This window comes from Microcaecilia unicolor, chromosome 3, assembly GCF_901765095.1.
Source record: "Microcaecilia unicolor chromosome 3, aMicUni1.1, whole genome shotgun sequence".
Taxonomy (NCBI): Eukaryota; Metazoa; Chordata; class Amphibia; order Gymnophiona; family Siphonopidae; genus Microcaecilia; species Microcaecilia unicolor.
The window spans coordinates 256,477,582-256,548,409 of NC_044033.1; the positions used below are offsets into that span (position 1 = coordinate 256,477,582).

A 70,828-nucleotide genomic window follows, 5' to 3' on the forward strand; every position below is an offset into this window, starting at 1 on the left:
ACAATTCCAAAAGCTGATTAAAGGCTTCCAACTTTAGTTTCAGTATTAGTTCTAGGCTCATGTTTTGCTCTAGACCAAGTCATCCTATTGTTTGAAACAGTGCTGGGCAAAATAGTAGAAACTATTATAAAGAATTATAGAACACATAGACAAACATGCTTTAATGGGACAGAGTCAACGGAAGTCTTGATTCACCAACTTGCTTAATTTCTTTGAAGGCATGAATAAACATGTGGATAAAGGTGAGCCAGTTGATGTAGAGTATCTAGATTTTCACAAAGTTTTTGATAAAGTTCCTCACGAGAGACTCCTGAGAAAATTAAAGAGTCATGGCATAAAAGGCAAGGTTCTGGTGTGGATTAGGAAAACACGCTTCAAAAGTGCCAAATCCTCTGAGAAAAGTTGCACTGGCTCCCAAAGTACGGATCACCTTCAAAATCTGTACCTTAGTCCACAAAATCATGTACGGCGTAGTCCCAGGATACATGACAGTTACCAATAAGAAACAAAATCAGATCGTCAAGATCCTACCTAAACCTACACTACCCAAATTGCAAAGGAATGAAATACAAAACAACTTACGCAGCCGGTTTCTCCTACATAAGCGCACAACTATGGAATAGGCTCCCAAAAGCTGTGAAAACAATCCACGACCACTTGAACTTCAGGATATCACTAAAAACCTACCTCTTCAAAAAGGCCTACCCCAACGACCCCACGTAACCCTCTTCACCTACCAACACAGCATGACTATGATCGAACAGGACATCACGCAATCTTCATCCATTCCGACCCTCCACTTATACCTCATACGATCATTATACAACTTTGTATTTGTTATCCACCGACTGGGCAAACGCCTTTGATGGTACTATGTAAGCCACATTGAGCCTGCAAATAGGTGGGAAAATGTGGGGTACAAATGCAACAAATAAATTAATGGAAAGAAAACAGAGGGTAGGTTTAAATGGTCATTTCTCTCAATGGAGGAGGGTGAACACTGGAGTGCCATAGGTATCAGTACTGGGACTGTGCTGTTTAACATATTTATAAATGAGCTGGAAATTGGAATGAATAAGGTGATTAAATCTGAAGATTACACAAAACAATCAAAGGTTGTTAAAACATATGCGGACCGTGAAATATTGCCAGACAAAAGGTCAGCGACGGGGAATCACCCTGGAATATTCCTTAGTGGATCTTGGTGGGAGGACGGGCAATTTATCGTTCCTAACAGTTCAGAGTCTGGTTTGCCACATTTTCATGATGAAAGTGATACAAATAAATCAGAATTTCATTTTGGACAGCACTTGGTAAATTATTATTCAGTTGTGAGGATGTTACCAGAAACTTTCTTATAATCAAAGCTATACTGAGATTTAGGCTCATCTCAGAAATGGCTTATTCAGCATTCGTTTGTCCAGTTTAAACATTTCAAACATATCCCCCCCCCCCCCACACACACACATATTAAGTTGTGGAATCTGTCAAAAGAGGCTGTAGTCAAGGCAATCCACACTGCAGGATTTAAAAAAAGAAGTTTCTGGTGGAAATGTCCATACTTTAACTTAACCAGCTTGGAAAAGTCACCGTTCCATCCCTGGAAAGAAGCTAGAGAAACAGATCTACACTGGGACTGGAGGCAGGATGCTGGGCAGTTTGGACCTTGGACTGACTCAACATGGGGTTTTTAATTACAATCATATGATTAGGGTCTATTGGCATCTATTATAGTGAACAAGTTTCAGACTGCAGCTGAGTGATCAATAATTTAGAGGGAATATTAACTTATATTGTCCTGCTGCTGAAGTGTCATTCCGATATAGCATTGTCTGTCCGTCCGATCAACTGATGTTTGCCATATTTTGATAGAGAGATGCATAAATTACAATGTGACAAGCTGGTAACTTGTTGCCCAAAAAATGCCAGGCTGCACAGAGAGAGGCGTAACTAGAACAAAGGTGTTCATGCCCCTGTACAAGTCATTAGCGAGAGCCCACTTGGAGTACTGTCCAGTTTTGGAACCCATATCTCTTCAAAGGCATAAAAAGACTCGAGGCTTTTCAGAGGAAGGGTTGTGCCGTAAGATGTATGAGAGACTAGAGGTCTTTGAATACATATACCATGAGAGAGAGAGAGAGAGAGAGAGGTGATACAATACAGACATTTAAGTACTTAAATGTATGAACATTCAAACATCTTCCAGAAACATGGGGGCAATAGAATTACAAACAAAAAAAACAGCACCACGGGCCTTTAAAAATGGAACACAGTTCTTTAATGAATGAGCCTTGACAAAAAGACCCGACACGGGCCGTGTTTCGGTGACTAGCACCTGCGTCAGGGGTCACAGTGATGACATGGAAAACTTGGGGAATAACTCGAATATATTCCTCTACAATATATTATTCCTTACCCCACGTCTCATGTAGTAAAAGCTACAAAGCACCAAGGCACTTTCACTTTCTGTATCAAAATGGATGAATTACAGCACATGAATGGAGGTTACAGGGAGGTAGACTTAGAAGCAACATTTAGAAACACCTCTTCATCTAGGGGGTTCACGTGATGCACGGCTAGAAAGTGGCTGTCGTCGTGCAGAGCTCCCCCTCCTTGCCTGAGTTGTTAAACCTTGCTTTCTCTACCTCACCAGCTCTCCCTCCACTAGTCCGTTCCCCTCTCTCTCCTTCCCCTCATTCCTTTTCCTCCTTTCCTGAAGTTACTATTGAGGAAACTACACTTCTCCTTTCTTCCTCAAAATGTACCACCTGTTCCTCTGATCCCATTCCCACCCACCTTCTTAATGCCATCTCTCCTACTCTTATTCCTTTTATCTGTCACATTCTCAACCTCTCACTTTCCACTGCGACTGTCCCTGCTGCCTTTAAACATGCTGTGGTCACACCTCTCCTTAAGAAGCCTTCACTTGACCCTACTTGTCCCTCTAATTACCGACCCATCTCCCTCCTTCCTTTTCTCTCCAAATTACTTGAGCGTGCTGTTCACCGCCGCTGCCTTGATTTTCTCTCCTCACATGCTATTCTTGACCCATTACAATCTGGTTTTCGCCCTCTCCACTCAACTGAAACTGCGCTTACTAAAGTCTCCAATGACCTATTACTGGCTAAATCCAGAGGCCAATATTCCATCCTCATTCTTCTTGATCTTTCCGCTGCTTTTGACACTGTCGATCACAGCATACTTCTCGATACCCTGTCCTCACTTGGATTCCAGGGCTCTGTCCTTTCCTGGTTCTCTTCCTACCTCTCCCTCCGCACCTTTAGTGTTCACTCTGGTGGATCCTCTTCTACTTCTATCCCTCTGCCTGTCGGCGTACCTCAGGGTTCTGTTCTTGGTCCCCTCCTCTTTTCTATCTACACTTCTTCCCTTGGTTCATTAATCTCATCCCATGGCTTTTCCTACCACCTCTATGCTGATGACTCCCAAATCTACCTTTCTACCCCTGATATCTCACCTTGCATCCAAACCAAAGTTTCAGCGTGCTTGTCTGACATTGCTGCCTGGATGTCTCAACGCCACCTGAAATTAAATATGACCAAAACCGAGCTTCTCATTTTCCCCCCCCAAACCCACCTCCCCGCTCCCCCCGTTTTCTATTTCTGTTGATGGCTCTCTCATTCTCCGTCTCCTCAGCTCGAAACCTTGGGGTCATCTTTGACTCTTCTCTCTCCTTCTCTGCTCATATCCAGCAGACCGCCAAGACCTGTCGTTTCTTTCTTTACAACATCCGTAAAATCCGCCTCTTTCTTTCCGAGCACTCTACCAAAACCCTCATCCACACCCTTGTCACCTCTCGTTTAGACTACTGCAATCTGCTTCTTGCTGGCCTCCCACTTAGTCACCTCTCCCCTCTCCAGTCAGTTCAAAACTCTGCTGCCCGTCTCATCTTCCGCCAGGGTCGCTTTACTCATTCTACCCCTCTCCTCAAGACCCTTCACTGGCTCCCTATCCGTTTTCGCATCCTGTTCAAACTTCTTCTACTAACCTATAAATGTACTCACTCTGCTGCTCCCCAGTATCTCTCCACACTCGTCCTTCCCTACACCCCTTCCCGTGCACTCCGCTCCATGGATAAATCCTTCTTATCTGTTCCCTTCTCCACTACTGCCAACTCCAGACTTCGCGCCTTCTGTCTCGCTGCACCCTACGCCTGGAATAAACTTCCTGAGCCCTTACGTCTTGCCCCATCCTTGGCCAACTTTAAATCTAGACTGAAAACCCACCTCTTTAACACTGCTTTTGACTCGTAACCACTTGTAACCACTCGCCTCCACCTACCCTCCTCTCTTCCTTCCCGTTCACATTAATTGATTTGATTTGCTTACTTTATTTATTTTTTGTCTATTAGATTGTAAGCTCTTTGAGCAGGGACTGTCTTTCTTCTATGTTTGTACAGCGCTGCGTATGCCTTGTAGCGCTATAGAAATGCTAAATAGTAGTAGTAGTAAAGCAGCAAAACGCGACCAGTATACTGGTGAATACCACCCGAGTGCAGGAGAGACATCGTGCCAGCTTTTGTGCTGGCGAAAAGTGAGCAAAAGAGGCAGATGGCGGCGAAATCGGGGAAAAGGGAGGGGACGCGAAGCCGGGTGCCTGAACCCAAGATGGTGGCCGCAGTTAGCGGGAGTCCTCCGACGGTGAGCTCCGCGTGGGCTGCAGAAGTAGCAGCAGAGGTTTCCTCGATGGTGGAGGCTTCCGTAGACCTGAAACTGCAAAAGATCGCAGAACAGTTGCAGGGGATAGATGACAAGCTGGGAGGCATTCAGATGGAGTTTGCCCAATACAAACAACGGCTGTCAGAAGTCGAAGAATTAGTGCAACGGCAGGAAAACTCGGACAAGGCCCTGAAACAGAAGGTGGAGCGCCTGGAGGCTAAACTGGAGGACCTTGAAAACAGGGCGCGGAGGAGTAATATCAGGATGATAGGTCTTCCGGAAACCATTAAGGAAGCTGACCTGAGATCGTTCCTGGAATCCTGGCTACCTAAAACGCTCCAACTAACACTAGAAACGGGCCCGCTGAGGGTGGAATGCGCCAACAGGTTGGGGCCCCTGAGAAAAGATGACCCGAGGCCCAGAGTAGTGATATTTAAAGTGCTGAACTTCGCTCACAAACAGGAGATATTTCAAGCGCTCAGGAAATTGGAGCACCTGAAATATGAGAACTCAGTGGTGCGCTGTTTCTAAGACTTTGCCACGGCGGTGTCCCAGCAGCGGAGAGTGTATCGAGATGTATGCCAACTTCTGTTTAAGAAAAAGGTTCAATTCGCCCTGCTTTACCCCGCAAGGCTGAAGATCTGGTACAAGGGGTCCCAGCAGTTCTTGATTTCCGATCTGACGAAGAAGGGCAACCTTCGAAAGCTAATCAAGAAATGTATTAAGTTATGCCCAATAAAAAAGGTATCATCTTATTTTCTTTTCCATGTTTTATTTTGTTTGATTTCTATTGATAACCTTCAACACGGTAGAGGAAGCGTCGAAGTTTGCACAACAAGCTGTGATGGCTGAGGGACCAGCATGAGCAGCCCTGTCTTGAAGACAAGGAACTTGGTACAAAAGCCTGACGGGTTTGAATGATTTTGGTACCTGGCGAGAGGCTGGAACGAGGCGTTCATGTGAGCGCACTGAGTTTTTCTTGCACTATATTAATCAATATGTTATTTGCACTGTTGCTGGGTTGGTTTTGGGATGGGGACCTGGGGGACTGTTGTTCTATTATGTTAGCTTATGGGGGTTCCTGCATCGGTAGATGGTAGAGAGCTATGTGGTAAGGGAGGAATTATGGGATCATGAGTATTTGTATGGGTTAGATATAAGTGGGTGAATGATATGTCTGGAATGAGATTGAACATAGGTAAGGAGGGAGCTCGCGTGATTTGGCTTTCTAGGAGCCATGAGGAGTTATACAGGGGGTGAGCGGGGAGGGAGGGGCTGAAGAGATATCTGGGAGAAGTGGGGAGGAGCAATTCTTGGACTGAATGGCTGATGGGGGGGGGGCCTAAGGGCTGGGGGGGCCTCCTCTTGTTTTTAGGTGAGATTTGCATAATTAGAATAAATGATTACTGGGTTTATGGGATCACTTAAAATAATTTCGTGGAATGTGTGTGGGGGGTTTTTCCTTCCCCATTAAGCGCAATAAGGTACTACAGGCGTTGCAGAGGCAGAGGGCTGATGTGGCTCTCCTTCAGGAGACGCACCTGTCCTCGGGAGAACATGCTAAATTTAAAAGAGGGTGGGTGGGCTCTTTAGTGGAAGCCCCGGCGGTGGGTCGGAAGGCAGGGGTGATGATCCTTTTTAGGAAAGGCATCCCGCTTCAGATCAACTCCGTCTGAGCTGATCCAGAGGGTAGGTGGGTCTTGGCTAAAGTGGAGATAAATGGCCGCCCTTTGGTGTTTTGTAATGTCTATGTCTAGGCCCTGATTCAGAGACTGTCTCCGCACGCAGAAGGGGAGCTGATTGTAGGAGGAGACTTCAATTTAGTGTTTGATCCTCTCGTAGATCGCTCTACTCCGGGTGGCCAGAATTCGGGGGGGGGGGGGGGGGTTGCAGAGCGCTATCTTCCTTGTGTAAAGCTCTGGCGCTGGTTGATGTGTGGCAGATGTTACATTCGTCTGAGAGGGACTATACCTATCTTTCCAGGGCACATGGCTCTCAATCCCGTCTTGATTATGTTTGTTTCTTGTTCCTTATTTTCTCAGGTGCAACAGGCGGAGATCGATCCATATGCAGTATCCGACCATGCTTTGGTTTGGCTGGTGTTAAAAGACAAGCTGAGAGGCTCGGGTACTTGGATGTGGAAATACCCTTTGGAGTTGGTGAGGGACTCGAAATTTCATAAGCATTTGTTGGATAGATGGGAGGATTACGTTTACCATAATGGAGCTCATGCAGATCAGCCTGCTCTATTCTGGGAAACGGCAAAGGCCGTACTGCAAGGGGATATCATATCGTATTCAGCGAACAAACGGGAAATGAGGGACAGGGAAATTGTCCATCTGGGAGTTTTGGTTCAGAGGCTGCGGACAGAATATGGACACTTGCCTACGGTGGCACGCAGGGCGGCTTTGTTGGAGACACAGAAAGAGCTTAATGAATTATTACATCAAAGGGCGGTCAAGACTCAGCTATACTATAAATATCGTCTTTTCCAACATGGTAATAACGCAGGACGCTTGCTGGCTAGGATGCTTCATAGAAAGGGGGGTGTTAATCGCATTGTACAGTTGAAGGCTAAGGATGGGAGGATAATGAGAGAGGCTAGGGATATCGCGGACACTTTTGGTCAGTTTTACGAAGCGCTGTATGCCTCTGACCAGGATGCTGTGTTGGACAGTACTATGTATTTGGATAACTTGGTTTTACCCCGCCTCTCAGATCGACAGAGGAAGAGTCTGAATGCACCGTTTACAGTTATAGAGTTCTATAAGCAGTTTTTTGATCAGGTCAAGATGCTGTTAATGACCCTGTCCAACTCGATGGTGGCTACACAGGCACTCTCTGGCACATTTCAGGAGGCCCAAATTGTTGTGATGCCTAAAGAGGGGAAAAACGCGGCGGAGCCCGAATCTTACAGACCCCTCTCTTTGATAAACGTGGACGCGAAGCTATACGCTAAAGTCTTGGCCAATAGATTAGCAATAGTCTTACCGTCCTTGGTTGAGGTGTCCCAGGTGGGTTTTGTGAGGGGGAGGACAGCAGTGAAAAATGTTCGATCTATCTTGACCTCTCTGGAGGTTGTGGCCCGGGAACGCCTGTCTTCGCTTTTAGTCAGCTTTGATGTGGAAAAGGCGTTCGACCGGGTCAGCTGGTCATATTTGTTCGCCGTCTTAAGATATTATGGTTTTGAGGGCTTTTTCTTAGAGGCTATTAAGGTTTTATACTCGGAACTGAGGGCCTACGTATGGGTGAATGGAGAGCACTCAGGATCCTTCCGGATTCAGAGGGACGAAACGGGGTGTCCCCTGTCTCCTCTTTTGTTCATATTATCCTTGGATCCTCTTATCCGTGAAATTATACAGCACCCAGTGATCAAGGGTGTACAGGTTGGAAATTCGGAGTTTCTGCTCTCCGCTTTTGCAGACGATTTGCTCGTGTATGTTACGGAGCCACGCACTTCTTTAACAGCTCTTTTGGAGCTCTTTAATGAATTTGGAGATTTTGCGGGGTTCCGTCTCAATTATAGCAAATCGTTGGCGGATGGAGTACGGCAGGATTAGGGTGAGGAATTTCCTCTTCGATGGGTGCAGGGATCCTTTAAATACCTGGGCTTGCATATATCGATGAAAGTCTCCCAAGTTGTATCACCTAAATGGTTCTAGATTGGTGAGGGCCACGAAGGAGAGACTGCACGCTTGGCAGTCTTTGCCGTTGTCGCTTTCTGGGCGGATTCAGTTGTTCAGAATGGTAGAATTCCCTAGATGGTTATATCTGTTACATTTGCTGCCCATTTATTTGAGCGCAAGAGATCTGACTGTTGAAAAGGGCAATTAGACGTTTCTGTTGGGGAGGTAGGAAGGCAAAATTGCCGCTGCACATTTTGCAAGGGACATGGAGAGGAGGCGGCCTGGGTTTACCAGATTTACGACGGTATAATTGGGCTTGTCTTTTGCGTTATCTTGGAGATTGGTTCTTAGCTCGGGATGATTATACCTGGAGACGTTTGGAAAGTCAATACTATGCACCTTGCCATTTTCACTTCCTTTTACAGGCTCCCAGCAAGTCGCTTCCAGCTGATTTGCGTACCAGTATATTAGTGACCCCTATGCGGAGTCTCTGGAAAGATATGATGCGGATGTTTGGTTTGAGTCGGTGCACCTCAGATCTTCTGCCTATCCAGGGAAACTTGCTGTTCCGGCCGGGCTCGGAGAATGTGGTTTTTCAGATATGGGCGCAACATGGGATAACCAGGCTGGAGCATGTGTTGAACCGACAGGGTTTAATGTTGAATCTGGGAGCACTGGGGTTAGGTTACGATATGGGACGTGCTTTTGCCCATGCCCAGTTGAAACATTATGTAGACTCATTAGAAAAAGAGGCCTTGGGCTCTGGGCACTGTCGCCTTCTGTGGCAGTTTTTTCATTCAGTACAGAGTCTTTCTATTTCTGGGTTACATAAGGTGCTAGGGAAGTCTCTAGTGCCCAAGGATTGAGAGCGTATTCAACAGCGGTGGGCAGGGGACTTGGAAAGGCCGCATATCACCTTAGACTTTGATGCTTTGACAACCAGAATACCAAGCCTGACGGGCAATGCAGGACTTAAGAGAATGCCAATATCGTATTCTGCATAGGGCCGACCTAAGAAAGGCTCAGGTATTTAAGATGGGAGGGATATCCACGCCTTTGTGTGGGAAGTGTGGGAGGGCTCCGGGGTCTCTTTTTCATTGTTTGTGGAGTTGTTATAAGGTGAGACATTTTTGGGACTCCATTGTTCAGTATCTGGCGGACCTTTTGAATTCGAGTCACGTGTTCCCCTACGGGAATTTTGTTAGACAAATATGAGGCCTTCCTTTTACAAGGTGGTTCAGCCCGCCAATTGGTTTGGAAAGCCTTTTTGATTGGCAAGAGGCTAATATTAAACCAATGGGTGGTGGAGACCCCCCCCCCCCCGGATTTTTGGCACTGGCGGAACAAACTGTATGAGTTCATGTTGTTTGAAAGGAGGGGTGTAGGCAGCTTCCCTGGGCGACAGAGGTTTCTGGACATCTGGGGGCCGTATATCCAAAGTTTGGGCGTACAATGAGACGAGGCTATCCATTGTTGATAGAAATTGGGGGTCTGGATATTTCTCAGCAGGGGAGGGAGGAAGATTACCAGTGTTTGTTTTATTGCTATAATTATTTTTAAATAAAACTTATTATTCACTATAAGGTTTAGAGAGGGGATGGGGTTTAGGGGTGGGATGGGGGACATAGATGAGTTAATAGTTTGATGTTAACAGAGTTACGAAGGAGGGGAGGGGGGGACATATAATAAAATGTTGATGATAATGCTGAATGTTAGCTTTTCGAGATATGGATATGTTAACTAATATGGTACAAGTTGAGTTTCTTGGTTGTATTGTACTTATATCATCAATAAAAATTGTTGAGACATAGAAACACTTCTTCAGAGAGGGAAAGGGAAAAGGGACTTGATATACCGCCTTTCTGAGGTTTTTGCAACTACATTCAAAGTGGTTTACATATATTCAGGTACTTATTTGTACCAGGGGCAATGGAGGGTAGTAGATGCCTGGAACAGTAGAATCAAAAATGGTGAGCAAATTCGTAAAAATGCATGGGATAGACACAGGGAATGCCAAAATAGAAATAGGATGGAAACAGAGGTGTTTTCTTGGGCAAGAGTACTGGGAACAGAGGCCGATACTTCTACAGTCCGTGTCCCACAAATGGCAAAATGAAAGAAAATTAGCCAAATCCAGCATGGGGGGAACTAGCCAATGCTGGACAGACTTCTATATTCTGTATCCAGCAAGAAACGGGTGAAGCTTCGGCAACTCCAGTACTGTAGATCACTTGATTTTCACACTCTGCGAGTGAGGGTGCTGTGCAGCTCAGGGGTAAGATATGTTGACTGGTAAGCTGGAATCTTGGTTATAACCACATATCATCCCTATCATGGTTGGCATGGTGGAGACCTGACCTTCATAGTCTGGTTTCTAACCCCTATATTATAGCCAGTCATCCATTATTTCAGCATTTACCTGTTGTAAAGTCTGCTGTAGAAATTGTTCTGTTGCAGCTGCAGTGGAGAGTGTTATCAGTTATAAGATTTCCCCCAATTCCCCGTCACTTGGCTCTGGCTTCTATTGTCACTTCTCTCTCTTCTTTAGTTGGCCAGTTTCTGTAGTTCTGCTATCAGAGCAAATAAAATTTGAAGGTGTAGTTCTGGGAGGGAAGCTCTCTTCCATTTACTGTTTTAAATCTCTCGTTGTTCTAACAATCTTGATCCTTTGATGTTTCATTTCTGTCCCTAGTGATGCTGCAGTTCCTTCAACATAGTTGTTCAAGGAGGAAGAATAGTCACCTTTCTCCTCCTCTTTGGTGATCTTGACTGCCCCTTAATGCAAATTGTGGCTTAACGGTACTGATCATAGTTTCAAATGCGACACGCATGGTACACAAAGTATATATCTTTTCCTCTCCTAGACCCTTGAATGCTTCTGTTTCCATCCAGGTTCGATCAATCCCATCTCGTTTTCTTTCAGCTGTTAGCCTGTCCTTCTTGCATTATCTGCCACTAGCCTCTCACTTATCACCCTTATTATCCTGGCATCTTGCTCTTGCTTCTCCTTAGCTGTAACCATTGATTTCAACCTTGGCATGCTGCGCATTACCTGTTTCAGGACCTCTCTTCTGGTGCTCCTGGCGGCAGTTTTTGGTTATTTCTCTTCCTTCATCTTCCTCCAGTTAAGCTAGCATCAGTCAGGTTCTCCTTTTGTTCAATGTGTTGCCGTTTGCAGCTTGTCCACTGGTCATTTTGCTCTTTCCTCTTCTTGTATTCCCAATCTTTTGTTTGGTTGCAACACAGTCTCCTTTATCGTCAGGAGCCAATGACCCATACCACACTCAAATTTTTCATTCCTTTGCACATTCGGCTCTTGCTGTAGTGGATCTATCAATATTCATTTAATTTTGATAACAGCTTTCAGATGTGAACAGTGGAAGGGGTAATGTGTACAACCAGGGCTGTGCAGTTGGTCCATCAACCCTCTGACTTTAACCGATAGGCTTTAAATATTTTGCTATGATTTTAAAATACCAATATAAAACTTTAGATCCAGGACCCCCCCCCCCAAAAAAAAAATATATATATATATATATATATATATATATATGTTCAATTTTACCATATATTTTTATTTTTGAAACTGGAAGCAAAAGGTGGTACATTTTTACCAACTCTTACTCCACCCAAAGCTTCTGACTCAACTCCACAGCCCTGGACACCACCTACGTTCCCAACAGACCTTCAAATACGCTCACATTTAGTACCTGGTACCTCAGTGAGATGCATTCTTATGCGTCCCTGAGTCAGCACATGAAGTAAAACAAAAAGCACCACTTGCATTTACAACTTGTGGCCAGGCTGTAGCTTTAGCACTTGCTGCCATGCTGAAGTTGGATTTAGTGCAGTGGGATTCACAATACATCTTATGAAATGACTCAGCGCTTTATTAGTAATTTTCTAGCCCCCCCCCCCCCAATCTTCATGGGGCGCTTTTCAGCATGGAAAGATTGACCTATAAACCAAGGTTGAGTCTGGTCTTCTTTGGCCAATAAACACATTGATTTTAAAAGTAAAGCATAAACACACGAGCTGGATGGGGTGGACAGTCATTGTGCCCAACAGCACTCATCAGCTCTGTCCAGGCCATCTGAACTAACACATGCCCCCCCCCCCCCCCCCACCCTGAAGGCAAGTGCCTATCAATGACTGAAAATATTTGATTATGACCTGACCGCTGATAACCAGAAAAGCAGAAGCCTTTAAACCAAGAGCTGGGAAGGCTGATGTAGCCACTTATGCTTTACCCATAATCACCCTGTTTTGGAGCAGTGTTGTAGGATAAATGTTTATAATTGATCTATTTTTAATCTTGGTCCTAAACCTGCCTGCTCACCCTTAGCAGCCAGCACCTTGAATCCTTCGCTTCAAGCTTTGCTACAAGATACTGCCCCAACACATCAGTAGCAGTAAAATGTTCATGCCTTCTCTAGCTCCTGTACCCTTCCCTTCAGACAGTGGAGGCATCTCACAGCAGAAAAATTCATGCCTTCTCAGCCCCTACACCCTTTCAGCTGAAGGGTCAGTTTAGCTCATCACCAACCTCTCCCACAAGCTGCTCTCAGTCCCTCATTCCTTTACATATCTGCCACCCCCCACCCCTCCACTTCACTTTAGCACTATACTTACCAGCGGGTGGCTTCCTGCTTGCCTTTCCCTTTATATGTTGCCCCACCATTGCTGCTCTTACAACCACTGTAGGGTTTGTTTGTTTTTTTTTTTAACTTTTTAAAGTTGCAGGTTCTTTCAGCAGACATGTCCACACAGCAGGAGTTTTTCACCACCTTAACAGTGAAGGTCAAGAGACCTCCAAAGTTACATAAAAAGTACGGCATGTAGAAGTTTCATGTGCATATTTTCACCACCACCACCACCCTCCACATCTCTCAGAACCCAAGCCCACTGCGTGGAGTAAAGATCCATGGCAAATGCACATGTCACTTTATTTCATCTTGTATGTAACCATATAAAAACATAAGTTATGAAAGTCACAATGTTCCAGCACCTCTGTGCAGTTGACTGTCTAAAGAAAACAAAAGCCTGCACTCTTTCAAACCAAAAAAAAAAAAAAAAGACATGGTTTATACACATACACAAAAAAAAATATTAAAAGAGGGATCACCTCAGTCTGCTCATTCCCACTCTTCTCCTGCTAAAACCTTCATTTAAAAAAATGGAAAGTGCCTTAGGGGCATCAGACATAGGCCCCGGGCAGGAGAGTACCATCAAGTATGTGTTAGGGCACAAGGGTTGAGTTTGCTGGGTGTGAGGTAATGAGGCGGCCTCTCGCTCCCTTCTTCAGAGTCCTGGGGGTAGGGGGGATGCAATTACTCCCACGCAGGATCAGTGTTCCCCACAAGAGGAGGGACTGGGACCAACGCAAAGTCAGAGCTCAATACAAGGATACAAACAGCTGAACCGTACTAACAAAAAATAAAATTAAATTCAACCGATAGTCCGGTTAAGAGCCAAGCGCTCTCACCGCACATTTACACTGGTTTCAGAAGATCAAACACTGTGTCCGAGAACAATGGAGAAAGGGGAGAAAGGGGGAGATTAACACTGCCCTGGCCTTGCCCAGCCTGTCCACCCTCCCTCCCACCCACCCCATCATGTCTCTAGCAGCAGGGATTAAAACATGGTTTGCCACACAGTTAAAAGTATTAGTGACTCAAGTTTCTTCAAGCTGCCTCCTGCCGCAGGAACATGGAGGATAATCTTGTCCCCCTAGCGCATACGGTAGTCTGTAGAGCAGGACAGCTCACACAGCTGCCCCTTGAAGTCCAAATCAATGGTGAAGTCCAAATCTCGCTGGCAGGAGAGAAAAAGGGGAGGGGTGAAAGAAATTAAATCTTACCTTCTAATTTTCTTTCCTTGAGTTTCTGCAGATCAGTACAGAGAAATGGGCATTTGTACTGCTGCCAGCACATGGGGACGAAAGACACACTGACTCATGTAGACACTGGCTGGCAGATCGGGTGAACTGATACCCTAAATGCAGCCCAACACCAGTACCCTCTCAGCCCTTCCACTGCTTAACTGACAAGGCATCAAGACTTAACAAGTACCATATAGATTTATAATGATTAGAAAACACACTGAAATTCACCTAGGAAATGGGAGTGGCAGTGAAAGAGTTAAGGATACTAAGGGGGGGGGGGGAAGCCTCTGGTGCCCCCCTCCCCTAAGCACATGCATATTTTGCTCAAGGCTGAATCCAGGGCTGCTGGCAGAGATCATCTTCATAGCAGTAACAAACATTTTCTCCTCTAAGGAATAAACAAATATTAAGATGCTCGAGTAGATGGGGCTGGACGTAAGATGAGTGTTCTAGAACGCGAGTGCTCAGCGCCATATCTCTATGCGCTGATTGGGTGGGTCATATAGAAAATTAACAGTAAGATTGACTCTTTAAGCCCTTTGGAAAAGCAGGTGATGTCTACTTTATTCCTTAGCTGAGCTACACATCGATTCATAGATTCCATAACATAAAAAGTTTTAGGAAAAAAAAAATTAGGCCAATTCAGGCATGGTGAAATTAGGCCTTACCTGCTAACTTTCTTTCCTCTAGACCGGTCAAGACGCTTGGGTTATGCTCGCCTACCAGCAGAGGGAGACTGAGAACACTAACTTGAAACTATGTACATATAACCTGTGCCTATTGCCAGTATATGCTTAGCAATGCACAGAAAAAACAAAAACTCTGAAACTAGAAACCCCTGTACCTGGAAAACCAATAGTCCAACATCAACAGTGTGTTGAAACAGACAGAACGTCAAAGCGTCCCGCTCTGTACTGTCTTAGAGTCAAAGAAATTCTCTCCGACCGCACTAAACCTTAAAGGTTAGTCATAGCAGAACACGGCTCAAAATACTTCTGATAATAGCCATGGCTCAAAAATACTTCTAATAACAGACAGGGCGGGCTCTTGCCCGGTCTGGAGGGTCTAGAGGAAAGAAAATTAGCAGGCAAGGCCTAATTTCACCTTCCTCATCAACCCTCCAGACCGGTCAAGACGCTTGGGATGTACCAAAGCAGTATCAAATTTAAGGGTGGGACCCTCGAAAAGCAGAAGACAACACAGCCGCTCCAAACCGAGCATCCTCTTTTGCCTGAACATCAAGTCTGTAATGCTTCACAAAGGAATGGATGGATGACCACGCTGCTGCCTTACAAATATCCTGTGGAGGAATAAGACTACTTTCCGACCAAGAAGCAGCTACTCCCTGAGTAGAATGTGCCATAAGTAATGAGGGCACTGCCCGGCGCTTCAACAAATAAGCTGAAGCAATAGTCTCCTTTAACCATCTAGCCAGAGTTGCCTTGGAAGCAGCCTCACCTTTCTTGGGACCTCCAAACAAAACAAACAACCTATCCGATGCTCGAAAATCTTGTGTTCTGCTCAAAAATGACCGCAAAATACGCCGCACATCCAACTTAGCCAAACGACATTGCGGGAGATCCCCGGCACTATCACCCAACACTGGTAATGAAATCACCTGGTTGACATGAAAAGACACCACCTTGGGAATAAAGGAAGGAACCGTCCATAAAGTCACTTTCTCTTTGGCAAAGGACAGAAAAGGCTCCCTGCAAGACAAGGCCTGAAGCTCTGAAATTCTACGCGCCGAAGAAATAGCCATCAGAAAGACAGTCTTCAAAATAAGATCTTTACATGTGATGGATGTCAAGGAGGTGCCACCAGAGCCTCCAAGACCAAATTTAAATCCCAAGGTGGAACCATCAGACGACGAGGCGGCCGAAGCAACTTTACTGCCTTCAAGAACCGCCCCATGTCTGGAGAAGCCGCCAAGGATACTCCCTGAATCCTACCTCTAAAACAAGACAAGGCTGAAACCTGCACCTTCAGGGAAGAGAGCGAAAGCCCCCTGTCCAACCCATCCTGCAGAAAATCCAACACTTCCACCACTGAAGCACGCAAAGGGACATAGTCCCCCTCTTGACACCAATTCTCGAAAATGTGCCACACCCGCACATATGCCTAGAAAGTAGACTTCTTACGAGACCACAACATCGTATCAATCACCCTGGCCGAAAAACCTCTTTCTTAATCTGTGCCTTTCAAGAGCCAAGCCGTAAGCAAGAATGGAGAGGGATCGGCCCCTGAACCAGTCTCACCCGAGGCCCCAGGGGAATCGGATCCTGCACCAGCAACCGCATCAGATCTCCGTACCATGGACGATGAAGCCAATTGGGCGCTATCAGAACCACTAATCCCGAATGACGACCGATCCGCTGTACCACGCGGCCACACGTAGAACAACTGCTAAGTCAGTCACGGAAGGACCAACGCGTCGATGCCCTCGGCTCGAGCATCTCTTCGACGCCTGAAGAACCGAGAGACTTGCGCATTGTTGGCCGAAGCCATGAGATCTAACACTGGCCTACCCCACTGCGACACTATCTGCTCGAACACAGAGGGATGGAGAGCCCATTCTCTGGGATCCGTGTGCCTGCTCAGATAATCCGCGCTCACGTTGTCCATCCCTGCCACGTGTCCCGCCGAGAGACTCTGCAGATGAGCTTCTGCCCACATCAGCAACTCTGCCGCCTCTACAGCTAATCCTGGGCTCTTCGTTCCCCCGTCGGTTTACATAAGCGACGGCCGTGGCATTGTCGGAAAGAACCCTGACTGTCTTGCCGTCTAGAAGACTCTGAAAGGACCGAAGAGCCAACCGAATTGCTCGTGTCTCCAGGCGATTGATGGAATAACACGCCTCCTCCAACGTCCTTGGGCCACCTGCCCCAGACAATGCGCCCCCCAGACTCGCATCCGTGGTCAGCACCACCCAATTTGGAGTGTCCAGCGGCATGCCTTTCACTAGATTCGGAGAATGGAGCCACCAGTGGAGACTGCGACAAGCAACCTCCGGCAGAGACAGCCTCTCCTCCAAACCCTGGAACTGAGGGGACCAACGAGTCAGCAAAGCTCCCTGCAACTGTCTCATTTGTGCCCTGGCCCAGGGAACTACCTCTATTGATGCGGCCATCAGACCCAGCACCTGCAGATACTCCCGTGCCGACGGCGCCCTCTGAGCTTGGAGCTGACGGATCTGAGCCTGCAGCTTGGAAACGCGAGAATCTGTCAAAAACACCTGGCCTCTCTTCGTGTCGAAACGGACTCCCAGATACTCTAGGGACTGCGACGGTACTAGGTGACTCTTGGCCAGATTGACAACCAAGCCCAGCGACTGCAAAAAAGTCACCACCCGGCCGGTGACCTCCTCGCTCTCCGACCTTGTTTTGGCCCGAATCAACCAGTCGCCTAGGTACGGGTGAACCAAAATGCCCTGCAAACACAGAGCCGCCGCCACAACTACCATCACCTTGGAAAAGGTGCGAGGAGCAGTTGCCAGGCCGAACGGAAGCGCACAAAACTGAAAGTGTCTCCCTAACACCACAAAGCAAAGAAAACGCTGGTGCGCCTCTAGGATGGGGATGTGCAAGTAAGCCTCCGTCAGATCTAGAGAAGTCAGAAACTCCCCTTCCTGAACCGCTACAATGACTGAGCGTAACGTCTCCATCCGAAAGGAAGGAACCTTTAGAGCTGCATTGACCTTCTTGAGATCCAAAATGGGACGAAAAGACCCCTCTTTTTTTGAGGACCACGAAGTAAATGGAATATCAACCCTTTCCTCGCTCTCCTGGAGGAACAGGTACTATAACTCCTAAACCGATCAGACATGACAGAGTATCTCGCGCTGCTCTCGCCTTGCGCCTTGAATAACAAGGAGACACGAGGAAAAAGTCGGACAGAGGACACGTACCCGTCTCGCACTATCTGCAGCACCCACTGGTCTGACATGTCTGGACCCACCTCTGGTAAAACAAGCTTAAGCGAGCCCCCACGCGAACCAGAGGCTGGGTCCTCAAACCATCATTGCGAACCATGGGACGTACCGGACGTTCCCGAAGAGGAATCTCTCCCTCCACGGCAGCCACCTCGAAAGGACTGGGTTCTCTGGAAGAAACGTCCCCTAGTCCCACCAGAGGACCTACCAGGCCGATACCGCCGAGCTTCCCGAAACCGTCCGCGCACCGCGGACCCCATAGATGCCTTAGGGCGAAGTTCCGGAAGCCGAGGAACCTTAGCATCACCAAGACCCCTCACCAACTTATCCAACTCTTCACCAAAAAGCAAAGAACCTTTAAACGGAAGAGAACACAGTTTTGCCTTGGATGCAGCATCTGCCACCCAGCCTCGCAACCACATGGCCCGACGAGCTGCCACCACTAGGGTCATGTTCTTAGCTGAAGCCCGCAACAAATCATACAGCGCATCTGCCAAGAAGGACGACCCCAACTCCAACTTCGCCAAATCTTGAATTAAAGAGGCCCTATCAGCCTGCGGGCTATCTAGGAGCCGCTCAGCCCAGCGGAAATAGGCCCGAGCCACCAGACCTCCACAAACTGACGCTTGCAACGCCAAAGCAGACAAATCAAAACTGCGCTTCAGAAATGACTCCAATTTCCTGTCCTGAGGGTCCCGTAACACAGCTCCCCCATCCACAGGAATTGCCGTAGCCTTAGTCACTGCCGTCACCATGGCATCCACGGTCGGAGGCTTTAAAGAATCTCTATCCTCCTGCGGAAGGGGGTAGAGCTTAGCCATGGCCCGAGCCACTCTACGCTGAGCTTCCGGCGAATACCACTCATGAGTAATCATTTCTCTCAGAGCCGCGTTCATAGGAAAAGTACGAGATACCCGTCTGAACCCCTTAACCAGCGGATCCTGCTTACCGTCCGCTACCGGAGCTGCCTCCGAATCAAACTTGAGAGTCGCAGACACCTGCTCAATAAGGTCCGACAATTCATCCCTGTGAAAAATGCGAACCACCGAAGGGTCCTCCCCAGGCACTACAAGCTCCTTATCTTGTCCAGCCAACGACCCCTCATCTTCCTCCAGGGCACTAAAGTCGCCCTCTAAATCCGGAGGAGAAAAAGTTTCTAAGTCCTCAGACCACTCTACACGTGATCTCTTAGCGCTTGCCCCTCTCATCCCAAGACTAAGGGGCTCCGCTCACATCGGCTCCACCTGCCAGGCCTGGATTAAGCTCCAAATAAAGTCCGGAGAGAATCCCATCCTGCCAGAGGTTCCCCCCCCCCCCCCCCAGAAAACAGACTGCCCTGAGGTCCTCCGACCATCTCCAGGCCTTGACGGGCCGAATCCAAAATGGCGGCGGTTCCCGCCAAAATCGGGACCGCCGCTGAACCGCTAGGCTGAGGCGTGGCAACTTCTTGAGAGCCAGACGCGGGCACCTCTGCCGCTAACACCGGCGGCGCGGAGGCTGGAGACTTCGATTCCCCACAAAAACGGCATGAACCGCCAACCGCGTCGACCCCCCCCCCCCCCCGACGCACACAATACCGGCACCAAAGCACCTTCCAGACATCCGCGCACTTCGGAACGAACAGCTGACTGATGGAAAAACAAAGAAAACTCACCCGTGTTAAGCAAACTTCAGCTCTCCAGAACAGCTCTCCCCGGAGTGCAGCTCCAATGACTCACCACACCGTCTGGACCTTCGTTCTTTTTTTTTTTTTTGTAAAACTTTACTGCAGCCTTTATTTGTGCCCTGCTGCTGCTAAAACTACTCGGCACTCAAGGCTGAAGCATAAACTGCAGCAGAGGCACAAAGCTGCCCAAACGGGAGAGCCAGAAGGGGGGAGGGACCCGGCCACCCGGGTGTGACACCCCAGAGGGGAAAATAGTAGGCCCCACTAACCCCCAGCACACCACAGTATTCCAGGCACAGGGATTTGCCCTAGAAGAGACCAATATACAACACTAAGCCCTAAATTGATCTCTGAATCCTACCAGACCGGACAAGCTGCATAGGCTGCCTGTCTACCCTCTGCTGAGAAAATACTGGCAATAGATGGCTAGGCACAGGTTATTTGTACATAGTTTCAAGTTAGTGTTTTCAGTCTCAGTCTGCTGGTACGCGAGCATAACCCAAACGTCTTGACCGGTCTGGAGGGTTGATGAGAAATGTTTTTATTTTTCTGAAACACATATCTCACACATCAAGAAGCCAATATAGCCAAGGTGGCTTTGCTTTTACTCTCAGGGCTCATTTCTCCTTATTGTCTTTCCAGCTGAGATCAAAGTAGACAAACCATTCATCAGCATTCTCACCCCAAAAGTCAGTCTGACTGGCCTGAATATAACACACCCAAAGGAATGCAAAGACAGCATTCCTACAAGGCAGCTGCCCTACAAGTCTCCTGTGGAAGAAAGCCAAGGCAAGGCCTAATGCTCAGGGGGGAGAGACAGGACACTTCAGTGTAGCATTCATGCCTACCCCTTGCTTTTTATTTATTTTCTTTAAAGTTCCCATTGACAGATTGTGAAGCGCTGCGTACGACTGGTAGCTCTATAGAAATGATTTGTAGTAGTAGAGGGCTGCACAGGATCCTAAATAAGGTGGTCACACTAAGACACTGTCTCCATCTGCTGGTAGGAGTATATATAGCATACATCTGGACTGATCTGGAGGAACTGATAAGGAAATGGCAGTGTTCCTCACAGGGCTGATTACCAAGCACACAACAACAAAAAGAGCAGCTTCTATTTCTGCTTCAGGCTCCAAAAGGTGACCAGCAGGAAGGGTCAGAACTTGGGCAGCTGGGCACCCCCAGTCTCCTCCTTCTATTCTAATGTGATACAAGGGAGACGAGTGCACTCAGCCAACAGGCAAGGAAGTGCACATCAACAGTCAGCCTTTGGCACTAGCATCTTGCTGCCAGGCCAGTCCTGCTGGAAAAGCTAAAAGGCAAGGCCACATTACAGCACACCACTGCCCAAATGGCTATTTCCATTCCAACTTAAAGGCTTCACGTTCCTGCTCTTGCACCAAACGTGATAGCTTCACCCACTGCCAAAAACCATCAGGAAGACCTGATTATCCTGCAAAAAAAAAAAAAAAAAGTGTTTGCGGTATGCTGTACAGCCCCATCTCCTTCCTACTCCTCAAAACTCACGTTGTTTTTAGCATTAGGTTTCATCCCGATTGTGCCAAAAATTTCTTCCCCTGTCTTCACAGTCAAATAATCCTCCATGTAGAACACAGTCTGCTTCCAGTGTGTGTATGGAGACTCTGGACCTACAAAAAAAAAAAAAAAAAAAAAAAAAGACACAAACATGGATTGGCCACTATCTTTTAGATTGTAAGCTCTTTGAGCAGGGACTGTCCTACTATGTTTAAATTGTACAGCGCTGCGTAACCCTAGTAGCGCTTTAGAAATGTTAGTTAGTAGTAGTAGTTGATGGACCCTTGGTCTTTTCCCAGTATGGGAAAATTAGGTTCTTACCTTGGTAATTTTCTTTCCTTTAGTCACAGCAGATGAATCCATTAACTGATGGGTTGTATCCACCTACCAGCAGGTGGAGATAGAGAACACTGAAGAACCACAGTGACCCTTGGACGGCTAGCCCCAACTGCCTTCAGTATTTGAAATCTCCAAAGCAGAGTAAATAAGATAACATCACAAACTTTCCTCACAGCGAACAAATGCCCCAGAACCGGAGCAATAACCGTACAAAGGAGCGACGATCTCAACCTCCTGTAATAAAACAGCATGTAGAAATTCTGATAACTGGTTTCCAACTTCTCCCAATGAGATATATATCTGCATGAAAGATCTGAACCAAAAACCAAGTCAGACAGGGAGGGATCGTGGGTTCATCTGCTGTGACTAAAGGAAAGAAAATTACCAAGGTAAGAACCTAATTTTCCCTTCCTTGTCATCAGCAGCAGATGAATCCATTAACTGATGGGATGTACCAAAACACTCCCTACTTAGGGTGGGAACATGCCACTCCGCGAGCAGGCACTTGTGCTCCAAAAATCACGTCCTGCTTCGCTGCAACATCCAGCCTGTAATGCCGGACAAATGAGAGCTGAGAAGCCCAAGTAGCCGCACTACAGATCTCTTGACGAGAGAGTGCACCCGTTTCAGCCCACGAGGAGGAAATCGCTCTCGTGGAATGCGCCTTAAACGCTTCAGGCGAAGACCGGTCTGAAAGCAGATACGCAGAAAAGATGACTTCCTTGAGCCAACGGGCTATAGTGGCCTTAGGTGCCGGGCACCCGCATCGAGGACCTGTCAACAATACAAAAAGGTGATCAGAAATCCTGAAGTCATTTGACATCTATAGATACTGCAACAGAGCCCTGCGGACATCCAAAAGATGTAACTGCCCAAAGGAGTCCGGAAAATCTTCCCTAGAAAAAGGAAGGATGAAAAATGGGCTGGTTCAGGTGAAACACTGAATCCACTTTAGGCAAAAAGGAAGGCACCGTACGTACCGTTACTCCGGACTCCGAGAACTGTAGAAAAGGGTCCCGACAGGACAGCGCCTGCAGCTCAGACACGCACGCATCTAGCCGATGTCATGGCCACCAAAAAGACTGTCTTGAGAGTCACATCCTTCTCCGAAGCTCGCACAAGCGACTCAAAAGGCGAACGCTGGAGAGCCTTCAACACCAGCCCCAGGTTCCAGGCTGGACAAGGCGACCGCTCTGGAGGGCGGAGCCGCAGCACCCCTCTGAGAAATCGGGCAATGTCCAGATGAGCAGCAAGGGACAAGCCAGAGACTTTCCCTCGGTAGCATACCAATGCTGCCACTTGAACCTGCAGGTAATTGTAAGCCAGGCCTTTTTGTAAGCCATCCTGCAAAAAATCCAGCACCAACGAGATAGTAGCCCGCATGGGAGTGATCGCCTTTGAAACACACCACGCCTCAAACTTGCGCCACATCAGAGCATAACCTGTGGAGGTGGACCACTTACGGGCCTGCAAGAGAGTGGAAATGACCTTGTTAGAGTAGCCCTTATCTCTCAATTGCGCCCTCTCAAGAGCCAGGCCGTAAGTCCAAATTGGCAGGGATCCTCCATAGACACCGGACTTTGAACTAACAGGTTCGGCACCAGAGGCAAATGAAATGGAGCCTCCACCATCATCCGATGGAGATCCGCATACCACGGACGCCTTGGCCAGTCTGGAGCAATAAGTATCACCAATCCCCGGTGTAGTCGAATCTGAAGGAGGACTCGCCCTATCAAGGGCCAAGGAGGGAACACATACAGGAGGCCCGAGGGCCAGGGTTGAGCCAGTGCCGCAACCCCGCCGAGAAAGGATCTTCTTCTGCTGAAAACGCGAGGGACTTTGGCGTTTGCACTTGACGCCATTAGATCCATTCCGGGTGTCCCCCATTTGGCATAAATCTGAAGAAAAACTTCTTCTGCCAGTTCCCATTCCGCTGGGTCGATTTGGTGCCTGCTGAGAAAATCAGCTTGCACTTTGCTCTGACCTGCTATGTGAACTGGTGACAGAAGCTGCAGGTGGAGCGCGGCCCAGTGGCAAATCCGAGCGGCCTCCGCGGCCAGGGCCCTGCACTGAGTGCCGCCCTGACGATTTAGGTAGACCACCGCTGTCGTATTGTCTGACAGGACCTGGACCGCAAGCCCCTTCAGAGTCTTCTGGAAGACCATAAGAGCCTGAAATATCGCTCTCAGTTCCAAGCAATTGATGGACCACCCCACTTCCACGGTTGTCCACTGATCCTGAGCATAGCTTCCCTGGCAATGCGCACCCCAGCCCAAAAGGCTGGCATCTGTTATCACCAGGCACCAAGAAGGAAGCGCAAACAGCATTCCTTGGCGCAGCATCCTGTCGGAGAGCCACCACTCCATAGTGAGGCGGGCTGCAGGGAGCCACATTAGTCTGCATTGATATTCCTGGGACATCGGAGACCATTGTTGAAGCAGGGCAATCTGCAGAGGCCTCATATGTGCTCTCGCCCAAGGCACCACCTCCAGGCTGGCCGTCCTCAACCCCAGCAGCTGGACAATGTCCCAAGCTCGCGGGCGAGGCATCCGCAGAAGCAGACGGACCTGATTTTGAAGCTTGCACCGCCTTTGGTCGGGGAGAAAGACAAACCCCGAGGCCGGGTCGAACCAGACCCCCAAATACTCGAAAGACAGAGGGGATCAGGTGACTTTTGGGTATATTGACCACCCAGCCTAGAGCCTGCAGGACTGTAACCACTCTGGCTGTGGGCAAGACGACTTTCGGCTGCCGAAACCGCTCTGATGAGCCAGTCATCGAGATAAGGTTGAACTCTGATACCCTCTCGCCTGACAGGCAGCTACGACCACCATTACCTTGGAAAAGGTATGGGGAGCTGTGGCTAGGCCGAAAGGCAAGGCCCAAAACTGGAAATATTGTCCCAACACCGCAAACCAGAGAAACCGCTGATGCGGGGGTCAAATAGGAATTTATTTATTTTATTTATTGCATTTGTACCCCACATTCCCCCCACCTATTTGCAGGCTCAATGTGGCCTTACATAGATTTGTTAACATCATCATTTTAGGATATCAGATACAGTTAGTAATGTGTAGCGATCAGGGAAGGGAAGAGAGAGGAAGGAAGAGAGTGATTGGGGCAGTTGTAGAAGTTGGGCGTTCATAATTGAGTGGGTTGATGAGGTGACTTAGTGAGGAGGTAGGCTCTCATTGTAGGCCTTGTTGAAGAAGAATATTTTCAGAGATTTTCGAAAGATAGTTGTTTCGTTGATTGCTTTCAAGTCTGTAGGTAATGCATTCCATAACTGCGTGCTCATGTAAGAGAAGGAAGTAGCATGCATCAGCTTGTATTTAAGTCCTTTGCAGCTGGGGTAGTGCAATTTGAGAAATTTGCGGGATGATTTAATGGCATTTCTGGAAGGTAGGTCTACTAGGTTTAGCATGTAGATTGGGGCGTCTGCATGAATGATTTTGTGTACAATCATGCAGATCTTGAACGCAATGCGTTCCTTAAGTGGGAGCTAGTGAAGTTTCTTTCTTAGGGGTTTTGCGCTTTCATATTTAGTTTTTCCAAATATAAAAGTCTGGCAGCCGTATTCTGGGCAGTTTGGAGTTTTTTTGATTGTCTGTTCTTTGCATCCGACGTATAGTGCATTGCAGTAGTCCAGATGACTTATTACCATTGACTGTACCAAGGTACGGAAGATGTATCTCGGGAAGAAAGGTTTTACTCTTAAGTTTCCACATGGTGTAGAACATCTTTTTCGTCGTGTTTTTCATGTGGGTGTCAAGAGTGAGGTTTTGATCTAAGGTGACTCCAAGAATTTTCAAGTTTTGTGAAACAGGAAGAGAGCAGTATGGTGTGTTTATGGTGGAGAAGTTTTTTGTGTTATGTTGCGAGGTGAGAACAAGACATTGTGTTTTTTCTGCATTAAGTTTTAGTTGGAATGCATCTGCCCAAGTGTACATTGTTTGGAGGCTTTGGTTGATCTCGTTGGTGATTTCATTTAGATCATGTTTGAATGGGATGTAAATTGTGACGTCATCTGCATCAATGTAGGGGTTAAGGTTTTGATTGGCTAGTAGCTTGGCTAGCGGTATCATCATTAAGTTGAATAATGGTGAGAAAGGTGATCCCTGGGGGACTCTGCACTCAGGTGTCCATGGAGGTGATCTGTCTGCGTTCGTTGTTACTTGGTATGATCTTGTGGTCAGGAATCCTTTGAACCATTTGAGAACTGTGCCTCCTATTCCGAAGTATTCTAGTATATGTATTAGTATATCATGATTAACCATATCAAAGGCACTGGACATGTCGATTTGCAGGAGGAGGATGTTGTTACCAGTCGCAATTGTCTGTTTGAATGAGTTCACTGCGGACACTAGTACAGTTTCGGTGCTGTGGTTCGACCGAAATCCTGATTGAGATTCGTGCAGAATTGAGTGTTTATTTAGGTATTCAGTAAGTTGTTTCGTTACTATGCCTTCCATGAGTGGAATCGATTCTACTGGTCGATAGTTGGTTAGGTCCACTGTGCTTTTTTTTAGCATCTTTCGGTAACGGGGTGAGTAGGATGTTTCCTTTATCCGTGGGAAAGAGTCAGTTTTGAAGCCTGTAATTTATGTGGTTCGTGAGGTCTGTTTTGAATTGTTTGTGTGCGGATCTTATTAAACTGTTAGGGCAGATGTCTAATTTGCATTGTGATTTGGCGTATTTTCCGAGCCAGTGTGAGATTTCCTTTGATGAGAGCGTGTCAAAGTCGGTCCATGATCAGTCTGCTGGGCATTCTCCGGGGTTTGGGTCTAGACATTCAAGGATATTTGTGTAGTCCGTTGTGTTGGTGGGTATCATGAGTCGGAGCTTTATGATTTTTTCATTGAAATAGTTTGCCAGGTTGGTTGCTGATGGGGTATCTGAGTTGTTGGAGGTGACTTTGGTAGTATTTAGAAGATTGTTTACGAGTGAGAATAGTTTGTGTGTGTCCTTGTAGTTTGGTCCTATTTTGGTTTTGTAATAGGTCCTTTTGTCTGATCGTATATTTGTATTTTCTTTGTTGTTGTTTCTAGTCTTTGTGTGTGTTTTCGTCTTTTTTTCTAATCTTCTGACCTGTGTTTTTAGTTTTTTCTATGTGAGGTTCTGGTTTGAAGTGGTGCTATATTGTCTAGTATTATTCTGTATCTGTTATCCCAATCTTGGAGAAATTGGGGTGAGTCTGTAGGTGTTGTCCATTCGTCGGTGTAGAATTGTTGCCAGAATGTTAGTGGGTCTATTTTGCCTCTCGCAGTATATGTTTGTTGTTTTTGTTGTGTCTTTGTTGTTCTCCAGTGGAGGGAAAGGTTTGCACTGTAGTGGTCGGACCATGGCCTGGCTGTCCATTTTGAATCTATTAATGTGATAATTGGTTCTGGTGAGAATTTGTGGGTGATGATGTCTACTGTATGTCCTTTGTTATGGGTGGGGGTTGTGTGTTTGGCCAGTGGAGCTCCCATAGTTGCAGGAAGTCTTTGCATTCGCATACATTGCTTGACTTATTATCTTCAACGTGAAGATTGATGTCTCCTGCTATGAGAAGGTTCTGGGTGGTAACACAGGTGTTTGATATAAAGTCCAGAAAGTGCGTTTGTGAATCTTGCCAATGGCCCGGGTGTCTGTAGAATAAGATAAGGTTTAGGTGATCACGTAGGTTGGGGTCGTTGATTCTGACTGAGGCTATTTCGAGTTGGGGAAGAATAGATTCTGCTGCTGTTGTGACTGTGAATTGAGATTTATAGATTATTGCTATTCCTCCTCCTCTTTTTCCTTCTCTTGTCCAGTGGGTAATTTTGTATCCCGGAGGGCAGAGCTCTATTATTATTGGATCTTTGTGGTCATGGCTCCAAGTTTCGCTGATAAGTAGGAAGTCAAGATGGTCAGTTGTGATCCAGTCGGTTAGTATTGTGGTTTTATTGACTGCCGATCTGGCATTGATGTATCCTATTTGTATTTGTTGGTGGTGCTCAGTTGAGTTTGCGGTGGTAATTTTTATCAGCTGTCTGTCTTCTTGATGTGCGAGTCTGTTGTGCCTTTTCGTTCCTCACTGTTGATGGTGCACGTAGCTAATAGTTTTTTCGTGCCATTGATTGATTTTTTTGGGTGTGCATGTTACGTATGGGTTGTGGGGGTGTATGAGTTGTGGGTGTAGTGTTGTCTATGTTAAGGGTTGTAGGTGCGTGGTGGGTTAGGGAGACACAGTATGTGATTAGGAATAATAATTTGCTGGGTTTCATATCAGTGAAAGTTATTTAGTGAGTGGTTAGTAAATTATAGTTCGAGATGCAGTATAGAGCTATGAGATGCCTAGTAAGCATTTAGAAGGTATTTATCAGGTTATACATCATGCTTCAGTATGTTGCTATGAGATGTGTACTAAGCAATTGACCGATATTTCAATTACACCTTGATATGCAATATTATGTGATGAGGTGTCTAATATGCAGTTAAACAGCTTTACAGATCTTGCTTCAGTATATTGCTATGGAAAACCTAGCAGACATTTAAAGGCATTTACATTACAGTTTTAGATGACAATATTATGTTATAAAGTTCTTAATTAGCAGTTAAAAGCATTACAGTTCTTGTTTCAGTGTAATGCTATGGGAAGCCTAGCACACATTTAAAAGGCATTTAAATTACAGTTGTATGTTAATTATTAAAAGCATTACACCAGCAAGGTTAGCTTCTGCAGTTCAGAAAGTCATTCCAAACGAAGAGCAGATAGTAAGAGAAAGGAAAAAAAAAATGCAAAGCAGAGTGTGAGCTTATCTGCAATGTTTATCCTACTGTCAGAGTCTCCCGAAAGGTCGCAAGGTTTGGTCCTCAGTTTCAGCCACGTGGGGTGTTCGTCTGGGGAAGACGAGTTGGGAGGAGAAATCTCGCTGCCACCTTCCGGATCGCTGGGCCAGGTTCGGACCAGTTTGAAAAGGTTGTACTACGCTGCCACCGTGGTCAGTGAGGGTCTGTGGTGGTCAACCAGTGCGCATTCTCCTCTCTCCGCCCCTTCGACCTCCATCGCCCCGTTCCCGGCTCCTCTGTCCACCGCTCCACCGGATCGGCAGTGCTCAGCCACTCAGTGCGCACCTCTCTCTCTCCGCCGCCTCGAGTCGGCGGCCGATCAGCTGCTCCTCTCCTGGTTGCTCAGTGCCTCCCCGTCGCAGACCGTGTACGGCGTCCGCCTGAGGGTCGGAAGGAGGGCCGCGATCAACATTCAAAGGGCAGCAGTCACCAGGGGAGAGGCCAGCAGGGCGTCTTGGCCGTTTCCCCATCCTCCCCCACATGTGGGGACTGGTCTCTCCGCATTACACGGTCCTCCCCTGCCGCCGGTGGCAGCAACGTGGGAGAGGGTCAATTCACCTCTCTGTCTCCCATGCCTCCCGATTCGCGATCACGAGGTGGGTCCGCAGGATCCTCGGTCGGTCCCCGTCGTCTCGCCCGCACTGGGAGCTCATGGGGTGCACCGGCGACCCCTCGCCTTCAGCTGCGTCTCTCCTTCACCGTTCACACAATGGGCAAATACGCTTCTTTTAAGTCCAGAGACGTGAGAAACTCTCCTGGCTGTACCACCGCAATGATGGAGCGCAGGGTTTCCATGCGAAAGTGTCGCACTCTTAGGGCCTCGTTGACTCTTTGCAAGTCCAGAATCGGTCTGAAAGACCCGCCTTTGAGGCACGACAAAATTAATGGAATAGCGGCCGCAGCCACGTTCGGCGGGAGGCACCAGGATCACCGCTCCGAGGTGCAGCAAGAGTTGCAAGGTCTCCTCTACCGCCGCCCGTTTTACGTCAGTGCCGCATCGGGACTCCACAAACACGTCTCTCACCGGGGCATCGAATTCCAATCAGTAACCTTTTCTGATCAGGTCCAAGACCCACTGATCCGAGGTAATCTTGCTCCACTCCTCTAGAAAGAGGGAAAGCCATCCTTCTACTGCAGGAATCGAGGAGTAGACCAGCGTCCCATCTTTGTGGAGGACGCCCCTGAACTCCAGGCCAAGACCCAGCCGCTGCGGAGCGTTTGTCCGAGCGAAAGTGCCTCTGCTGAAAACAGGCACGTTGAGAAAACCCAGCTGAGCGCCCCAGGCGATACCTGTGAGCTTCATGGAAGCGAGGTCTGGAAGAGGGAAACAGAACCCTTGGAAGAAAGCCTCGGCCTAGCCTCAGGTAACCGCTGGGGCTTAGTCCCCTAGGTCTTTAACAATCTTCTCCAAATAACAGGAGGCTCCAAAAAGGGTAACCTCACCAGCCTTTGCTTAGAAGCCATGTCAACTGCCCAATGCCATAGCCAAAGAAGGCGGCAGGCAGAAACCGCCACAAACATGTTTAGCCGAAGCTCTGATTAGATCATAAAGGGCGTCAGCCAAAAATGACAGGGCTGACGCCATCCGCGGGGCAACCTCAAAGAGGGACCCCGCACCATCCGCGGACTGTTCCACCGCCTGTTGTAACCAGGAAAGACATGCCTGGGCTGCATAGGAACTGCAAACAGACGCCCTTAAGGCAAGGCCCGATACTTCAAAGGACCGCTTCCTCGTGGATTCCAGCCGCCGGTCCTGCATGTCTTTCAAAGCGACCCCTCCCTCTACTGGAAGAGTGGTCTTTTTAATCACCGTCGTGACCAACGCATCCACTTTAGGCATCCCCAAAGGGGCCAAGTGCTCCTCACTCAGAGGGTAAAGCTGACCCATAACCCTGGCCACTTTCAAAGGCCCATCGGGGTCAGACCATTGAGCTGAAATAAGCTCTTGGATGAAGTCATGCACAGGAAAGGCCCGAGTAAGCTTCTTAGTACTCGCTATCCTAAGATTAACAGAGGAGGCATCGCCGTCAGCAGGATCAATCGAGAGGGCCTGCAAGGTGTCAGTAATAAGAGCTGCCAGCTTGTCACGGTGGAAAATCTGAACCGCATTGGGATCATCCGAATCCAGTCGCAAACAGGCACCCTCATCTGGATCATCCATCCATGAGGGCCTGCCAGATCCCTCAGACTACCCACAGCCTGACCACGGGGGGAAGGTGGGTGGGGGGGGGAGGAGGAGGAAAAAGGAAGTGCGCCACTTTCAGACGGGGAATTTACCCATCTACGTTTAGCATCCTTCCAACGCTCGGGGGAAGAAATAACCTCTGAAGCCAGCCCCGGGCCATCAACACCCGGAGGGGATCCAGAATGCAATGCAGTGTCAGACACCTGCGGCACAGCTGTTTTTAGCATGAAGGCTTTATGCATTAAAAGCACAAACTCAGGGGAGAAAAACTCACCCTGACCCTCCGCCTCCAAATTAGTTGAAACGGATGTTGGAGCTCCTCTGGCAGCCTCTAAACGAGGCGCCCCCCTACACTCAGACTGCTCCGCAACCGCGAGGTCAAGACATGTGGCGCTTCCAAAATGGCGCCTGCTGCCAGCTCCATCGAGCAGGAAGAATCATCGCTCAGCACGCTTGTACTAGCGCGAGCGTCTAAGGAGCACGTTTTGCACAGCCCCGCTGCTGAACTGCGCTTACCACAACGGGAGCAGCACTTAACTCCCTCAGCAGCCATCGCCCGACTGGATGGAAATATAGCAATAAAATGTCGGCTTCGCGCCAAAACTTACCCCATTCGGAACGGCGTCCGCAGGACCTCCCCAGAGGAGCTGGGCACCACTCTCACCTCAGAAGACCGAGGTCAAGCTACACAGAACCAGAATCTCTGGAAAAAGCCTCAGAAATAGCAACGCTGTACAAGTGCGCACTTTTTTTTTTTTTTTAACGCTGTGAGGAAATTTGGAGGCAGGCAGCAACAGAGGGACTCCGGGAGGAGGTGGGAGTAGGTAAGGCAGGGAAAGAGCGAACCTATATGCCTTTAAAGTGGGCACCACCAGCCACAACACCCCTGCTCAACTGGCAAAGCACAGGAGCCACCCCAGACAGAAATCCAGGAGCTGATCACGCTAAGTCCACACCTGCTGGGAGATAGAAATACTGAAGGCAGTTGGGGCTAGCCGTCCAAGGGTTACTGTGGTTCTTCAGTGTTCTCTACCACCACCTGCTGGTAGGCAGATACAACCCATCAGTTAATGGATTCATCTGCTGCTGATGACAAGGAAGGGGGTGCCCTGAGGGCCCCAGAAATGTAGGATACTGTTCACTGTCTTGTCACCCATGTGGTGCCCCTCATCTCATACCCTTCTCCCCATCCCAACACTCACTTGTTGAGAAGCCAGTCCTCTTGTGGCAGCGGGTGAACTCGATGTTGAAGTACGCCACCAACGCGTGGATATAATCATTGCGTTTCACCTGAAGACAGAAGGGTGATGTGAAGGTGAGATCCTCCACCTTCACCGTGTAGATGTCCACTTCCTGAGGGCCAGGAGAGAAGGAATAGCGAGTTATACTCCTGCAGCATCCAATGCGGCTCACCCTCCTCCATTACACCACCGAGTCTTACCTTAATCAGACAGGCGTTCGTCACCAGTTGCTTGGGATCTACAACATCCACCAGTGGTTCTTTAATAGCTACGTCCTTAATGCACGACATGTCAAAGCCGTACACGTTTTCCCACCCTGTCAAAACAAACAAACAAACAAAAAACAAGATCCAGATGTCGCTATAAAAGATGCACATGGTGATAACAGAACCCCCTCCCCCCAACCACAATATACAAGGAGGATAAGGAAACCTCCAGCTCCCCACTTCAATCACCAAAATAAGCACACATGAGATGACAAGCTATAGTACATATAATTAAAATGACCCATCCAGTCTACCAGCAGCCGTCCACTTTTGACAATCTCTTTACAGAACCCAACCTCACACAAGACGCAAGACTAATCCCCCCCATCAAAAAGCTATACAAGTGAAAAAAAAAAAAAATGATGATTTTTATGAAAAAGGAAACTTTTACAGACCTCAAAGGAGGAACACTCACAGTGAATCTTGTAGTCCTTGTACTGTCGATCCTCTATCGCAGTAACATACAAGGTTGCTCTGTCTGGAAATATCAAGCCATCTGGAGCCTTAAAAAAAAGAAAATGCAAACCATTGATAAGTAACCACCATCACCACCACCACCCACTGAGCCTAGGAACTACAGCTACCGCTATGCCTGGCTGCCAGGATCACTACTGAATAGAAGGGATCAGAGACAAGGGGCTCTGAAAAGAAAGACTCAAACAGTCAAGAAACCTCTTTACAGGAAAAGCGGTGGATACATGAACTAGCCTCCCATCGCAGATGGGAAGAAGGACAAAGCATAAGACAAGCACAGGGGCTCTTTGCAGGACAGGAGAGGATAGTAGAGATTAGCAGCTAATAGAGATACAGCAAACTAAATGCACCTTTCAACCTGATTTTTTTTTTTTCTTCAGGCTTCTATAGCTGGCTTCCAGTCCCAGTCCCAAGAGAACTCACCAGCCACTTGTCCCTGGCATAAATCACCGTATTGAGCATAGACTCATAGAAGAGACAGTATCCCATCCACTCGCTAATTATAATGTCCACCTTCTCCACTGGCAACTCCACCTCCTCAACTTTCCCTTTAATGATAGTAACAACTGCAGGGAAACACAGCAGAGGAACATTCAGTCAACAGAAAGCAACTGGGGCAAGTCAAAAGAGACAGAGGAATCAATGAACTCACCATGATCCAGCTTGTTTGCTTTGACAATTTGAATTGCATAGTCCGATATACTGGAACACTCAATCTGAAAAAGGGGAAGTTTTAGGCATCAGCTACTTTACCCACTCCAAAGGCATCCACATCAGTCCCTACCAGGAATATCAGAGCAGCTGATCAGAACGTCATTCAGCCAGTAGCAGACCAGAACTACACATTCCCGGTTAAAAAAAAAAAAAAAAAGGAAACAATGCAAAACTATGGCTCCAGCTTACCCCAATGACCTTCTTGGCACCAGCTTTGGCAGCAAACATGCAGAGAATACCAGTTCCACTGCCCACATCCAAGACAACTTTATCGTTGAAGAGATGCCGATTATGAAACATCGAGTTCCTGTAGGTTAGAGTCCGCACTTCATCCTTCAGCATCTCCTGGAGAAGAACAGGCAAATGACAGTAGTACAGAGAAATGCAGAGACCTAAATCTCCCGCCACACCTCTTTGCACTGAAGCCTCTCCTCGAGGGTAGACTACTTACCTCATGGATTCCAAAGTGAGCATAAGAATCAAAGTAGTAATCCTTTGATGTCATTTCCTCTACTGTGGGCTTCATGGTACTCTCTGGCTGTGTACAGGAAACCTGAACAACAGAAGATTAAAGTGCATTTATTTTTCCTTTCAGATTTTAGGATCATTTATTCGCTAGCAAACCAACTTCTGTAACCCCCTCCTCCATTTCTAAACCACTTCAATTTTTGTCCTATATTGGTATCACCATGCAGAGAGAACTACAAGACTTCAGAAACAAGCACAACCAATAATAAATTTGCCTCCAAAGCCTGGTGCTCTTTTCTGTACCCAAGCAGCTCTCATGTCAGTTCTCTTACAGCCACTACCCCCAGCGCTCACCTGCTCAGTTTGTTGCTTGCACCCTGACAGTAGGCTGTAAATCTGTAACTTCAGAGATCCAGGACCAACATGGAGATGAAGCAGGAGTTAAGCTGCTGCCCCAGGAACACAGCTTACTAGACAACTTCGAGGCCCACTCCAAGTTTCTGCCCTGCGCTCCAGTAGCCCAACACTGGCCTTGCAGAGGTTCCACTCTTCCAGAGCACCTCCTACCCAGGACTTAGTTTGCAGACACAAACATAACAACATAAGCGTTGCAATACTGGGACAGACCAAAGGTCCATCAAGCCCAGCCAATCCAGGTTAGAAAAACATGGCAAGATCCCAAAACAGTACATTTTATGCTGCTTATCCTAGAAATAAGCAGTGCATTTTCCCCAAGTCCATCTTAATAATGGTTTATGGACTTTTCTTTTACAAAGTTATCCAAACCTTTTTTAAACCCTGCTAACTGCTTTACTATATTCTCTGGAAAGGAATTCCAGAGTTCAATTACTCACTGAGTGAAGAAATATTTTCTCAGATTTGTTTTTTAAGTTTACTACTTTGTAGCTTCATTGCATGCCCCCTAGTCCTAATATTTTTGGAAAGAGTAAACAAGCGATTCACGTCTACCCGTTCCACTCCACTCATTTTATAGCTCTCTATCATATCTCCCATCAGCCTTCTCTTCTCCAAGCTGAAGACCTCTAGCCGCTTCAGCCTTTCCTCATAGGAAGTCATCCCACCCCTTTTATCATTTTTGTCACCCTTCTCTACCTTTTCTAATTCCACTGTATGTTTTTTGAGATGTGATGACCAGAATTGCACAATATTCAAGGTGTAGTTGCATCATGGAGTGATACAAAGGTATTATGTCAGTATGGATTCAGCCAAGGGAAGTTTTGCCTCACCAACTTGCTCCATTTCTTTGAAGGAGTGAATAGACGTGCGGATAAAGGAGAACCATTTGATATAGTATATCTAGATTTCCAGAAAGCTTTTAATGAAGTTCCTCGTGAGAGACTCCTGAGAAAAATAAATAGTCATGGGATAGGAGGCAAGGTTCTGGTATGGATTAGGAATTGGTTATTGAACAGAAAACAGAGGGTAGGGTTAAGTGATCATTTCTCTCAATGGAGGATGACGACCAGTGGAGTGCCACAGGGATCGGTACTGGAACCTATTTAACATATTTATAAATAATATGGAACAACGAGTGAGGTGATTAAATTTGCAGATGACAAAACTATTCAAGGTTGTTAAAACATGTGCAACTGTGAAATATTGCAGGAATACTGGAAGCCTGGGCATACAAGTGGCAGATAATGTGGACAAACAAGACGATGCACATTGGAAAGAATAATCCAAATCATAGTTATCTGATGCCAGGGTCCACCTTGGGGGTCAATAACTCAAGAAAAAGATCTAGGTGTCGGTGTCATCGTAGATAATATGTTGAAATCTGCTCAGTGTGTGGCGGCGGCCAAAAAAGCAAATGAGATGCTAGGAATTATTAGAAAAGGATTAGTGAATAAGACCATAAATACTATAATGCCTATGTATTGCTCCATGATGTGTCTGCACCTCGAGTATTGCGTCAGTTCTGGTCGCTGTATCTCAAAAAAGATATAGCGGAATTAGAAAAGGTTCAAAGAAGAGTGACTAAAATGATAAAGGGGATGGAACTTCTCTCATATGAGGAAAGGCTCTTCAGCTTGGAATAGAGACGGATGAGTGGTGTAGAACAATTTTTTTTACAAAGACTAGGGGACACTCGAGAAAGTTACATGGAAATACTTTAAACAAATAGGAGAAAATATTTTTTTCACTCAATAAATAGTTAAGCTCTGGAACTCTTTGCCGGAGGAGGTAACAAGTGGTTAACTTAACTGGGTTAAAAAAAAAAAAAAAAGTTTGGAAACACTTCACAGGAGTCTCTTAAATTGTAACACACAGAGCTTTATATATCTATGTATTATACACAAAGTACAAAAAAAAATACTCTTAGGGGAAAAAGCCTCAGAACCCTTTCTCCACTTCCAAGGAACAGAAGAAACTATGGTAGGATTGCCAGGGTAAAGTTACTTCACAGGCATAAAAAGAAAAGCCAGAGTATAAATCTGATAATGCTTCAGTGAAATCAAACTTTCATGGATCCACATAGCATTCTCTGTTTCTACCTTTTAACCAGTTTTTAATCCATAATAGGACACTACCTCCTATCCCATGACTCTCCAATTTCCTCTGGAGTCTTTCATGAGGTACTTTGTCAAACGCCTTCCGAAAATCCAGATACACAATATCAACCGGCTCACCTTTATCCACATGTGTGTTCATTCCTTCAAAGAAATGTGACAGATTGGTGAGGCAAGATTTCCTTTCACTAAATCCATATTGGCTTTGTCTCATTAATCCATGCTTTTGTATATGCTCTTGTAATTTTTTTTTTTTATAATAGTCTCTACCATTTTGCCCGGCACCAACGTCAGGCTCATCGGTCTATAATTTCCCAGATCCCCTCTAGGAAACTGTAGAACTTGGGCTAAGGCAGCAGTAGGAGAAAACCAGCCACTACATATGACAGACTTCCTGCTTCACGATCCCCCCAGTGGCAGATCCCCCCCCCCCACAACCCCAGTTCCAGAAGCCAGCCTCCCCCTTGCCCCATTTTTAATTGGAACAGGGATTCTCAAATCCAGTATTCAAGGTCAACTGCAGTGAACATATACAAATTTCACTGCTTCTATTGCATGCAAATGACTTTCACACACATTCATAGGGGAAATCCTGAAAAACAGGGTTGTAGACCTTGAAGACTAGAGAAAACAACCTAAAAGCGAGCTGGTAAGCTACAAGAGCCCACTGCTTGCACCATAACATCAACTCTTCAGTACAGATACTGTTACCCAGTTCCAGGCTGGAGATCCGCCAACTCCAGGCTCCGCTCATTCTGCCTCGCCTCACCCTATGCTTGGAACAACCTTCCTGAGCCCTTACGCCAAGCCCCCTCCCTGCCCGTCTTCAAGTCTTTGCTTAAAGCCCACCTCTTCAATGCTGCGTTCGGCACCTAACCCTTACCGTTCAGTAAATCCAGACTGCCCCAATTTGACTGCCCCTATCGGACCGACTGCTCACTTGTCTATTAGATTATAAGCTCTTTGAGCAGGGACTGTCTCTTTGTTAAATTGTACAGCGCTGTGTAACCCTAGTAGCGCTCTAGAAATGTTAAGTAGTAGTAGATTTTCCTCCACTCCTAGATTTCTGACCACCCCATGATGGTGCATTATGGAACTCTAAGCAATGTCAATGAGCAAGATCAGGTACTACAAATCCCACACTGGTTTGGGATGAGAGTTCAAAACCAGAACAAAGTGGAATGTCTGGAACTGGGTAACTAGGCAGCTCTGCTTAATACAGACGGGGGGGGGGGGGGGGGGTGCTAAAACCCTGGAAGTTACTTCCCCCAGGAAGTTTTTTAATATAGGGGCAGGAGGGTCCTCAAAGAACTACAACATAGACACTGCTGCCCCCTATAGTACGCGTCATCTGTGCACGAGGAAGCGCAAGCCACACCCCCGTACCCACGTGGCGGTAAAACTGTAACAGCTTCCCGCTCAATGACATCACAGCGCCACACCAACGTCACTTCCGCAGTAGCCCACCCATAATCCCTTTCTAGATCGCCCCCCCCACACTTCTTTGTGCGCTTTTTCACCGCCTCCCCCTCCCATTAAACAAAGCGAAGCGCGCACAAAAATCCATAAAGCCACTTTGCCAGATTAACACAGGACGTTGTGGGGGGAGGATCAGAGAGGAGGGAGGGATAGTAAAAGAATGTCCCTCCCCTCGAGGAAAGCAGGGACGCGCGACGGAACCATCACGAGGGCACAAAGCATACATACACACACGCGCGTGCGTCTATGCACCTTCACCACCTTTCAGCCGCCGCGCGGCAACACGCGGCTCACCTCCATGTTACAGGTACTAGCTTCCGCCATTTTACAGCACGTCCTCCAAGCAAAGAAGAGACGGTCTGAAAGAACTGCGACATGCGGCGCCCGCCCCTTTATATAGCCAGGGCGCGTGTCCACCCCGGCGCGCCACCTCACTGGTCGCAGTCAACGTCCGTTATGCGCGCACAGTCCGCTTCCCGCTCTCCCATTGGCCCCCATCGCGGTCGGTTCACAGCCCCAACGCTGGATTGGTGACTGCAGATGTTCTGCAGGAGGAGTGAGAAACAAATGCGATTGGGCGATGCTGCAGCCAGTCAGGACTCTGTACCCCGCCTCAGCCTGAGATTTGGATGACAATTGGAGACAGCTATTGCCAGTCAAAAAAACTACGTTATTAAATTGGCCGGCACAACGGCGCGAGCTCCACCCCTTCGTTCTCACTGGACGAGTTTCTGTAACTGCTACTAAGTAGCCCGACTCGTGAGGTTGCGCTGCGCGTGCGCGAGACCCGGGCAGGCGGGCACCGCAAAAGTACCACACGGGTGTCAAAATGGTGGTGGGTTTCTACACAGTGCTAAGGTAGAAAATACAGGGGAAAGTGTCTGAACTGAAAATACCATGCACTCCAGCACAGTGGAAAGGATGCATTATTGAAAATACGGGTGAGGAATGTGCAATGCTTATGACTCCAGCGCCTGAAAATACAAGGCAAGGAGCGGATAGTTTGTAAGCCACATTCAACTTCTAATGTGGGGTATAAATGTCATGAATAAATAAATAATGCCAGCTAAGTGGAAATATTACCGATTCCCACACAACGGAGAAACCGCAGGGACTAAACGTGCTAGCGGGCGGCTTGCCAATAGCTTTGGTGCGTGTCCCATGTCTCCCCCCCCCCCCCCCCATAATAAATTGTCACGAGAAGCGCTTTTCAGCTAGAAAGATGAGCCTGGGGGAGGGTTACAGTAAGTCCTCTTTTAAGAGGATATGTCCTCTGGGTTTTCTTTTTAATTTTTAGCAAAATATTCTATTTTTTTTAATGTGCCTATTACCAACAAACCATGTACAAAGAATTGCCAAACTGGGCAGACAGGTCCATTAAGCCCAGCATCCTGTTACCAAGCAGTGGATTTTCCCCAAGTCCTCCTTAATAATGGCTTATGGACTTTTTTGTTAGGAAATTACCCAAACCACTAAACCTGTTTTAAACCCTACTAAGCTGTTTTTTACTACATTCTCTGGCAGCAAATTCCAGAGTTTAATTACATGTTGAGTAAAGAAATATTTTCAAAGATTTGTTTTAAATGTACTACTTTATAGGTTCATCGCTTGCTCCCAAGTCCTGGGCCGAGTTATTCAGGACACATGGGGGTGGCTAGAAGACATTGCTGATCTCTCTGTTTTTCCTCTGCAGGTAATTGCCAAAGGAACTTTGTTTGTGCCAGGGGCCTATCTGCGTGGGGCCACGGAGGCCTGGGGCCTCTCTGCGTGGGGCCACGGAGGCCTGGGCCCCCACAGATTTCGCCCTGGACCCCCCCTACCGCAGTCAACCCGCCATCGCCGTGGGCTACCTTTGCTGGCGGGGGACCCCAAACTCCACCAGCCGAGGTCCGCTTCCTCCTGCCGCTACCTTTAAAAATATTCCTTCAGCTGGCGGGGGACCCCAACCCCCGCGAGCTGAGGTCTTTTAAGCTCTTCGATCGTCCTCCGTGCTGTTCAAAGCTGCTGAATCCAGTTTCGGAGTCTGACGTCCTGCACGTGCAACGACATCAGACTCCGAAACTGGATTCAGCAGCTTTGAACAGCACGGAGGATGATCGAAGAACTTAAAAGACCTTGGCTCGGCTGGCGGGGGTTGGGTCCCCCGCCAGCTGAAGGAATATTTTTAAAGGCAGCGGCAGGAGGAAGCGGACCTCGGCTGGCGGGGGTTGGGGTCCCCCACCAGCAAAGCTAGGTGACGGCGGCGGGGGGGGGGGTCGGCAATGGCGGCGGCGGGGCTATAATGTGCCCCCTCACTCTGGCTCTGCCCCCCCCCCCTACCGCCAAACTTCAGATACGCCTCTGGTTCGTGCAGTATAACTTTAAGCATATTTCAGTCATGCAAAGACTTCCAGAAGCCAACCAACGTTGTTGAGGGATATCTGCTCTTCTTTTTTTTTCCTTTTTCTAAATTAGCATTTAGTCATTGCATTATATTCGTAATAATAATGAAAATAAAGGATTGCCTTTTTTCTGATAAGTAGGCTTATGCTCTAGCACAAACTCTATTCTGGAACTTTTTGAAAAGTAGAGTATAGCTGTACTGTAAGTCACTCACCGTTTGATGTGTGTTCATTGACTAAAAAAACATTTACACATTTGCTACAATTAAATATTCCTTTAACAAAGGGAGAAAGCATTTTTATTTTTGTGTCCTCTTTGTCTCTGCAAATATGGTAACCCTAGCCTACAGTCTGAGCACCATTCTGCTCTTCTTTTGTCCTGCAGTTGGTTGGTTCAGGACAACCCCTTGATGCAGAACTGACAAGTTACCCAGTTCCAGGACTGAGATTTTTGACAGCTTCATTTAGTACACTACAGGACCTGCAGCAGAAAGAACAAGGGACTACAAATCTCACACTGCTTTATGCAGAAGCATGGCCAGGTTTTGATATCTGGGGGAGCAGACCTTTTCGTAAAATAGGTGAGGTTGTAGGCCCATAAGTACATAAGTAATGCCATACTGGGAAAAGACCAAGGGTCCATCGAGCCCAGCATCCTGTCCACGACAGCGGCCAATCCAGGCCAAGGGCACCTGGCAAGCTTCCCAAACATGCTATACATGTTATTCCTGGAATTGTGGATGTTTCCCAAGTCCATTTAGTAGCGGTTTATGGACTTATCCTTTAGGAAACCGCCCAAAAACATATTAAAAAATGTAAACAGATAAAACAATATGGCGTAGCCAGTCTGCCCATCCATGCCATCTACTCTCCCTCTCTCTCCCTTAGAGATCCTATGTACTCGTCCCAAGCTCTCTTGAATTCAGATACCGTTTTCAGCTCCAGCAGGCAGCTATTCCACAAATTCACCCACCCTTTCTGTGAAGTAGTTCCTCTAAGTTACTTCTGAGTCTGTCACCTTTCAACTTCATTCTATGCCCCCTCGTTCCAGAACTTCCTTTCAATTGACAGATACTTGCCTCTGCTGCATAGGTATTTAAATGTCTATCATATCTCCACTCTCCTACCTTTCTTCCAAAGTATACATACACCTTTAAGTCTGGCCCCTGATGATTTATGATAAAGATAAATGAGAACAGTGAAAAAAAAATTAGATGCAGTGGTGGAGGGGCTTCTGTGTTTCAATGACTCAGAGGGCTATGCTGTAACCCTTCAGACAGGCCTCTGAGGAGAAACCAGACAATGAGTGTCCCAAACTAGGGAGAGTGGAAAGATGGTAACCTGAAGCTTGTATGCTCAACGGCCCAGCTGTCCTCTGAAGTTCTGTCTTTGTTTACTTGAAATTTCCTCTCTGCAACTGCAGTTACCTTAACTGAGAGGAAGGGGACAATCGGGGGTCAGCCGCTGATGGCCAGAGTTTTGTACCCTGTGCAGCAAGTGTGGGACTGCTGCGTGACGAGCTGCCCACAGATGACTGGGTTGGTGAGTCCTTTGATTAGCGCCGGCGAAGGAGTGTTGATGCTCTTGGACCTGGAAACAACTTCATCGCTCCCAAATCATTTAACCACCATGTCCAAAGGAGTGGAAGAGTGAGTTAGGAGTCCATGCTGAAATGGAAGTCGTTTACAGCTGAACCCGAGTCGGCGGTGCCACTCCTAAATCCGTAAGAGCTATCAGCTTGGAGTTTTTGGCTCCCGTGGAGGTTACATTGAATATCATCTGGAAGGCGCTCCAGGACCTAACGGTGGTAGTAAACTTTGCTTCAGATATAATCTTATTAGTGAGCTACCCTCATCTCCCCTTATGCTCCTACCCGTAACCTCCGCACACAGGACAAATCCCTCCTCTCAGTACCCTTCTCCACCACCGCCAACTCCAGACTCCGACCTTTCTGCCTCGCCTCACCCTATGCTTGGAATAAACTCCCTGAGCCCATACGCCAAGCCCCCTCCCTGCCCATCTTCAAATCCTTGCTCAAAGCCCACCTCTTCAATGTCGCCTTCGGCACCTAACCAATATACCTCCATTCAGGAAATCTAGACTGCCCCAATTTGTTTGACTGCACTTTTTGTCCTTTAGATTGTAAGCTCCTTTGAACAGGGACCGTCCTTCTTTGTTAAATTGTCCAGCGCTGTGCAACCCTGGTAGCGCTTTAGAAATGTTAAGTAGTAGTAGTAGTAATAGCTACATGGATAACCTGATCAAACCCTTTGAGAAAGAAACATTGATACCGCAAATGAAGTGCTACAGGAGTAGGAAACGGTTAAGATTTTGAAAATGATAACAGACCAGAAATTTGAACAAAATGAATATTATTACAAATGATTAATATTGAGATTGTTGTTTTCCCAGAGTTCCGGGTATGACTCCTAAAGATTTCCTGAAAATTTTGTTATTTTCCTTTGTAATGATTCTTCTTAGTAATATAAATTATTACTTAGTAATATTAATTCAAAAGGAGTGAAGCCTGTGAAACTGGGATTACCTTAATCAGTGGGAATTGGATTAGAGACTCAAGTGTTCGCATTGTTAAATAATTTCTGGTTTTCCATATCATCATGCTGATCAATCCATAGACTGGTGGGTTGTGTCCATCTACCAGCAGGTGGAGATAGAGAGCAATCCTTTTGCCTCCCTATATGTGGTCATGTGCTGCCGGAAACTCCTCAGTATGTTCTCTATCTCAGCAGGTGGTGGTCACACACAGCAGCAGCTCTGGCTAGGTCTCCAAGCCTAATTTTTAGGTTTTGTTGAGTACCTGGGGTTGAGGGCTCTTCTTGAGCAAGTGCAAACCTGGTGGCGCCAGGTCCCTCCTTTTCTCCCCCCTCCCGCTGGCTCCGTAAAAAAAAAAAAAAAAAATTTTGGACGTCCTTAAAGGCGTTTATTTCGACGTTTATTTAAACGTTTATTGCAGCTACTCACTGGGACACCAGTTCGTTACAGCTCGGAGCAAGAAGCAGGTAATTTTTACCTTTTTATAGCGGGCAGGGGGTTCCCCGATCGATCTCCACGTGGCCTATGGCGTCGGAGGGCGCGAAGAATCGCTCCCCGGACCGCGTGTGCGCTTCTAGCGGGGATGCGGGGGTCTTAAAGTCTGATTCGCCCTTGTTGGGTGTCAGTTCGGAGGCCGGTCAGTGTCCCGGGTCTTCCTCCGGTGCGGCGGTTTTTCCCGCCATAAACGCCCATCCCCCCGCTGCTCGCCTCCGCCATCTTGGCCGGCCACTCTGCTCGGACGGCTTCTTCTTGGGCCGCCCTTGAGCTGGGAGACGTTAATGCCATGGGTGACGGCAAAAAAGCGGCTAAAGTTAAGCGCCGTTCTTCCCGCGCGGCTCCTTCGCGGAGTGTCGCACCGGACGCCATCTTGGATGCGCAGCATGTTTCTCCCCCGCTCTTGCGAGCGCCGGTTGAGGGTGCGTCTAGGGCTGTGGCCCAGGCTGCTGAAGTGCACAGTCTGGGGGGTTTCTCCCCCGAGTTTATTTTGCTGCTGCATCAGGCCTTCCTTATGCAAAACGCTGCCCCTTCTCCCCTGTCCGATAAAGGGGTTGAGGCCCCCGGAAGTAAACGCCCTCGGGTGGATTCCCAGGCCTTAGAGGACTCTGTTTCCTCTGATGTAGATGAGGGCAGCGTATCTGAGTTCTCCCAACGGTCCTTTGGGGATTCCTTGGAGGAGACGGATTCCCGCTCGGATGGAGCGGATGACCCCTCTGCAGCGCGGATCTTTTGCTCAGAGGATTTGCCCAACCTGTTAGTGCAGGCCATGAGCATTTTGAAGATTTCCTCTCCAGAGGACGTCTCTCCCTCAGCCCCTGTTGGCTCTGCCATTAGGCTGGGGACGAAGCGCCCGCCTAGAACCTTCCACGTGCATGATGCCATGCACACCTTAATTTCGGCTCAATGGGATGTCCCGGAAGCGAGCCTCAAAGTGGCTAGGGCTATGTCCCGCCTCTATCCTTTGCCTGAAAGTGAACGGGAGGCCTTTCTTTGGCCTACCATGGATTCTTTAATCACTGCGGTGACTAAGAAAATGGCGTTGCCGGTGGAAGGTGGCACGGCCCTAAAGGACGCCCAAGACAGAAGATTGGAGGCGGCCTTAAGGTCGTCCTTCGAGGCGGCTGCCTTAAGTTTGCAGGCCTCAGTTTGCGGCTCCTATGTGGCCAGGGCGTGCCTGACGATTGTGCAGCGGGCTTCCCCCTCGGATCCTTCCTTGAGGGCTGATTGGCCGGCCCTGGAATCGGGCTTGGCTTATTTGGCAGACTTACTGTATGATGTCTTGAGAGCCTTGGCTAAAGGTATGGCTCAGACAGTCTCTGCGCGGCGCTGGCTTTGGCTGAAACATTGGTCTGCGGACCACGCCTCTAAGTCCCGCCTGGCTAAGTTGCCTTTTAAAGGCAAGCTGCTCTTTGGGGTCGAGCTGGACAAAATTGTGACCGATCTCGGCACGTCTAAGGGCAAGAGGTTACCAGAGGTCAGGGCTCGGGCCAGTGCTCGCCCCGGTATCTCCAGAGGACGGTTTCAGGAAGCCCGTCGGTACCGCCCGGGCAAGTCGGGCTCCTCTGCCCCCTCTTCCTTCAAGAGGAACTTCTCCCCCAAGCAGCATTCCTTTCGCAGAGACCGCCGTCCCGGAGGTGCGCCCTCCGGTCCTCCCCCAGGGTCTCGTACCCAATGACGGGGGGCCTGGTCCATGGCCCAGTGCAGATTGGAGGACGCCTGTCCTCGTTTCTGGGCGAGTGGACCAGGGTAACTTCAGACGCTTGGGTGCTGGAAGTCATCAGAGACGGCTACAAGCTAGAGTTCTGCCGACCCTTAAGAGACGGGTTTGTACTCTCTCCCTGCAAGTCTCCGGTCAAAGCTGTGGCAGTGCAGCAGACCTTGGACAATCTCATCCGCCTGGGTGCGGTCGTTCCGGTGCCAGAAAATCAGCATGGCAAGGGACGTTACTCCATTTACTTTGTGGTACCAAAGAAAGGAGGTTCTGCGCGGCCTATCCTCGACCTCAAAGGGGTCAATCGGGCCTTGAAAGTTCGGCACTTTCGCATGGAGACTCTCCGCTCTGTTATAGCGGCAGTGAAGGCAGGGGAGTTCCTGGCATCCTTGGACATCAAGGAAGCGTACTTGCATATTCCCATCTGGCCTCCTCATCAATGCTTTCTGCGTTTTGCAGTCCTGGGCCGACACTTCCAGTTCAGAGCCCTCCCGTTCGGGTTGGCTACTGCTCCGCGGACCTTCTCCAAAGTAATGGTGGTCATCGCGGCCTTCCTGTGAAAGGAAGGAGTACAAGTCCATCCTTATCTGGACGACTGGTTGATCCGAGCCCCTCTTATGCAGAGTGCGGCAAAGCTGTGGACCGGGTGATTGCTCTTTTGAGCTCCCTGGGGTGGATCATCAACTGGGAGAAAAGCCAGCTGCGCCCGACTCAGTCCCTGGAGTATCTGGGAGTTCGATTCGACACCCAAGTGGGCAGAGTGTTCCTGCCGGACAATCGGATTGTCAAACTTCAGGCTCAGGTGGACCAGTTCCTAGTAGCCTCTCCGCTTCGGGCTTGGGACTATGTGCAGCTGTTGGGCTCTATGACGGCCACGATGGAAGTACTGCCCTGGGCCAGGGCTCATATGAGACCACTACAACACTCTCTGCTGCAGCGCTGGACTCTGGTGTCGGAGGATTATGCTGTGCGCCTTCCCTTGGACCCAGCAGTGCGCAAGGCGCTGAGCTGGTGGCTGAAGACAGACAAGTTGTCTGCAGGGATGCCTCTTGTGACCCCGGAGTGGATTGTCGTCACGACGGACGCCTCTTTGACGGGCTGGGGGGCCCACTGCTTGGGAAGGACAGCGCAGGGGCTCTGGTCTCCTGCAGAGGCAAAGTGGTCTATCAACCTCCTGGAACTCAGAGCCATTCGGTTGGCGCTTTTAGAGTTCCTCCCGGTACTGGCGTTGAAGCCAGTACGGGTCCTGTCGGACAATGCCACGGCTGTGGCCTATGTCAACCGCCAGGGAGGTACCAAGAGCGCCCCTCTAGCCAAGGAAGACATGAATCTATGCCAGTGGGCGGAAGTGAACCTGGAACAGCTGTCAGCGGCCCACATTGCCGGAGTCATGAATGTCAAGGCGGACTTTCTCAGTCGCCATACCTTGGATCCCGGAGAGTGGCAGTTATCGGCTCAGGCGTTCTTGGACATCACGAAGCGCTGGGGCCAGCGGAGCCTAGATCTGATGGCGTCATCGGCCAATTGCCAAGTGCCGCGCTTTTTCAGCAGAGGACGGGACCCTCGATCTCTGGGAGTGGATGCTCTTCTCCAACAGTGGCCGACACAGGAGCTTCTCTATGTGTTCCCGCCCTGGCCCATGTTGGGCAGGGTACTAGACCGGGTGGCAAAGCATCCGGGCCGAATAATCCTGCTGGGTCCGGACTGGCCCAGACGTCCCTGGTATGCGGACTTGATCAGGCTCTCAGTGGACGACCCTCTGCGGCTGCCAGTGGAGCAGGGCCTGTTGCATCAGGGTCCCGTGGTGATGGAGGATCCCTCCCCCTTTGGTCTTGTGGCCTGGCTATTGAGCGGCAGCGTCTGAGGAAGAAGGGCTTCTCAGACAAGGTCATCGCCACTATGCTGAGAGCGAGGAAGCGCTCTACTTCTACTGCTTACGCCAGGGTTTGGCGTACCTTTGCAGCGTGGTGAGAAGCAGGCTCACTTTCTCCCTTCACTGCTCCAATTTCTTCAGTGCTGGCGTTCCTGCAAGAAGGTCTGGAGAAAGGCCTGTCGCTCAGTTCCCTTAAAGTCCAGGTAGCGGCTCTGGCTTGCTTCAGGGGCCGCCTGAAGGGTGCTTCCCTGGCTTCGCAGCCAGATGTGGTGCGTTTTCTCAAGGGAGTTAATCACCTGCGCCCTCCTCTGCACTCAGTGGTGTCTGCGTGGAATCTCAACCTGGTGCTAAGAGCCTTGCAGAAGCCGCCTTTTGAACCCTTGTCGAGGGCATCTCTGAAAGACCTGACGTTGAAAGCAGTCTTTTTGGTGGCTATCACTTCAGCCAGAAGAGTTTCCGAGCTCCAGGCACTCTCATGTCAAGAGCCTTTTCTGCAGTTCACTGAGGCAGGAGTGACTATTCGCACAGTGCCTTCCTTCCTGCCCAAGATTGTTTCTCGCTTCCATGTGAATCAGCAGCTCTGTCTCCCTTCCTTTCGTAGGGAGGACTACCCAGAGGAATACTCTGCTCTCAAATATTTGGATGTGAGACGAGTCATCATCAGATACTTGGAAGTGACCAATGATTTCCGGAAGTCGGATCATCTGTTTGTCCTGTTTGCAGGTCCTCGTAAGGGCCTGCAGGCTGCTAAGCCTACAGTGGCAAGATGGGTCAAGGAAGCCATTGCAGCGGCTTATGTGGCCGCGGGGAAGGTGCCGCCTATCCAGCTGAAGGCTCACTCCACTAGAGCTCAGGCGGCCTCGATGGCAGAGGCCGGGTCCGTCTCCTTGGAAGAGATTTGCAAGGCAGCAACTTGGGCATCGGCCCATACCTTCTCCAGGCATTACCGCTTGACTGTGGCTGCTCGGGCGGAGGCCCGGTTTGGAGCTTCAGTGTTGCGGTCAGGGATTTCAATGTCCCGTCCTGGGTGAGTACTGCTTCGGTACATCCCACCAGTCTATGGATTGATCAGCATGATGATATGAAGGTAAAATTATGTATCATACCTGATAATTTTCTTTCCATTAATCATAGCTGATCAATCCATAGCCCCTCCCAGATATCTGTACTATTTCTATTCTGGTTGCATTTCAGGTTCAAGTTTAGTCTTCAGTTCCTGTTCAGGAAGACTTCGTGTTCAAGTTTTTTCAATTGGATTCTTCAAGAGTTGAGACGAGTTTGTGTTACAGTGAGCTGCTGCATTCCTCTCCCCTCCGTTTTACGGGGCTGGATTGAGACTTAAGTTCTGCCGGCGCTCCCTCCCGCTTCGTGCGGCTGTAGGGCAGCTTTGTACCCCTCCCGCTTCGGCGGTGTTAGGGTCAGTCAGCTCCTCCCGCGGTTGCGGTTGCAGGATAAGCCAGATCCCCCCGCATCGGCGGGTGTGGTGTCCCTCCTCTGCTCCGTGGGGATGAGCTGGATGGATTCCCCTCCCCCACTTGTGTGGGGATGAGCTGGGTTAATTCCCCTCCCCCGTTTCGGCGGTGGTGAGCTGGGCAGAGTGTCCCTTTGTGGGTGTAATTCTCTAAGTGCTGAGTCCTGCGGATGGAGCTTGGATATCGACATACTGAGGAGTTTCCGGCAGCACATGACCACATATATGGAGGCAAAAGGATTGCTCTCTATCTCCACCTGCTGGTAGATGGACACAACCCACCAGTCTATGGATTGATCAGCTATGATTCCATATCATCAAGCTGATCAATCCATAGACTGGTGGGTTGTGTCCATCTACCAGCAGGTGGAGATAGAGAGCAAACTTTTGCCTCCCTATATGTGGTCATGTGCTGCCGGAAACTCCTCAGTATGTTCTCTATCTCAGCAGGTGGTGGTCACACACAGCAGCAGCTCTGGCTAGGCCTCCAAGCCTAATTTTTAGGTTTTGTTGAGTGCCTGGGGTTGAGGGCTCTTCTTGAGCAAGTGCAAACCTGGTGGCGCCAGGTCCCTCCTTTTCTCCCCCCTCCCGCTGGCTCCGTTTAAAAAAAAAAAAAAATTTTGAACGTCCTTAAAGGCGTTTATTTCAACGTTTATTTAAACGTTTATTACAGCTACTCACTGGGACACCAGGTCGTTACAGCTCGGAGCGGAAAGCAGGTAATTTTTACCTTTTTATAGCGGGCAGGGGGTTCCCCGATTGATCTCCACGTGGCCTATGGCGTCGGAGGGCGAGGGCGCAAAGAGTCGCTCCCCGGATCGCTTGGGCGCTTCTAGAGGGGATGCGGGGGTCTTGAAGTCTGATTCGCCCTTGTTGGGTGACAGTTTCGTGACCGATGAGTGTCCCGGTCCTTCCTCAGGTGTGGCGGTTTTTCCCACCATAAACGCCCATCCCCCACTGCTCGCCTCCGCCATCTTGGCCGGCCACGCGGCTCGGACGGCTTCTTCTTGGGCCGCCCTTGAGGTAGGAGACATTAATGCCATGAACGCCCTTAATTTGGGCGACGGCACAAAAGCGGCTAAAGTTAAGCGCCGTTCTTCCCGCGCGGCTCCTTCGCGGAGTGTCGCGCCGGACGCCATCTTGGATGCGCAGCATGTATCTCCCCCGCTCTTGCGAGCGCCGGTTGAGGGTGCGTCTAGGGCTGTAGCCCAGGCTGCGGAAGTGCACAGTCTGGGGGGTTTCTCCCCCGAGTTTGTTTTGCTGCTGCATCAGGCCTTCCTTATGCAAAACGCTGCCCCTGCTCCCTCGTCTGTTAAAGAGGTTGAGGCCCCCGGAGGTAAACGCCCTCGGGTTGATTCCCAGGCCTTAGAGGACTTTGTCTCCTCCGATGTAGATGAGGGCAGCGTATCTGAGTTCTCCCAACGGTCCTTTGCGGATTCCTTGGAGGAGACGGATCCCCGCTCGGATGGAGCGGATGACCCCTCTGCAGCGCGGCTCTTTAGCTCAGAGGATTTGCCCAACCTGTTAGTGCAGGCCATGGGCATTTTGAAGATTTCCTCTCCGGAGGACGTCTCTCCCTCGGCCCGTTGGCTCTGCCATTATGCTGGGGACGAAGCGCCCGCCTAGAACCTTCCACGTGCATGACGCCATGCACACCTTAATTTCGGCTCAATGGGATGTCCCGGAAGCGAGCCTTAAAGTGGCTAGGGCTATGTCCCGCCTCTATCCTTTGCCTGAAAGTGAACGTGAGGCCTATCTGTGGCCTACAGTGGATTCTTTAATCACTGCGGTGACTAAGAAAACGGCATTGCCGGTGGAAGGTGGCACGGCGCTAAAGGACGCCCAAGACAGAAGATTGGAGGCGGCCTTAAGGTCGTCCTTTGAGGCGGCTGCTTTAAGTTTGCAGGCCTCAGTTTGCGGCTCCTATGTGGCCAGGGCGTGCCTGACTATGGTGCAGCGGGCTTCCCCCTCGGATCATTCCTTGAGGGCTGATTGGCCGGCCCTGGAATCGGGCTTAGCCTATTTGGCAGACTTGCTGTATGATGTCTTGAGGGCCTCAGCTAAGGGCATGGCTCAGACAATCTCTGCGCGGCGGTGGCTTTGGCTGAAGCATTGGTCTGCTGACCACGCCTCTAAATCCCGCCTGGCTAGATTGCCTTTTAAAGGCAAGCTGCTCTTTGGGGTCGAGCTGGACAAAATCGTGACCGATCTCGGCACGTCTAAGGGCAAGAAGTTACCAGAGGTCAGGGCTCGGGCTAGTACTCGCCCCGGTACCTCCAGAGGACGGTTTCAAGAAGCCCGTCGGTACCGCCCGGGCAGGTCGGGCTCTTCTGCCCCCTCTTCCTTCAAGAGGAACTTCTCCCCCAAGCAGCATTCCTTTCGCAGAGACCGCCGTCCCGGAGGTGCTCCCTCCGGTCCTCCCCCAGGGTCTCGGACCCAATGACGGGGCCTTGGTCCACGCCCCAGTGCAGATTGGAGGATGGCTGTCCTCGTTTCTGGGCGAGTGGACCACAATAACTTCAGACGCTTGGGTGCTGGAAGTCATCAGAGACGGCTACAAGCTAGAGTTCTGCCGACCCTTAAGAGACGGGTTTGTACTCTCTCCCTGCAAGTCTCCGGTCAAAGCTGCGGCAGTGCAGCAGACCTTGGACAACCTGATCCGCCTGGGTGCGGTCGTTCCGGTGCCAGAAAATCAGCTTGGCAAGGGGCGTTACTCCATTTACTTTGTGGTACCAAAGAAAGGAGGTTCTGTACGGCCTATCCTCAACCTCAAAGGGGTCAATCGGGCCTTGAAAGTTCGGCACTTTCGCATGGAGACTCTCCGCTCTGTTATAGCGGCAGTGAAGGCAGGGGAGTACCTGGCATCCTTGGACATCAAGGAAGCGTACTTGCATATTCCCATCTGGCCTCCTCATCAACGCTTTCTGCGTTTTGCAGTCCTGGGCCGACACTTCCAGTTCAGAGCCCTCCCGTTCGGGTTGGCTACTGCTCCGCGGACCTTCTCCAAAGTAATGGTGGTCATCGCGGCCTTCCTGAGGAAGGAAGGAGTACAAGTCCATCCTTATCTGGACGACTGGTTGATCCGAGTGCGGCAAAGCTGTGAACCGGGTGGTTGCTCTTTTGAGCTCCCTGGGGTGGATCATCAACTGGGAGAAAAGCCAGCTGCGCCCAACTCAGTCCCTGGAATATCTGGGAGTTCGATTCGACACCCAAGTGGGCAGAGTTTTCCTGCCAGACAATCGGATTGTCAAGCTTCAGGCTCAGGTGGACCAGTTCCTAGTAGCCTCTCTTCTTCGGGCTTGGGACTATGTGCAGCTGTTGGGCTCTATGACGACCACGATGGAAGTAGTGCCCTGGGCCAGGGCTCATATGAGACCACTACAACTCTCTCTGCTGCAGCGCTGGACTCCGATGTCGGAGGATTATGCTGTGCGCCTTCCCTTGGACCCAGCAGTGCGCAAGGCGCTGGAGCTGGTGGACGCAGACAGACAAGTTGTCTGCAGGAATGCCTCTGGTGACCCCGGAGTGGATTGTCGTCACGACGGACGCCTCTTTGTCGGGCTGGGGAGCCCACTGCTTGGGAAGGACAGCGCAGGGGCTCTGGTCTCCTGCAGAGGCAAAGTGGTCTATCAACCTCCTGGAACTCAGAGCCATTCGGTTGGCGCTTTGGGAGTTCATCCCGGTACTGGCGATGAAGCCTGTACGGGTCCTGTCGGACAATGCCACGGCTGTGGCCTATGTCAACCGCCAGGGAGGTACCAAGAGCGCCCCTCTAGCCAAGGAGGCCATGAATCTATGCCAGTGGGCGGAAGCGAACCTGGAACAGCTGTCAGCGGCCCACATTGCCGGAGTTATGAATGTCAAGGCGGACTTTCTCAGTCGCCATACTTTGGAGCCCGGAGAGTGGCAGCTATCTGCGCAGGCGTTCTTGGACATCACGAAGCGCTGGGGCCAGCCGAGCCTAGATCTGATGGCGTCATCGGCCAATTGCCAAGTGCCGCGCTTTTTCAGCAGAGGACGGGACCCTCGATCCCTGGGAGTAGATGCTCTTCTCCAACAGTGGCCGACACAAGAGCTTCTCTATGTGTTCCCGCCCTGGCCCATGTTGGGCAGGGTGCTAGACCGGGTGGCAAAGCATCCGGGCCGGATAATCCTGGTGGGTCCGGATTGGCCCAGACGTCCCTGGTATGCGGACTTGATCAGGCTCTCAGTCGACGATCCTCTGCGGCTGCCAGTGGAGCAGGGCCTGTTGCATCAGGGTCCCGTGGTGATGGAGGATCCCTCCCCCTTTGGTCTTACGGCCTGGCTATTGAGCGGCAGCGGCTGAGAAAGAAGGGCTTCTCAGACAAGGTCATCGCCACTATGCTGAGAGCGAGGAAGCGCTCTACTTCTACGGCTTACACCAGGGTTTGGCGTACCTTTGCAACGTGGTGTGAAGCAGGCTCACTTTCTCCCTTCACTGCTCCAATTTCTTCAGTGTTGGCGTTCCTGCAAGAAGGTCTGGAGAAAGTCCTGTCGCTCAGTTCCCTTAAAGTCCAGGTAGTGGCTCTGGCTTGCTTCAGGGGCCGCCTGAAGGGTGCTTCCCTGGCTTCGCAGCCAGATGTGGTGCGTTTTCTCAAGGGAGTTAATCACCTGCGCCCTCCTCTGCACTCAGTGGTGCCTGCGGGGAATCTCAACCTGGTGCTAAGAGCGTTACAGAAGCCGCCTTTTGAACCCTTGTCGAGGGCATCTCTGAAAGACCTGACGTTAAAAGCAGTCTTTTTGGTGGCTATCACTTCAGCCAGAAGAGTTTCCGAGCTCCAGGCACTCTCATGTCGAGATCCTTTTCTGCAGTTCACTGAGGCAGGAGTGACTATTCGCACAGTGCCTTCCTTCCTGCCCAAGATTGTTTCTCGCTTCCATGTGAATCAGCAGCTCTGTCTCCCTTCCTTTCGTAGGGAGGACTACCCAGAGGAATACTCTGCTCTCAAATATCTCGATGTGAGACGAGTTATCATCAGATACTTGGAAGTGACCAATGATTTCCGGAAATCGGATCATCTGTTTGTCCTGTTTGCAGGTCCTCGTAAGGGCCTGCAGGCTGCTAAGCCTACGGTGGCAAGATGGGTCAAGGAAGCCATTGCAGCAGCTTATGTGGCCGCGGGGAAGGTGCTGCCTATCCAGCTGAAGGCTCATTCCACTAGAGCTCAGGCGGCCTCGATGGCAGAGGCCGGGTCCGTCTCCTTGGCAGAGATATGCAAGGCGGCAACTTGGGCATCGGCCCATACATTCTCCAAGCATTACCGCTTGACTGTGGCTGCTCGGGCGGAGGCCCGGTTTGGAGCTTCAGTGTTGCGGTCAGGGATTTCTATGTCCCGCCCTGGGTGAGTACTGCTTCGGTATATCCCACCAGTCTATGGATTGATCAGCTTGATGATATGGAAGGTAAAATTATGTATCATACCTGATAATTTTCTTTCCATTAATCATAGCTGATCAATCCATAGCCCCTCCCAGATATCTGTACTGTTTATATTCTGGTTGAATTTTAGGTTCAAGTTTAGTCTTCAGTTTCTTCAGGAGGACTTCGTGTTCAAGTTTTTTCACTTGGATTCTTCAAGAGTTGAGACGAGTTTGTGTTACAGTGAGCTGCTGCATTCCTCTCCCCTCCGTTTTACGGGGCTGGATTGAGACTTAAATTCTGCCGGCACTCCCTCCCGCTTCATGCGGCTGTAGGGCAGCTTTGTACCCCTCCCGCTTCGGCGGTGTTAGGGTCAGTCAGCTCCTCCCGCGGTTGCGGTTGCAGGATAAGCCACATCCCCCCGCATCGGCGGGGTGGTGTCCCTCCCCCGCTCCGCGGGGATGAGCTGGACGGATTCCCCTCCCCCACTTGTGAGGGGATGAGCTGGGTTAATTCCCCTCCCCCGTTTCGGCGGTGGTGAGCTGGGCAGAGTGTCCCTTTGTGGGTGTAATTCTCTAAGTGCTGAGTCCTGCGGATGGAGCTTTGATATCGACATACTGAGGAGTTTCCGGCAGCACATGACCACATATAGGGAGGCAAAAGTTTGCTCTCTATCTCCACCTGCTGGTAGATGGACACAACCCACCAGTCTATGGATTGATCAGCTATGATTAATGGAAAGAAAATTATCAGGTATGATACATAATTTTACCTTAATGGAAAGAAAATTATCAGGTATGATACATAATTTTACCTTAAATTAGGTGTATTATTTCTACTAATATTGGACAATAAGTATGTTTCCAACGAAATAAATTGAATATACACCGTTTTGGGTTTGAAGAAGCCAACCAGACGATCAATGTGGAATAATGATTCAGATAAATAATAACTGGGGATAATCAGGTTAATACCACGTTTTTTCTGTTTACTGTTGTTTAATTGATCTCCTTGTCTAGTTTCACTCTCCCTATTTTGTGGTCTAAGGAAGAGTATAGAATTACCTGATTGAAATAATTCTTGTGTATTACTTTCTCTGTATTTCTGGCAAGTTATTTTATTGCTTGTAAATTTAAATTCTTATAAATAAATAAATTAGAGGAGCAGCTGCGAAGGTCAAAATTTACATCAGGCTTGGATACTGTTCAAAAATACCATCATGGAAGCCCAAACGACAGCTGGAATGGTTAAAAAGTGAGGTGAAGGGAGACTTCCGGTGACGTCACTGTCCTCGATGGAAGCCTGATTTTGTGGCTCCCGAGTAATCCAGCTAAAATAGCGAACTATAGCAGTAAATACGACGCATTTTGACTCATTCCCGCTGATCGAACCTCGTTTGAAAGGTTGGAAGGTAGAATGGCACAAAAGTTAAAGAACTCAGAGGCGAAAAGCGCGATGCGCAGTAGCCAGCGTACATCTAAAACGCCCTCGCGCCATGTCTCACCACACCTCGAAGAGGCCTCAGATTTTGAGTCGGAAAGATCGGAAGAAGACACAGGCAGTGTGAGGAACTCACATTCTGCTCGTTTGCTTATGGATTTGAAAAAAGATTTAGCGCATATGAAAGCGGACATAGTAGAGCGCATTGATAATTTACGAGGTGAACTTAAAGAAGTAGGTACCCGTATAGAAGATCTAGAAGTGCGGATGGATGAGCACGTGGAAGTAGTACAACAAATGCACCTACGTGAGGAAGGAACTACAACGCAGATATCTGACCTACAATATAAGATAGATGACATTGAAAATCGCAGTAGACGTAAAAATCTGCGATTTCGTGGGGTGCCAGAAGGAGGGAGCCAGGAAGAGGTCTTGAAAATAGTGCAAGAGGTTTGTGGACAGCTTCTAGCGGCACAGCCAGATACGCCTTTACCAGAGGTCGAGAGGGCCCATAGAGCGCTGGGTAATTCGCAAAATAACAGACCAAGAGACATTATTGTTCGGTTTTGGAAATTCACTGAAAAAGAGCAATTACTTGCTTTGGCACGCCAGAAGAAAGAACTGATGTATAATGAGACTTTGATAACAGTATATCAAGACCTGTCAGCAAATACATTGCAATGGCGTAGAGAGATGAAACCAATACTGGACACTTTGAATAAACATAATATCAAATATCGATGGGCCTTCCCATTTGCCCTCTGCTTTGTTATAGCAGGCAAATCATATCGAGCACGCACTGTAGCAGATGCGAAACAACTTCTTCAAGTAGCAGGCCTAATGGAACTGGAAGCGGAGGAGACAACAGCGGCCAGCAAGGCGCGGGATAAAGTTCATCAATGGAAACAAGTCTTCAATAAAGCAAAGAAGCTGCGTAAGACGACAACACGATCTGTGACTTGAACTGGGACAACACTAAGATTTTGTTATTCATGATAAGAGAGCACCCAGAGAAGTGAAAAGAAAGGTGCACTTGTATTGAACTGAAGAGTCGTATTTCAGGGATGAAGGGAGGTTAGGGAATCGGGCGGTGTGAGAGGCTGTTGACCTTGTTGGGAGCTTCATGTGGGTGAGTGTGGGAAGAGTTTTTTCTGTTTTCTACACTTCACACATGGAATACATTGTTGGGGCTGGGGTTGGGGAGGGTGGGTGGGAGGGGTTCTTAATCTTCTTCTATGTCTGTAAATGGGAAAGATTCTACTATAGGTGCTGGTATATGCAGTCTCTAATTAAGGAAGTTAGATGCTACCAGATCTAAAAGTAATAACCTGGAATGTTAAGGGTTTAAACTCTCCGAGAAAAAGACAGTTGATATATCAAGAATTAGCCAGATTGCATCCACAGGTGGTAATGTTACAAGAAACACATTTGAAACGAGCACATGAACATTTGTTTCACCCTACCTCATATTCAAAAATCTATTTTGCCTCTGATATTACCAATAGTAAGAAGCGAGGAGTGGCTTTACTTTTTCATGATAGTATACCAATACAAGTTCAGCAAATTAAGAGAGACCCAGCAGGGCGGTACCTTCTTATTAGGGGAATGCTGGAAGCTAAGGAATATACTTGGGGATCTATATATGGGCCGAATGCAAACCAAACCTCCTTTTTAAAAACGTTAAAGAGGAATATTAGACCTATGGTAGGAGGCCAACTCATATTGGGAGGTGATTTTAATGTTACCATGGACCCGAACTTAGATCGATCGGGACCTGTCTCCCGAACGGATAGAACACTGGCGGGTCAGATGGCTACATGGGTGGAAGAAATGGGTCTCTTTGATACATGGAGGGATGGGCATCCATTGGATAGGGATTACTCATTCTACTCTTCAGTACATGCCTCATATTCCCGTATAGATTTTCTTTTTCTAGATAAATTACTGGGGGGACAAGTGAAAGATACACAGATTGGAAATATTACTATTTCAGATCATGCACCCTGTGAGGTATTATTGTCCCTCTCTGGGATAGCTGATGGACATAAAAGGTGGACCTTTAACAACACTATGCTAAAAGATGAACACATCTGTGCAGATTATGTGAAGATGCTTAAAGAATATTTACATTTTAATCTGGATTCAGGCCCTTCCATTGCTATTGTCTGGGACGCTTTGAAAGCGGTATCCCGTGGCCACTTTATGAAAGTGGCGGGTCGCCTTAAGAGGCAACGGGAATCGCTAAAGAGATACTGGAGGGGTAAGATTGAAGAATTTGAGATTATTCATAAGCAAACAGGTTCACCTAGGATATATAGATCTCTTCAGGAAGCGAGGCTCCAATTAGATGAGCTGCTTTTTAGAGACCTTGAGTTTATTAATGAGAAGCTCCGTCTCCATGCGTACAATGGAAGAAATAAAATTAACCGTCAACTGGCCCTACGTTTACGTAAACTTAGGATGGACAGGAACATATTCCGAGTTAAAGATAAAAGGGGCACAACTCTTTCCACATCTCAGGCTATTGGAGAGCGATTTAGGGAATTTTATGCTGAATTATATACTAAAGATTCCTCTATACAAAATACTGCTATCCAAGCATATCTAGAGGAATTAAATCTTCCAGTCCTGCTCCCGGAGCACTGGAGCACATTGGAAGCTCCGATAGAGGTTAAGGAGGTCCTTAAAGCTATCAAGACACTGCAGACAGGCAAATCTCCGGGGGTGGATGGATATACTGGAGAATATTACAAGACATTTGCCCCATATCTTGCGCCTATATTGACAGAGGTTTTGAATTTTGTTAGGGAAGGAGGGAATTTGCCTCCAACCATGAAGGATGCTTGGATAGCAGTTATTCCCAAACCCAATAAGGAGATAACTGAATGTGCTTCGTACCGCCCGATTTCTATACTAAATGTTGATGTACGAATCCTGGCCAAAGTAATGGCCACTAGGTTGGTGGGTATTTTACCGACCCTAATACACTCTGATCAGGTAGGCTTTATAATGGGCAGACAAGCATCTGATAATATTAGAAGGACGATGGACGTCGTGTACTTGGCGCAGCAGCAAAAGTCCCCGTGCTGTTTGCTAAGTATAGACGCGGAGAAGGCCTTTGACCGGGTGCATTGGTCCTTTCTGCACTCGGTCTTACAAAAGTTTGGGTTTGGACCTATGTTTAGAGGGTTGGTGCAAGAATTATACACTGCACCTAGGGCCTGTGTTAAGATTAATGGTAACTCTTCCCCTTTTTTTGAGTTATCTCGAGGTACTCGTCAGGGTTGCCCACTCTCCCCCTTATTATTTGCTCTAGTACTGGAACCTTTAGCTCATAATATCAGATCCAACCCGGGTGTCCAAGGGCTGAAGGCGGGGAGATGGGAGTCAAAAATTGCTCTTTTTGCAGATGACATTTTGTTGACCTTAATCTCACCCTTAACATCTCTACCAGCAGTATTTACGGAGATTGAGGCATATAGTCAAGTATCAGGATTTAAAATTAATTATACAAAGACTGAAGCCATGGCAGTGGGGATGGAGGAGAGAGACTATCAGACCTGCTGTCAGACATATCCGTTGACTTGGGTCAAGCAGGGATTACGGTATTTGGGGGTGATACTTACCAGTAAATTGAATGACATGAGTACAGCCAACTATTTGCCCTTAATTAAGGAAATTAGGAGAGATCTAGATAGATGGGATCCCTTGCATCTCTCGTGGTTTGGGAGAGTGGCAACTGTGAAGATGAATATTCTCCCACGTCTGCTATATCTATTTCAGTCTATACCGCTTCCAATTAATAATCGTATGCTTCATTTGCTCCAAACCAGAATAGAACACTTTATATGGCAGGGTCATAGGGCTCGTCTCCCTAGGTCCCGTTTATATGCAGCTAGGAAAAGTAAGGGTGGACTGGGGGTACCACATTTGGGGCTATATCACAGAGCTGCCCAAGCGAAAGCTGCAATAGAATGGTTCCATGAATCAGAACATAAGCTTTGGATTCAGATAGAGCAGTATATGATACAGAGCCCACTAAGGTTGGGACAATTGCTTTGGCTGGCACCTAGATATCGATATTTACCTCAACCCTTAAATCCAATCATTCAATACACCTTTTCTTGTTGGGACAAATTAGAGAGAATGAAAGGATTCTAAGAATCACGACTAACACCTATAGCTTACAATGCAGCATTCCCTCCTGGATGCACACTGTCTCCTTTTATTAAATGGCGGAAAACTAGATTGATTTGGTGGGGGCAGTTAATGAAAGATGAGCGCTTCATTACATTTGGGGAGTTGGCTAGTGAATATGACTTACCTCAGCAAGACCAATATGCATATAATCAGATTATTCATTTCCTTCAGACAGCAGGTTTGAAGCGTAAGTTATGTGGGGAAGTTACTTTTTTAGAGCAACTATGTGTGGAAACTGAAAAATCCAAGGGTTTGATCTCTAAGTTATACAGCCATTTGAGGGACTCCCTAGGGGTTAGTTGTAGACACCGGGATAAGTGGGAAAGCGAATTGGGAGTGACATATACCCCTGAAATGTGGCAACAGATGGAGCGGGCCTCAGTTCACAGCTCTCGAGCAGTCAATATCCAAGAAAATTGTACAAAAGTAATATATCGCTGGTATCTCACCCCGGCAAGGCTACATCATATGTACCCTGGGGCATCGAAATTATGCTGGAGAGGCTGTGGACAGATTGGCACAATGGGACACATTTGGTGGTCCTGTAGAAAAGTACAAGCATTTTGGAAATCGGTACGAGGCAGGTTGAATAGATGGGTGGAGGGTAACATACCATGGGACCCTGCAGTGTTTTTATTTAATAGACCAATCATGGGGCTCACTAGCCAGGGGAGCCAGCTGGCAAAACACTGCATCAATGCAGCTAGATTGCTGATAGCACGGATGTGGAAACAGAATGGATGTCCCTCAATACGGCGATGGTACAATTTGGTGTGGTATATAAGTAATATGGAAAAACTAATGGCTAAGGAGCGTAAAACCCTAGCAAAATGGGAACAGATTTGGGCACCAGTAAACACATCGTTATCATAGATATGGATCTTGGAGTCATCTCTTGGGATGAGACATGGAGAAGTGAAGGGAGGGGGGGGGGTTCTTTGGGGTTACTGGGGGGTTATAAAAGGTTTAAATGTGACAAGAAATGTTTTTGCTTTTTATGGAAATTACACTAGGAGTCTTTATGTATTATGGAAATTAATGTGAGAGGAACCTGTATGATAAGTGACTGTACAGTTTTGAATTGTACTTTGTGGTTTCACCCAATAAAGCTTCTTGTTAAAAATTAAAAAAAAAAAAAAAAGTGAGGTGAAGGAAGCTAAAAGAAAATCCTTCAGAAAATGGAGGAAGGATCTGACTGAAAATAATAAGAAACAGTATAAGGAATACCAAGTCAAATGCAAAGCGCTGATAAGAAAGGCAAAGAAGGACTTTAAAAAATGTGTTGGAGACAAAAACACATAGTAAACAATGTTTTCAGGTATATTAAATGCAAGAAGCCGGCAAAAGAATCGTACCGCTAGAAGACCGAGGGGTAAAAGAGGCATTCGGGGAAGACAAAGCCATAGTGGAGAGATTAAATGAATTCTTTGCTTTGGTCTTCACCGAGGAAGATTTGGGAGAGATACCAGTGCCAGAAATGGTATTCAAAGCTGACGAGTCAGAGAAACTGAACGAAATCTATAAACCTGGAAGATGTAATAGCACAATTTGACAAACTTAAGAGTAGCATTGCGCCTGGACCTGATGGTATTCATCCCAGAGTACTGATAGAATTGAAAAATGAACTTGCAGAACTATTATTAGTAATATGTAATTTATCTTTAAAATCAAGCATGGTACCAAGATTGTAGGGTGGCCAATGTAACACAGATTTTTAAAATAGGTTCCAGAGGTGATCTGGGAAATTATAGACCGGTGAGCCTCACATTGGTGCTAGGCAAAATGGTAGAGACTATTATAAAGAACAAAAATACAGAGCATATTCAAATACATGGATTAATGAGACAAAGCCAACATGGATAGATCATAAGGAATGCCAAGCCAAATGCAAAGCGGAGATAAGGAGGGCAAAAAAAGACTTTGAGAAGAAATTAGCGTTGGAAGCAAAAATACATAGTAAAAATTTTTTTAGATACATTAAAAGCAGGAAACCGGCCAAAGAGTCGGTTGGGCCGCTGGACGAAAATGGTGTTAAAGGGGCGCTCAAGGAGGACAAAGCCGTAGCGGAGAAATTAAATGAATTCTTTGCTTCGGTCTTCACCGAGGAGGATTTGGGGGGGACACCGGTGCCGGAAAGAATATTTGAAGCGGGGGAGTCGGAGAAACTAAACAAATTCTCTGTAACCTTGGAGGATGTAATGGGTCAGTTCAGCAAGCTGAAGAGTAGTAAATCACCGGGACCTGATGGTATTCATCTCAGAGTATTAATAGAACTAAAAAATGAACTTGCGGAGAAATATGCAATCTGTCCCTAAAATCGAGTGTAGTACCGGAAGACTGGAGGGTAGCCAATATTACTCCGATTTTTAAGAAGGGTTCCAGAGGAGATCCGGGAAATTATAGACCGGTGAGTCTGACGTCGGTGCCGGGCAAGATGGTGGAGGCTATTATTAAGAATAAAATTGCAGAGCATATACAAAAACATGGACTGATGAGACAAAGTCAGCACGGATTTAGTGAAGGGAAGTCTTGCCTCACCAATCTAATGCATTTTTTTGAGGGGGTAAGCAAACAGGTGGACAATGGGGAGCCGGTTGATATTGTATATCTGGATTTTCAGAAGGCGTTTGACAAAGTGCCGCACGAAAGACTCCTGAAGAAATTGCAGAGTCATGGAATCGGAGGTAGGGTATTATTATGGATTAAGAACTGGTTGAAAGATAGGAAGCAGAGAGTAGGATTGCGTGGCCAGTATTCTCAGTGGAGGAGGGTAGTTAGTGGGGTCCCGCAGGGGTCTGTGCTGGGTCCGTTGCTTTTTAATGTATTTATAAATGACCTAGAGATGGGAATAACTAGTGAGGTAATTAAATTCGCCGATGACACAAAATTATTCAGGGTCGTCAAGTCGCAGGAGGAATGTGAACGATTACAGGAGGACCTTGCGAGACTGGGAGAATGGGCGTGCAAGTGGCAGATGAAGTTCAATGTTGACAAGTGCAAAGTGATGCATGTGGGTAAGAGGAACCCGAATTATAGCTACGTCTTGCAAGGTTCCGCGTTAGGAGTTACGGATCAAGAAAGGGATCTGGGTGTCGTCGTCGATGATACGCTGAAACCTTCTGCTCAGTGTGCTGCTGCGGCTAGGAAAGCGAATAGAATGTTGGGTGTTATTAGGAAGGGTATGGAGTCCAGGTGTGCGGATGTTATAATGCCGTTGTATCGCTCCATGGTGCGACCGCACCTGGAGTATTGTGTTCAGTACTGGTCTCCGTATCTCAAAAAAGATATAGTAGAATTGGAAAAGGTACAGCGAAGGGCGACGAAAATGATAGTGGGGATGGGACGACTTTCCTATGAAGAGAGGCTGAGAAGGCTAGGGCTTTTCAGCTTGGAGAAGAGACGGATGAGGGGAGATATGATAGAAATGTATAAAATAATGAGTGGAATGGATCGGGTGGATGTGAAGCGACTGTTCACGCTATCCAAAAATACTAGGACTAGAGGGCATGAGTTGAAGCTACAGTGTGGTAAATTTAAAACGAATCGGAGAAAATTTTTCTTCACCCGTGTAATTAGACTCTGGAATTCGTTGCCGGAGAACGTGGTACGGGCAGTTAGCTTGACGGAGTTTAAAAAGGGGTTAGATAGATTCCTAAAGGACAAGTCCATAGACCGCTATTAAATGGACTTGGAAAAATTCCGCATTTTTAGGTATAACTTGTCTGGAATGTTTTTACGTTTGGGGAGCGTGCCAGGTGCCCTTGACCTGGATTGGCCACTGTCGGTGACAGGATGCTGGGCTAGATGGACCTTTGGTCTTTCCCAGTATGGCACTACTTATGTACTTATGTACTTATGAACAAAATATGTGGATAAAGGTGAGCCGGTCGATATTGTGTATCTGGATTTTCAAAAGGCGTTTGACAAAGTACCTCATGAAAGACTCCAGAGGAAATTGGAGAGTCATGAAATAGGAAGTAGTATCTATTATGGATTAAAAACTGGTTAAAAGGTAGAAAACAGAGAGTAGGGTTAAATGGTCAGTATTCTCAATGGAAAAGGGGTAGATTGTGGGGTTCCCCAGGGGTCTGTAATGGGGCCACTGCTTTTTAACATATAATAATCTAGAGATGAGAGTAACTAGTGAGGTACATAAATTTGCTGATGACACAAAGTTATTCAAAGTTGTTAAAATTGCAAGTTTTTGAAAAATTACATGAAGACCTTACAAGACTGGGAGACTGAGCATCCAAATGGCAGATGACAATTAATGGGAGCAAGTGCAAAGCGAATCATGTGGGAAAGAGGAACCAGAACTATAGCTACGTAATAAAAGTTCCACATTAGCAGTCACCGACCAGGAAAGGAATCTAAATGTCATTGTTGATGATATGTTGAAACCCTCTACTCAGTGTACGGTGGTGGCGGCTAAGAATGCAAATAGAATATTATGTATTTTCTGAAAGGAATGGAAAACAAAAATGAGGATGTTATAATGCCTTTGTATCGCTCCATGGTGCAACCGCACCTTGAATACTGTGTGCAATTCTGGTCATTGCATTTCAAAAATGATATAGTGGAATTAGAAAAGGTACATAGAAGGGTGAAGAAAATGATAAAGGAGACGGGACGACTTCCCTATGAGGAAAGGCTAAAGCAGATAGGGCTCTTCAACTTGGAGAAAAGACGGCTAAGGGGAGATATGATAGAGGTCTATAAAATAATGAGTGGAGTGGAACGGGTAGATGTGAATTGTTTACTCTTTCCAAAAATGCTAGGTCTAGGGGGCACACAATGAAACTACAAGTAAATTTAAAATGAATCGGAGAAAATACTTCTTCACTCAACATGTAATTAAACTCTTTTTGCAAAAATACTAGGACTAGGGGGCACAAAATGAAGCTACAAAGTAGTAAATTTAAAATGAATCGGAGAAAATATTTCTTCACTCAATGTGTAATTAAACTCTGGAATTTGTTGCCAGAGAATATAGTAAAAGTCATCTTAATGGGGTTTAAAAAAGGTTTGAATAGCTTCCTAAAAGAAAAGTCCATAAGCTATTATTAAAATGGACTTGGGGAAAATCCACTGCTTATTTCTAGGGTAAGCTGCCTAAAATGTACTGTTTTGGGATCTTGTAACCTGGATTGGCCACTTTTGGAAACAGGATGCTGGGCTTGATGGACCTTCAGTCTATCCCAGTATGGAAATGCTTATGTTCTCAAGACCACTGACCATTTTAGTAGCCACCCTTTGGACCAACTCCATCCTGTTTCTAGCTTTTTGAAGGTTTGGTCTCCAGAATTGTACAGAATATTCTAAATGAGGTCTCACCAGAGTCTTATACAGGGGTATTATCACCTCCTTTTTCCTACTGGCCATTCCTCTCTCTATGCACCAAAGCATCCTTCTAGTTTCCCTGTCACCTTTTCTACATGTTTGGCCACCTTAAGATTATCACATACGATCTGAAACATTTAAAGCAAAGATCTCAGAGAACGTACAAATATGCAATTAGGCAGTCTAAAAATCACTACTTTAAAACCAAGATAGGCCCGGATTACAATGATGTGAAAAAGCTCTACTTCTTTGTTAATAAATTAACAGATACTACTGTGCTTACATCTACAAGTAAAGGTATCCCATCAGCTGCAGATGTAGCCAAGTTTTTCCAAGAAAAACTCATAAAATTACAGAGTTCCCTTCCAAGGAGCAATTCCAGCATTAGTGATTTTATTAGTGGCCTGGATCCGATGAGCATCCAGCAGATCGTTCGTTTTCACGCTTCTCACCTCTTTCTGTAGATTCCGTTAAGCAGGAGTTCCGCAGATTTTCCAGGAAATATTGCAAGCTGGATGTTTGCCCTGCTTTCTAACTGACTTGACGCTACATCTCAACTTCATTCTTGGTAATGGCAAGTTCCCTGTAAGCTATGGAAACATCTTACCCCAGTACCTAAAGATGCCAAGAAAACAATGACCTGTCCAACTATCGGCCGATTGCATCTATTCCACTTTTCGTGAAACTAATGGAGAGCATGGTGAATAAACAACTCAGTGAGTATTTGGACAAGTTCAATATTTTGCATAACTCACACTCGTGATTCCGTCCGCTCCATAGTACTGAGTCCGTGCTCGTCACTCTCCTGACTAACTTTAAGAGGGTAATAGCTGTATTTTGCTTTTACAGTTCGACATGTCTAGTGCCTTTGATATGGTGAACCATAACATCTTACTGCGGCTCATTGATTACTTTGGAGCCAGTGGAAATGTATTAGCCTGGTTGAGAGGCTTTCTAACCTCAAGAACTTAACAAGTTAACTCCAGCTCTAGCTTATCACCTCTTTGGAAAGCAGTCTGTGGTGTGCCGCAGGGTTCCCCACTTTCGCCAACTCTCTTCAACATAATGTTGATTCTTTTGGCCACAGCCCTTTCCAAACTTGGGCTCAACCGGTTTATTTATGCAGATGACATCACTATATTTATCCCTTTTAAAAAAGACCTAAGCGAAATTACCAATGAAATTCGACTAGGATTACACACCATGCTTGACTGGGCCAACTCATTTAAATTCAAACTCAATACTGAGAAAACTCATTAATTCTCTCCTCTCCCTATAACAAATTCACGCCCCCAACATTAATCACTCCTGAGCTTGTCTTGCCTCGGAGTCCCTAAAAATATTAGGTGTCATTGTTGATAGAACCTTAACCCTGGAGCAGCAAGCGAACTCTACAACCAAGCAAATGTTCATCTCTCTTTGGAAGCTTAAGCGTATACAACCTTATTTCCCTAGAGAAGTATTCCGCAGCTTAGTTCAATCACTAGTTATAAGCCGCCTTGATTACTGCAATGGAATCTATGGGGGATGCACAGACATGCTCCTAAAAAAACTACAAACTGCCCAGAACACAGCGGCTAGGCTCATCTTTGGTAAAACGAGATTCAATAGTTCAAGACCACTGCGTGAGAAGCTGCACTGGCTTCCTGTGAAAGACCGAATCGCTTTTAAAATTTGCACTCGGGTGCACAAAATCATCTATGGTGAAGCCCCTGCTTATATGGACAACCTAATTAACCTGCGCCTAGGAGCTCTCACAAATCAGCTCGTTCATACCTAAACCTTCATTACCCAGTTTTTTGTGGCCTCAAGTATAACACCACCTATGCATCCTCTTCCTCCTATCTCAGCACTCAATTGTGGAATGGGCTGCCTCAATTGGTCAAACTTACTCCTGATCACCCGACCTTCAAGAAGCACCTCAAGACCTTCCTTTTTGGTAGAGCATACGCTTCAAACCCGCCTGGCATCTCTTCCTTATGAATTCCAACTGTCATAGCGACATATTGTTCACCACTACTCTTTCCCCTTTTCCCTCCTTAGCTATTTCCCTTTCCCTCTTACGACATTGTTTGCTGAATTGTTGTATGTTTTTATAGACTGTTGTACGCCACATTGAGCCTGCCCATGGGTGGGAATATTGTGGGATATAAATGCAATAAATAAATAATGTGCATGCGCCCGTGTTCTTGATATAAGATGGCGCCATTTTGAGATAGTTGTAATGAAATAAGCCAGGCAGCAAGATTTTTGGCAGTAAGCATATGTGTTTAACTGTTTTTTAATGTATATTTTTCAGATGACCGCTTTAACAGTGGGGTGAATGCATGATAAAATTGCACAATTAAAGGAAACATATTCCTGAAAAAGCCTCGTTTGTTGGGTGAAACGGGACCCGATGGATTTTTGAAAGGTAAGTGCAAAATGTTTTTTTTTAAGATAAATGCAATCAGTTTTTTGAAGTTAATGATTCACTGATTAAAAAGCTTGATAAATATATCGAAGGTTAACTATTCTATGTGGGGGGGAGGGTACTGTTGACATTGTATAGTTAAGATTGTGATTGAAGTGATGTGCTGTCCAGGGTTTTTGTTTGATATGAAAATGTTAATAAAAACAATTAAAAAAAAAAAGATTGATAAAAATATTAAAAATTTAAGGGTTTTTGAACCAATGAAGGAAATCTAGCCACATTAACGCCGATAGACGAATGAATGCTAAGTGTCAACAGCGGCTATTTCTCAGGTCCTTTTCTCTTATATAAAGCAGATTTATTTGTTTATTGATGTAGACGGTTACGTCATCTGCCTAAACAAAATTATTATAATTATGGGCATCCAGCACCTTTCCTAAGGGGGTCATCATTGGGGGGAGTTTGAATTAGGAGATTTGACTTATTTATTAGGATTTATTTACTGCCTTTTTGAAGGAATTCACTCAAGGCGGTGTACAGTAAGAATAGATCAAACACGAGCAGTAAAAATATTCGAACAACAATACAAAGTATGGCATGGTATACTACTTGCAATGACTACACAATACGTAATAGAACATTATAATTGGTAGGGAAGGCAAAGCTGTAATATATAGATGAGTAAGAAAGTAGGAAGAATTAGACAGTAAGGTGATTGATTTGAAGAAAGTTGCACGTGAGGTCAGAGAGATGGTTAAATATCATCTCAGCTAGGGTAGGAGTGGATAAACATTTCCCGCTGCAATATGTGCAGCCCAAGTCAATCCTTGTGTGTGTGAGTAAGACTAACAAGTTAGTTACTTCCATTAAAGGCTTGGTTGAAGAGCCAAGCTTTCACCTGCTTCCTAAAGTACAGATAGTCTTGTGTAGATAGACTTGATAGGATCTAGGTTTTAAAAATCATCAGAACCAATTTAGGACAGACCCTCCTATACCTAAGTTGTCCATTAGTGCAAGTAGCAAATTATGGTCTACCACATTAAATGCACTCGACATATCAAATTGCATAAGGATGATTTTCCTGTCTAGGCTAATTTCTTTCCTGAAGTTAGCAATTAATGTGGTTAGGACTGTTCCATGCTGAAACTGGGTCTGAAGCCAGATTGTGTATGGTGAAGAAGGGAAAAGGAGGACAGATAATCCATAAGTTGGTGAGCGACTATTCCCTCAATCACCTTTGCTAGTAAAGGGATAGAGGCCACTGGCCTGTAATTTTTAGGGATGGCAGTTAACATTATGGACCCTTTTTCTGCAGGGAAATGACCTAAGGATAGAAAAAGAGAGCTATGTGATCTTAGGGATTCTATAAACAGGTCAGAGGCAGTTTCTAATAGAAAACTAGGGCAGGAATCCAGTACAGTTAGAAGATGAATCTTTCAATAGAAAAGATATGGGGGAGAGAATGATGACCAACAATATCAGTTTTGATACCTTGACAAAACAGTTTTTGTAAGCCTGTAAACTGTATTATTTCTTGACTAGTAAAAAAGGTGAAATTAGATCTTACCTGCTAATTTTCTTTCCTCTAGACCCTCCAGACCGGTCAAGACGTGTGGGTTATGTCCTCCTACCAGCAGAGGGAGACTGAGAAAACACTAAGCTTTTGAAGCCTGTATATATAACCTGTACAGAACCTCCACTAGCCAGTATAACCCTGACAAAGCAGAGAAACAAAAAACACTAACAACAACTAGCAACCCTGTACGTGGTCACAGTAAACTGCAAAAACAAGAAACATCTTCCGCTTGCTCTTACGGAAACATGTTCCTTTGCCTTTGATAAAACAGTTGGGCTTCTACAGGTGGACTATCAAAGAAGAGCCCCACCTGTCCCAGACTCCTATCACAAAACAGAAATAAACAGAGTCTGCAATTAGAGAAACAACAATCTACAGCAGCCAAGAATTATCCAACAAACACACCTCCTGGCCTCCAATACAGACAGGGCGGCCTCTTGACCGGTCTGGAGGGTCTCGAGGAAAGAAAATTAGCAGGTAAGATCTAATTTCACCTTCCTCAGCGACCCTCCAGACCGGTCAAGACGCGTGGGACGTACCAGAGCAGTAACTAACTTACGGGAGGGACCTACTAAGGCCAGAGGTCAAAACTGCTGCCCCAAAGCGCACCTCGTCCTTTGCATGCACAGGAATCCTATAATGCTTCACAAAGGAATGCAACGAAAACCAAACCGCAGCCCGACAAATATCTAATGGAGAAATCATACTATTCTCCGCCCACGAGGCTGCCATTCCCCTAGTGGAATGAGCAGACCAGCCCCTAGGCACCACAGGACCCTTCAAGTAAGCAGATGCAGCCACCGTGCTATGGTCACCTTAGGATCCGCTGCACCCTTCTTTGGGCCACCATGAAGAACGAACAAATGGTCAGAGGCTCTGAAGTCCTGAGTTCCAGAGAGATAACAACTCAAAACTCTCCTCACATCCAGCTTGGCAATACCACGCTGCTCCGAATCCCCAGCCATATCACCCAACACTGGCAGAGAGATGACCTGATTAATATGGAACTCGGAAACCACCTTGGGCAAAAAAGGAAAGCACCGTCTGCAACGAAACCTTTCCCTCAGAAAGGACAAAAATGGTTCCCTACAAGACAAAGCCTGAAGCTCTGAAACCCTCCGTGCTGAAGTAATCGCCACCAACAAGACCGTCTTTAAAGATAAATCCTTACAAGATGCCGATACCAGAGGCCCAAACGGAGGCCTGATCAAAGCATCCAAAACTAGCTTCAAATCCCACGGAGGCACCATCCGTCACTGAGGCGGACGCAGCAACTTAACACCCTTCAAAAAACGCACTACCTCAGGCACAGAAGCGAAGGACTTTCACTGAAGCTTCCCACGAAAACATGACAAAGCTGCCACCTGAACCTTCAGTGTAGACAAGGCCAGACCCGTATCAACACCATCGTGCAAAAATTCCAAAACTTCCGCCACCGAAGAGCGAAACGGCCGAACTCGATGGTCTTCACACCAGTGCTCAAAGATTCTCCAAACCCGGACATACGCCAAGGAAGTGGATCGTCTACGGGAACTCAACATCGTAGCAAAGCCACTGGACGAAAGCCCCTTCTTCTTCAACTTGTGCCGCTCAAGAGCCAAGCCGTAAGCGAAAACCGAGCCGGATCCGGCATGATTATCGGGCCTTGACACAGAACTGATCCCAACAAAGGCAGGTCCGCCGCCCCTGCCATCCGCACCAGGTCTCCGTACCATGGTCGACGCTGCCAATCCGGAGCCACCAGAATCACCCGACCGGAGTGATGTTCAATGCGCTATATTACTCGACCGACTAACAGCCACGGAGGAAACACATACAGCCACTCCCGAGGCCAAGGCAACAGAAGAGCGTCGATTCCCTCCGCTCGAGGGTCTCTTCAGCGACTGAAAAAAAAAATCTCTGAACTTGCGCATAGCGAGCCGTTGCCCTAAGATCTATCACCGAAAGCCCCAGACCGACACAACTCGCTGAAACACTGACCGAAGAAAAGACCACTCTCTGGGATCTAGAGTGTGCCTGCTGAGATAATCTGCATCTATGTGACCTACCCCGGCCACATGCGCTGCCAAGAGAGCCTGAAGATGAGTTCAACTGCGCCGCCAAGGCTCTTCATCCCCCCTTGACGGTTGATATACGCTACTGCCATGGCGTTGTCGCAGAGCA

The 70,828-nt window shown here is 47.5% G+C and overlaps 1 protein-coding gene across 3 annotated transcripts; it reads right to left on the reverse strand.

Annotated features, from left to right (window-relative positions):
• Positions 1-13,231: 13,231 nt before the first annotated feature.
• On the reverse strand, positions 13,232-38,227 carry PRMT1 (protein arginine methyltransferase 1). 3 transcript variants are annotated; one of them, XM_030197996.1, is made up of 11 exons: positions 38,124-38,163; positions 34,174-34,392; positions 33,803-33,904; positions 33,541-33,696; positions 33,290-33,353; positions 33,061-33,203; positions 32,579-32,666; positions 32,098-32,213; positions 31,859-32,009; positions 21,311-21,432; positions 13,232-14,116 (listed from the first exon to the last, which is right to left on the reverse strand). In XM_030197996.1, exons 3-11 carry the CDS (start codon positions 33,875-33,877, stop codon positions 14,033-14,035), a joined length of 999 nt encoding a protein of 332 aa, XP_030053856.1. In that variant the 5' UTR covers positions 33,878-33,904; positions 34,174-34,392; positions 38,124-38,163; the 3' UTR covers positions 13,232-14,032. The 3 variants fall into 3 exon arrangements, with proteins under 3 accessions (XP_030053856.1, XP_030053855.1, XP_030053857.1); XM_030197995.1 differs by lacking the exon at positions 34,174-34,392 and having other exon boundaries at positions 38,124-38,227; XM_030197997.1 differs by lacking the exons at positions 34,174-34,392; positions 38,124-38,163 and adding an exon at positions 38,082-38,102.
• Between the last annotated feature and the right edge of the window lie 32,601 nt (positions 38,228-70,828).

Coding starts and splice junctions, on each gene's coding strand:
- PRMT1 (XM_030197995.1), bottom strand. CDS start 38,153: ATGGCGGAAGCTAGTACCTGTAACATGGAG. Junction 33,354..33,540: donor GTGCCAAGAAGGTCATTGGG/GTAAGCTGGAGC, acceptor CCCCTTTTTCAG/ATTGAGTGTTCCAGTATATC. Junction 21,433..31,858: donor GAGGACTGGCTTCTCAACAA/GTGAGTGTTGGG, acceptor TTTTTTTTGTAG/GTCCAGAGTCTCCATACACA.